The sequence below is a fragment of the Chiloscyllium plagiosum genome, unplaced genomic scaffold (assembly GCF_037043375.1).
Source record: "Chiloscyllium plagiosum isolate Xiang-an unplaced genomic scaffold, Cpla_swu_hap1 HiC_scaffold_16, whole genome shotgun sequence".
In the NCBI taxonomy this organism is placed as follows: Eukaryota; Metazoa; Chordata; class Chondrichthyes; order Orectolobiformes; family Hemiscylliidae; genus Chiloscyllium; species Chiloscyllium plagiosum.
In genome coordinates, this window is record NW_028270154.1 from 57,941,641 (window position 1) to 58,013,729 (window position 72,089).

The 72,089-nt window shown below is 40.4% G+C and overlaps 1 protein-coding gene across 2 annotated transcripts; it reads left to right on the forward strand.

The window, feature by feature from the left end:
- The first annotated feature begins 4,432 nt into the window (after nucleotides 1-4,432).
- Nucleotides 4,433-41,230, forward strand: LOC148147553 (uncharacterized). 2 transcript variants are annotated; one of them, XM_087995051.1, is made up of 5 exons: nucleotides 4,433-4,598; nucleotides 5,988-6,112; nucleotides 38,724-39,005; nucleotides 39,784-39,910; nucleotides 40,504-41,230. In XM_087995051.1, the coding sequence occupies exons 2-5, from the start codon at nucleotides 6,090-6,092 to the stop codon at nucleotides 40,576-40,578; spliced, it is 507 nt and encodes a 168-aa protein (XP_087851177.1). In that variant the 5' UTR covers nucleotides 4,433-4,598; nucleotides 5,988-6,089; the 3' UTR covers nucleotides 40,579-41,230. The 2 variants fall into 2 exon arrangements, 1 of the variants encoding a protein (XP_087851177.1); XR_015759658.1 differs by lacking the exons at nucleotides 39,784-39,910; nucleotides 40,504-41,230 and adding an exon at nucleotides 23,675-23,732 and having other exon boundaries at nucleotides 38,724-39,764.
- Nucleotides 41,231-72,089: the final 30,859 nt, after the last annotated feature.

Here is a 72,089-nt window from a genome sequence, read left to right on the forward strand (position 1 = left end):
ACCACAAGATCAGAGACAATGGATAAGAGTGCCCATACAGACCTTGCACTTGGAGGACATGTTGAAGATACCCCTGGTTTAAATTTTGACAAACGGTCCGGAACCAAGTGGACCCTATGGAGAATTTTCAACTGTAAAGCATGGGTCCTATTGCAAATTGATATCTTTCTTGCATTTTCCCAAATATCTTCCCATGCCTCTGAACAGACTTCAACACCTAGCTCTCTCCCACACCCTCCCCGAGTCAATTGAACTCATCTGAGAAGGCACTTCCCAATTGATGATATAAAATGCCAACAGAAAGTGTACTCTTAGCACTGAGCACCCTCCTCTCCAAATAGGGATCAATCAAAAGTGTAGTTTTTATTTGAATACAATGCCCAACTTGAAAAAAGTGAAAGAGGTTCCTGTTAGCTCGTATTTCCGTGCCAACTGATCGAAGGACATCAGCCATGCAAGACACACCCCTAGCTGTCCAACATTTGATTCCTGAATCTATCATCCCTGGTTGAAAACTCAGCATACCCACCATAGGCGTAAAAGAAGATGTTTTGCCAATATTGCCTTCCCTCTGCCAAATTGCCCTCCATGCTTTAACAGTATTGATAACTATTGGGTTATGGCAATATTCCCTAACTGTCCTCATTTTGGCCAGAAACAGCATGCTAATAAGGGGGCACCTTGCCTGGGGGGCTTTGATATCTAACCATATTGAAAGAGAGTCCCCACAGACCCAATCACTCACACAGGATAAAAGCGAGCTTGGCTGGTAGCTTTTAATGTCCGGAAGGTTCTCTCCCCCCAGTCTGTGAGGCAGTTGCAGTTTAGCTAATTTAATGAGGGGCCGCTTATGATGCCAAATAAAGGAGCTGAACTAGCCATGCAATCTCCTGAATATTTGCTTATTGAAAATCAGGAGGAGCATCCATATAGGGTATAGCAAACGGAGGAGAATATTCATTTTAATAAGTGCTACCCGACCCAACCACGAGACAGAAGCTCTTCTCATCTTTGAAGGTCTTGTTTGATTTTGTCAAATAATTGAACAAAATTGGCTTTGAACAACCGATCCAGAACTGGAATAATGAATATGCCCAAATACACAAAATCCCACTGTGACCACTTAAATGAGAATTGATATTCGCCCTCAAGACCTAGCACCTTCATAAGACCACCCATAGGCATAGCCTCTGATTTTGCAAGATTAATCTTGTACCCCGAAAAGGCACCAAACACGCAGATGCATTGTATCAGGTGAGGCACTGCCACCCATAGGTATAGCCTCTGATTTTGCAAGATTAATCTTGTACCCCAAAAAGGCACCAATCGCGCAGATGCATTGTATCAGGCGAGGCACTGAAACTGCTGGATTTGACAAAAGAGTTAGGACATTATCCGCATACAATGAAATCTTATGTAATTTTGACCACACTTTTGGAGCTGATATATTAGGATCCCTATGAATGGCCTCCACCAATGGTTCAATCACCAAAATAAAAAGCAATGGTGAAAGGGGACAGCCCTGCCAGTTGCCCCTAAAAATGTTAAAATTGCTTGATCATACCCCATTATTGATGACTGTAGCGAGACGGTCACTGTAGAGAACCTTTACCCATCTTATAAAAGCTTCGCCCAAACCAAACCACTCCTGAGTACAAAAAGCGTATGGCCATTCAACTTGGTCAAATGCCTTCTTTGCATCCAGAGAAATCACCAACCCCTGAATTGACTGTTGTTGACATGCTTGAATTACATTATTGGAGGATCTGCGGCCCTCTTTGAAGCCCGTCTGATCCTCTTTAACAGTAGAAGGTAACACCGTCTCCAGCCTTAACGCAGGTATCTTAAAGAGGATTTTAAAGTCCACATTTAAGAATGAAATGGGCCTGCATGAAGCACAGTCCTCCAGGACCTACCCTTTTTTAAGAATAAGTGAAATATTGGCTTCTCTCAGAGATGGCAGGAGACAATCATGGCTGTATGAGTCATTAAACATATTAAGCATCAGGCTTGACAGTATGTTTATAAATTCCTTATAGAATTTGCTGGGAGGTCTGTCAGGCGCCTTTCCATTCTGGATGTGCTTCATAGCTTCCTGCACCTCTTGTTTTGATAAGGGGGCATTGAGAAAGGACTCTTGTTCGAGGGTCACGCCAGGGAGCTCCAGAACCTTAAAAATGATTCAATTTTGGCCTGGCCCTCCTTACAACCCTCAGATTGGTATAATTTAGAGTAAAATCTCTGGAATACAACATTAATATTTTTGGAGTCACATGTTAGGTTCCCAGACCTTTCCCTAATCCCCGTAATGGCTTGTGGTGCATTCTTTTTTCTGGCGAGATATGCCAAGTATTGGCCTGGTCTGTCACCATGCTCATATAACCTTTGCTTTGCAAAAGTAACCTCCTTATTTGTTGTCTGCATGAGCACGGAATTCAGTGCAGACCACAGCACTGTAATCCTCTATAGATTGACCAATGAGGGCCTGTCAAAGTAGCGTTTTCAGCTGCCTTCAACTGTCGAGGAGACGTTGCTGCTCACCCTTCTGCCACTTCCCACTGGCAGAGTTGGAAATAATTAATCCCGTGGCATAGACTTTGGCAGTTTCCCAAAGGACGGATGGGCTACTAACTGAGCCTGAGTTATGAACACCCGAAATTCCCTAGAGAAATACTCCACAAACTTCTTATCCTTGAGGATAAAGGGATCCATTCACCAGTGCCTCGAACCCACTGTAACATCCTTAATCTGAACCAACAGATACACTGGAGCGTGATCAGAGATGATATTACCAATCGTACAAGATGCCACCACATTCAGGAGTCAGGAGTCGAAAAAAAATCAATCCTGGTGTGACATCTGTGCAGATTGGAAAAACACGTAAAATCCCTGCCTGTAGCGTGGAGACACCTCCAGACATCCACCAACTCTAACTCTCCACACAGATTCACTAATTGTTTAGTTTGTACAGAGGGTATCGAAGGACTTTTGGGCAATCTGTCTACTGTGGGATCCATGAGACAGTTAAAATCTCCCCCATAATGATATGCCGGGACTCAAGACTGATCAGTTTAGAAAATGCATCCACCAAAAATTTGAGGGGATGAGCTGGAGGGCAATAAACATTTAAAACACCACATTCTTCCCCATTTATCAAGGCTTTAAGAATTACAAACCTCCCATGTGTGTGTGTAACACACTCTAATAACTTAAATGGGAGATTTCTCCTAACCATATAGCCACTCCCCCACTTCTGGTATTAAATGATGGAAAGTAAACCCGATCAAAGCCATTCTGCTGTAGTTTCAAATGCTTCCTATCATCCAAGCGTCTCTCCTGTAACAAAGCAATATCCACCTTCCCCTTTCCAAGACTCAAAAGTACATTCTTCCTCTTAATTGGTGAGTGAGTTCCCTTGATATTCCAGGTACACCACTTAATCAAGTCATTAGCCATAACCTTCTGCAGTAACATTTAAATTCCAGAGAGGAGGAATTCGAACCACAAATTGCTCAGCCTTAGTGTCATATGATCCATCAAACATAAAAACTACATAAACTAAAGCCACTATTTTTAACAAACCTACAAAACTACCAAAGATTAAAAACAACAAAAACCAACAAAAAAACAAATTATAAAGCACCAACGGCGCTGAATATGAAAACTCATCCCCTGCCCAATGAAGTAACTATCCATCTCAAACTGCACATAAGTATGCACCTAGCCATTCCAATCATTTTCTCTCCTCCTAGCTAGAGCCGCACTGCAAACACAAGCAGAAAAGAAAGTAAATATGCCATGGAGTACCAATATGAATAAAGAAATTTTTTTTAAAGAGAAAAGGGGTAAATACTCCACCCATTCTCTGGTATAACTCAACTTAGAAATTGAAAGTATGTGTCTCAACTGCTGCAAACATAGTTTAAACCAAATAATTACTAATAGAAAATAAAATGAAAAGAAAGCTCCAACCAGACTCCTTTTTTTGAAAAAACACAAAGACATACCCAAACAATGCTACTATTTATACATACTTTAATTGTTCAGATTAGGTTAATTTGTCCACAAAGTCTCTTGACTTTTCTGATATGTGAAAGAGATGTATGGATGCATCTAAGGTGAGACGCAGCTCCGCTGGATACCTCAGAGAGTACTGAATCCCAAGCTCCCTCAGTCTTCTCTTGACACCGTCATAGGATTTTCTACTGAGAAGTTCTGGAAGAACATGATTTTAGAGCCCTCATAAATTAGGGCCTTTGGATCCTTCCTCTGGATTCTGGAAGCTTCCACGATTCTTTCCTATTCTCTGCAGTGATGGAATCGCACCAGGAGAGGACAAGGATTTTGACCCAGCTGCCACCACTATGACTCTGTGCTCAACCTCATCCCTCCTTTTTTCCAGGTCTCCCAGCTGCTATTCATGCTTCTGTAACATGATAGAGATTTAGTCCAGCTTCTCCTCTATCTGCTTACGCAGCATCCCGTGAGATTTCGCGAGCTCATTCACCAGGGTCAGGTAGGTAATTGAGTTGGAGGATCCTGTCGCCATTGGACACTCCTCGTCCCTTCTTCAGCATCCCTGGATGGCAAAAACGCAGGTAAGTCAATTTTTCACAGTTTCCTCGGTCTCCACAACCTTTCTGGAGTCCCAGGATATTGCGATAGTCGAGGTTGGGTGGGTTAGGAATTCGTCCTGCTTGTGCTCCGGTGCTGAACTCTGCAACGTGATCCTCCTAGATTGCCGCCATCTTGGATCCCCCAAAAAACCTATTTTATATATTAGATATTTTAGTACTGACAAAAATCTTGCTGCTGAATATGTTTCAGAAAGAATTCTGAATAATTAATTTGTCAACAAGGAAAGCCATACAGGAAATGCTGTATTAACTGTTGGCCATTTAAATATTAAATGTTAACCTTAAAGCTCCATCAGAAATCCTGATTGCAGTGGGCTAATGGAAAAGAAATTGCAAAGATTTTTAACTATATATAGATGGATTGTTATGGTGTTAGGTCAAGCAATCAAAAATTATGTTACCTCAAAAATTTTAAGAATGCTTTTAGGATGCTTAGAAATATAATAAAATATCCCATAATGATGATGAAGAAGAAAATTTTTATTTGACATTTTGACTTCTTCGAACTAGAACTCACAAAGAAATTACATTGTATGTATGCGCTCGTCATGTGCTAAGTGCTAAGATGGATCAACGTCAAAGAATTGTTTGCTCCTCGGGATTAGGTTTGATCTGATCGGAGATAACAACACCATAAGATGTTAAACTTTGAAATGAAAAGAATGCATGTGATATCTATCCATTGCATGGTTTAAATAAAGGCCACTATGATTAAGTTCTTGAGTAATTAAGGCAATGCATGACAATAAACAGTGAATTGATTTATTCAGAAAATTTCCCCTTCTGGTCATGAATGTTTAGTGTGCATCAATGTAGTGCAAACTGACGAACATGTTAGGACAGGGTCTCCACCATTGATTTGATGAAGTTATCATTTTTTTCTGTTTTTAAGGAATGTAAAACTGAGGCACAACATTTGCATTTGATCCAAAAACATCCTGAGCTGCAGTCATAGCCTGAATAATGAATGAAATTCTTTAATAGTTAACATTTGCTACCTGTAAAAATGTTTACGTCAACTTACATTCTTAATTCTATACCAAAGTCTCCCGAGTAAAAAAATCAATCAATATTTAACATTTCTCTAATTGGGAAAATGTATATATACACAGGAAAAAGTATTTTTTCCAGAATGCAATGCATGATAACAATTTCTGACTTTTTAAAAGAAACATAGAATAGGTTTCTGATTAGTCATGCCTAATTTTAGGCAAAATGTGAATAAACTATTTGAACATATTTTGATTTGGATTGTCGCATTTTAGTGTTGAAGTGAAGGTACCTTGATGTAATTTGTGCAAGGTTGTTATTTTCTGATTTTCCCATTCATATACCGCCATTGAATGAAAGAGGCTATCCAGGATCATCCCAAGCATGAGCGGAATGATATCTCAGGTCTTTTTGTGATGTTTTCATCCATGGAAAGAGTGACCATCTGAGTGGAACAGTTAAATGCAAACAGATTCGCACCAATGGTTTGTACAATATGAATGCCTGGTTACGTAGGATGAATGATACTGTTACCTTGGTTCATCATTTTACTGTTCTGCAGCAAAGTGCAGGAGGTGTGGGCCTTAGCTATGTTATTACTGAAATCTTCATTCGAGCATTTGCTAATCCAACACTTAATATTAACACGTAACACTTCTGACTGACCTCACAGCTTCTAACTTGCATGTACTTGACGTCATCCACAAATCTACATTTGTGTTCTAAATCACAGTAAATCCTATTGACCCATCATGTCTGGCAGCATCTGTGAAGAGAAATCAAAGTTAACATTTTGGGTCTGGTGACCCTTTCTTAGAACTGAGGAAGTGTCACCAGACCCGAACAGTTAACTTTGATTTTTCTTCACAGATGCTGCCAAACCTGCTGAGATTTTCCAGCAACTCCTGTTATTGTCTATGATTTACAGCATCCGCAGTTCTTTCGGTTTTTGTTGACCCATCACCTCTGTTTTCACTGACTTACATTGACTCCTGATTATCTAACATGTAGATTTTAACATTCTCATCTGTTTCTAAATTCCTCCAGAGCCTTAACCCTCCCCACCCCCACTTTATCTTTGCAATTTCCTCCAGTACTCCAGCACTCCAGCATAGTGGGTGTACTGCACCATTTAGACTGTAGTAATTCAAGAAAGAAGCTCACCACTACCGTCTCAAAGATAACTAGGAATAAGCAATTAACAGTCATTTAAATGATGTTTACATCTTTTGAAAGTTTTTTCAAAAATATATTGATGTTCATCTATTTGTGGATATGTGATGATAAGACTATAAAAGGAAAAGTAGGCCATTGCTTCTAAGTCTGGTTAGCTATTCAATGAAATCATGGCTAATCTGATAATTTTCAACTCCACTTTACTGTCCTTGCCCCATAATTCTTGATTCTCTTACTGGTTAAAAAAAATCTATCTCTGCCTTGAAGTAAAGAATTCCACAGCTTCACTATCCACTGAGAAAATAAATTCCTCCTCATTCCTGTCTTAAATAGGTGACTTCTTATTCTTAGATAATATACTCTTGTTCTAGAATTTTCCACAAGTGGAAACAAGATCTCAGCATCTATCCTGTCAAGCCCACTAAGAATTTTTATGTTTCAATAAAGTCGGCTGTCATTCTCCTAAAAACAGCACTAATCTACCTCATATTCCTTATGTTTCCTAAAGAAAATTCCTTTATACTCAGGATCAGCCTAGTGAATCTTGCCTGGATTGCCTCAAATGCTAATATATCTTTCCTTAGACAAGAGCCCAAAACTATACAATGTTCGAGATTTGATCTAAATAATGTCTTGTGTAGTTTTAACAACACCTCTCTATTTTTATACTTCATTCCCTTTGAAATATAGGCCAACATACCTTTTGCCTTTCCTGTTACCTACTGAATTAGATGCTAGTTATTTTGTGATTAATACACGAGGACCCCTTTCAGCTGTGCTGCAGAATGTTGCAGTCTTTTTCCATTTAAATAATATTCAGCTCTTCTATACTTCTTTACAAAGTTCATAACTTGCATGATTGCACATTTTCCTACTTAGCTATTGCCCACCCATGTAACCTGTCTATATCCCTCTATAGACTCTGCATCATCCTCACCACTTGCATCCCCATCCATTGTTGTCATCTGCAACCTTGGCAGTGTTACATTCATTTTCTTCATTCAAGTTGTTGAAATATATTGTAAAAAATTGTGGTGTCAGCATTGTTCCCAGTGACCCTTCAGTAGTTACCAGTTACCTTGCTGATTGGCGAAGTTACAAAGGGCTCAGCAGACCAGGACCATTCTGAAGATCATGGCCTATGCATTTTATAGGACAGCTCCAGTACTCTCCAGGCTCCTGAAGGACATTATCAGTTTTTTTGCTCAGTAGCTGTCATAAGGGGTTCATTGTAATTTACCTAGAATCATTGATTGATTTTCTCATGGGATTTCTCTTGGTTTTGAGCAGTCAGTTGGTAATTCTGCTCCATGAAGTCAAGTGACATGAAGGGAATGTGAGCTGGTGCAGGGCAAACGCATGATAGGAGCTGCTTGGAAATCTTGTGTACATGTGTAAACCCTTTTTACACTTGCATGCCAGATGCAAATTGATCGATTGGGTAGTCTGACCATGATCAACAGTCCTGATTGACCTACTAAAGGGTAACTTATTTACCATGTGTGTGCAGCCAGTGGCATCCTGGGATGCCAGCCAGAACAGCAAAACTGAGCTGCCAGCCATCCCTTCTAACTGCTGTCATCACAGGTGAAGATGATATATTTTCTGGCTCAGCAAACAAGCCAGTCACCTGGTTTATGCAGTACCAATTGCTAGAACCCCCAAATGTCTCCAACAAACCTACAGAAGGATCCAGATATAAAATGTTGAAGACAGTGGTGACTTCGATAACTATGACGTAATGCATGACTACAATGTGGAATTGGCAGAACGCCTTGCTCCCATAGGTTGTAATGTCTACCACCATCTGATGTGAAACCCTTATCCCTCCACATACTGGGTGTTCTCTCTTACTGAGGAAATTTATCTTTATCCATAGGCACTGTGACATGACCTCCTGAGAGCTGCACAGCTTCACTGCTGCCCTCCCACTGTTCTGTGGTATATAAGGAACAGACTACTGCTGCTCCTGCTAATGCTGTTAGTAGTGCTCTACCTGCTCCTGCCACTGCTGGTGCTGGTCATCCTAGTCTGCATCTGAAGTCTAAATTAAAACAAGATAAACAATGCTCGTACTAATTTGATTGCTATGAGTCCCAAAGGGCAAATCAAACATACACTCCTCAAAAGTTGACCAAGTTACCTTCCAGAACAAGCACTGGAAACAATGCCTTTTACATAAGCAGATGAGAAAGCAGCTGTGAGATTTTACTACTCTTTGACTTCAGGGTTTTCAATTGCCACATTATTTATTTTGGTTCCAACTTCGAGGATTCCTGAGAAATGCATGTTGTTTATTTAGTAACTATGTCGCTCTGCTACTTTAATAATACAATCATGTGACATGATAACATCATTCGCCATTTTGGGCTGGAAACAGTTTAGTCTAAACTTGCAGCTTGCAGAGTGAACTATAACAAAGCTCCTGTTGTTAATCACTTCGACCTCCTTTGTTTTTTTTAAACCTATAATTCTAAAAGAAACCTGTTCTGAGATATTATTGCACACCTCCGGAACAGGTGGGATTTGAACCCCCTGGTTCAAAGGTAAAGATCCTACCATTGCACCATAACAGTCTTTAATACTTTGGCCTTCTGATGCTTCTTGGAACATAACACCATGACACACACTTACATTGCAAAGACTTCTTAATGTTCTGTAATTAGTTAATTAACACATTGAAATTGGAAACGTACCTTTCCAAAGTCTAACACACCATAATTAACTGTAGAAATTGATGGGATGAAACTATCTTTCTAATATTGTTAATTTCCTAAGTTTAAATTCCCCGTGCTCTTTCACACCACATATATCTGTCTCCTAAACTTCAGTCCAGTGTGTGTAGACTGAACTCAGATCAAAGAATAAATGAAATCTGGCAGCTGACATCTCTTCCCTTAACTCTCAAAGTCCTTTTAATAAATACAATGAACTACCATTACTGTTACAATGAATCTGAATTGTATTCAGATTTGTCATTTAAAGCTTTAGTCTGCCCTTTTTATTTGCAGAGTATATTCTTTCTCTAGGAAAGTTTGATTCATGTAACATGTCCATGGTGAACTCTTGAACTCAGACAATATTAAAAATGATCGTGTGCATACAAGCACCCTGACATTTATGTATAACTAGGCATTGACTGTGAGTCTATGATAACAATGCACAATTATTTTAGGAGAATGGTGGATTATGCATAAGAATGAAACAATTGTTGCCAAGAAAAATTATGCTGGGTAAAGAGAAAATGGTTGGACCATCAATTGAAAGAATAACAGTAAAAACAAATTTGGAGAAGCTGAACTTTTATCCAAGAAAAAAAGTAAAGGAGTCTTCTCAGTAAAAGAACAAGTATTGCTTCAGGTAACTAAACGTAATCATCCTTCAGAAACCTTCTGAATTACCTAGAAATGCCATTGATATTGATAGAATAATTGGCATCCTTCAAAGTGATATTTCAGATAATACTGCATTATCATTTCCTTACTTAAGTAATAGAAGCCTTTCTTCTTGTACTGCTGTCTATATTCTTAGTATTTACATAAATAGGTGAGAAGGAGGTTCACTGGACTCGAAATGTTAACTCTGATTTCTCTGAATAGACGCTGCCAGACCTGCTGAGATTTTTCAATAATTTCTGTTTTTGTTTCAGATTTCCAGCTTCCACAGTCCTTTTGGGTTTTTTTTTAGCATAATCGGATTGCCTGATGACCCTGTACACCTGGGGATGGTGACAGAAATCACACTACACCAGGTCATAATCCAACAGGTTTATTTGAAATCACAAGCTTTTGGAGCACTGCTCCTTTGTCAGGTGAAGTGGAGGAAGCATAGGCTCAGAAGACATGATTTTGTGCCTGCTCTTCCTTCCACTTCACCTGACAAAGGAGCAATGTTCCAAAAACTTGAGAGTTCAAATAAATCTTTTGGACTATACCCTGCCGTTGTGTGACTTCTGAATTTGTCCACTCCAGTCCAACATCAGCACCTCCACATCTTGGGGATGATGAGTTATGGGAAAAAAATATGTTTCTTTCAGGATTTGATAGTATCATTACGTACTCATGACTGAAAAAATCTTGAATGCTGCTGGCTGATTGATACCACTGTGTTGCTCTGGCCCAGCTCTGAAAGGCATCTGTTACATAAAATATGAAGATAAGCCAGCATTTGAATTTCCTTTCTCGTTCATCATGTAAGTCACATAGAAATTGCCTGTTAAATTAACAGCTGAGATTGCCATGGTACTTGAAACTCATGCTGGAAGCTTGGTACTGGCTGGGGGATGCCTGGAAAACAGTTGGGAATTGCATTGGGGTCACTCTTTGACCAGTCCTGCCATTGGGGCATCTACCTGGTGGTGAGATCAGATGTGGATTTGTTGCCCTCCAGATGGAGGAGCATTGTCATGTTAAATAGTTAAAGTTCCTACTAAGGATCATTTTCCTGGTGCATTGAAATGTTGCTGGTGGTGAAGCGGTCCTAATTATTTCCTGTCAAGATTAGAGTGGTGCTGGAAAAGCACAGCAGGTCAGGCAGCATCCGAGGAACAGGAAAATCAATGTTTTGGGCAAAAGCCCTTCTTCAGGCTTGATGAAGGGCTTTTGCCCGAAACATGGATTTTCCTGCTCCTCAGATGCTGCCTGACCTGCTGTACTTTTCCAGCACCACTCTAATCTTGACTGTGATCTCCAGCATCTGCAATACTCACTGTCATCTAATTATTTCCTGTACCAGTAAACTGAAATTTTTGCGATTTATGTACCACACAGGGATGAAGGCATTTTTCTTTTTTTGACAGCATCTTGATTTTCTTGAGGGATATATCTTAAAGGTTTGGGGATACCTTTGGTTACGAGTGCCTCCTTTATCATTCTCACTAACTTCTTTAAGTGTGGCAGTAATGTGGTAAAAATACCATATTTATTTAGGTTGACACATAAGGTATTTTATCTCATGCAGAAGTAGAATTAGAAGAATTTATCACTATCCTCAATAATCATTACCATTCTACTAAACTTAAAGCCACAAAACACAGGAAAACATTAATTTCCTTGATATTACAGTCTTAAAATTGCCACAAGATAACAGGCATATGTTAAGCAATAAATGCTTAATAATCTTTGTGTAACCACCAAAAACCATTTCATGCTCGAAGTATGTGCCCTAGAGTACAACTTCCTCTGGCTGAAACTGAGGGAAATTAGTTGAGAAAAGCCTGCCAATGGCTCCAAGTGAAGAGTTACATTTGCTAAAATACTACACAATCTCTCTTTCTATTTCAATAATATACTGCTTATCTATTCTTTCTGCCAAAGCAGGCGAGTTCACATTTTCCCACATTACACCCCCCCTGCTGATTCTTTTCTCACTCATTAAATCTATCTATATCCCCTTATAGGCTTTCTACCTCTTCTTAAAAGCTTCCTGAGATGGGTAATTCACTCAGCACTTCAGGCTGTAGATGGTTCACCTTTCTGTTTTGCACTGATATGCTGGGCACCCCAATCATTGAGGATGATTTGTTTAGCCTCCTCCTCCCACTGCTTGTTTAATTGCCCACTGCTATTCATGGCTTGATCTGACAGGCCTTCAGAGCTAAGATCTGATAGGCCTTCAAAGCTAAGATCTGATCTATTGGATGTGGAATTGCTTAGCTCTGTATATGGTGCTTCTGCTGTTGGGCTTGCAAGTAGTCCTGTGCAATAGCTTCACTCGATTAATACCATATTTTCAGATGTGCTTGTTGCTGCTCCTGGCAAATCACTATAGTCTTACCAGACCATAGGGGTGCTCTCTCATTCTAGGGAGACAGCTGGTGGTGATTTAACCTGAGGGCCATCAGACCTCAGGTGAGGAGATTGAGAAAGAGAGTCTTTCATGGTAACCTCAGCCAGTGCAGGGATTGAACTCATGATGTTGACCTCACACTGCTTCATAAACCAATCGTTCAGCTAACTGAGCTAAACTAACTGGTGTACCCTTCTGCACTCATCATTGAATCAGTGTGTTTCCTATGTCTTGATGGTGATCATAGAGTGGCAATGAAGTCTTAGATTATGTTTGAATATAATTCTATTGCCACTGATAGCTGATAGCACCTCATGAGAGTGCCCAGTTCATAGTTGCTATATCCCATTTTACACGGTGGTAATGTCAAACAATGTAATGGAGGATATTTCTCAATATGCAGACTTGTCTTCACTATTTCTATACAGAGGTCCTTCTTACCCATCCTATTATCACCAAATACAATTGCAAAAGATAAATCAGTGAGGACAAGATAAAGAAGCATTTTCACTCTTGGTTTGCTCACCACCTCCTTCAGGACTTAGCCAGCTTGGTCAGAAATACATAATTGCTTACAATTGAGAATAACTTCAATGGTCATGTGTTTGTTGATGAGCTCAAGGGAGAAATAATCAGGGTTACAGTTATCTTCATCCTAATGCTGGCCTCCATTCTTTTAAAGCACAGCGAGTTGTGGAGAACATGGAAGCACTGAAAAGTGCCTATATTTGACCTGGATCTTGTGGTCAGTGGTGAATAAACACTGCTATACTTAAACTTCCCCACAATTTTCTGTAGGCTTTTGTACTTCTGGGATTTGAAATCCATTTTTACATAGTCCTTCTGAGTAACTAGGGTGCATAATTGCATAACTTCTCGACCAAATTACAGAAATAGATATGGGATTAAGAAGGATAGGCAAAAGAGGCAGAAAAAGTAAGAATATATTAAATTTGTTAACTTTAAAGTCTCAAACAAAAATTAAAATCTATAGCAATGACACCCTGTATTTGTAAACATTAACTTTGAATGGTAAAGAGCCTTTTAGTAGTAGTTTAGTATTCTCACTACATTAAGAAAAAACATTTGTACTATAATGGATAACCTGTGAAGATTTAAATGTACATCAGTTAGATAAGTACAAGAACATTGTGTGCTTCCATGTATTTGAAACTTGAGTTACTCTTAAAATACCAATACAGAAAAGTTTGAGGAGGAGCAGGATAATTTGGAGAACAACTCTAAGATTGGCATTTATCTGCGTCTGTGCAGTCACAGAAAGTTGCTGTCTGATCTATTACTATACCATGAATGTTGATGGCCTCACTGTTATTTATTGTGGAAATGCCTCAGTAATGTATATTTTGAAAATCAATACTGTGAAATCTGAAGCTAAGAATGCATTAATATCCTCTTCAATTTTTTTTGCAAAATATACTCACTGCTATGTTATAGAAATATCTTTTACAATATGGAAATATGAAGTGAATTAACATCCCTTTTTGATGTCACTATTATTAAAAAGGAAAGTGTGATCACAGAAAAGTTGAAAATCAATTGACTCAGATTATCAGGTCACTGATAAGAGATTTCTCCATGTTTGGAAAGAACCATAATTTTAAGTATTGCTAAAAGAAGACAAGAAGTTGAAGCCTTTCATCTTGCAATCATCAGACTAGCATGCAAGAAACAGACTTGAAAGTGGAAACACAATTGGCATGGCAGTGCAGCAAGAACAGTTAACTGTCAATCTTAATTCTCAGATCAGGCAGGTAGATTTTGATTGATCAGGGCAAGGAATTATAGCAGACTTTGGCTATTTCCATAACTCCTTTGCATTTTGAATAAAGTACAATGTATGTGAAAATTCCTTTTACCTACTTAAAACAGGATTATACTTGGTTATTTCATTTCTGCCTCTGCACCTTCCCCAATAACAAAACCCCATGCCCCTCTGAAGGCATTTTTTTTACAGCACGCTCATATTTAAGCATAAATCTATGCATACACATGACTCTACCTGCAGAAGTGCGAATCTTCCCTCAAAACAACACATTTATCTGATTTAGAACTATATCCCTGTTCCTTCAATGTTGTTTGGTCAAAAATCTGGAACTCTCTATCTCATCATACTTGGACAAGGGCAGTTCAAGAAGGGCTCATTTTCTGAAGGACATCTTTGGATGGGCAACAAATGCTGGCCTATTCAGGAACAAATAAAACAGAAATCAACAAATCAGGCGGAACTAAATTCAAGCCAGTATACAGGGATCACAGGACAGTGATTCACCTAGTTCTGATAGATGTTGCTAACTCTACTTTTTTTTCTAGTTTTCATTAATATCGTTGTGAAGTGCATTTAGCGACTTTTGATAACCCTGCAATATAACTGCAGATGACCTGGTAATATGCCTTAAGAAACTAAATGTATGTGTGCATTCCTGGACAAGTGCAAGTGTGAACTGAACTGGTTTTCTAAGATATTAAGTAGAAAACAAACCATTAGACGAAATGATACAAGAGCAGCATTAGGCCGTTTGGCCCATTGGACTTCCCCAGCCATTCGCTCGCAGTGAATATATTTTCAATCCTCTGCCTTCTCCCTGTAACCTTTGGTTCCCTTACCAATCAAGAACATATCTCTCTCAGTCTTAAATTCAATTAAAATAGTAGTCAATGTGTCTGTTTTAGGAACTAATTGAATTCTTTAAGCAATCTCTCAAAAAAATGTGCTTTGAAATGTGACAGCATAATATTATGGCAAAGTAACCCTGAAACAGGTACTGCTTCTGCTGCAATACAAGCTTTAATATTCAATTTTAAAACTCTATCTCAATTATGATTAAAGTGCAGATATAGGAATTCCTTTTTGCAAGTTCTGTTCAAAAAAAGCACACAGTATAGAAATTCTATGGGTTTTCCTGTGACATTTTTGCAGCTTTAATAATTGATCTTGGAATGCATTGAACATTGTTACAAGAATGCTAACTAGAAACGGAATTGCAAATAGGAATAAATATCAAACTAAGAAATAATTCACCAATTGTTTTCTTAATACATGGAATTAAGAATGTGAATATCAAGTGTATATAAATATAAATAAATAACTCATTTTCTCTTTTTAAAAACTAACAATTTACTAATTCCTTTAATTTAAAAAAATGTGCCTCAAAGTTTGGCTTCAAAGAGCTGCAGCACTGAATGGTTGAATTTAGATTTCTCTGAAACTGAGAGATTCTGTTAATGTATCTCTGGAGAACGGCCACTGTGTTATACTTAGGGTGATAAAAGGGAGAGCAAGTAGCCTTAGGTTATCACGTGATATGAGAACATACGAAATGCAAAGAGGAGTTGACCAATTGGGACCTAAAGCCGGTTCTCTCATTCAGTAAGATCACGGCTGATCTTCCACTTAACTCCACTTACCCAGCCACGTGTTTCCCATATCCCTTGGTTATCTAAAACACTAAAAATCTGTTTATTCCAGTTATCATATTGCTTGCATGTAAGTAACAAAGATGAGTAACATATGTTCTGTTTATTTGCAAATCTGATACAGCTTTATTTCACAGCTCAGCTGAAATTTGCAGTTACAGATAACTTTGGATACATTCTGACTCTAGCTTGCCCCTACTAGACTGCAGTTGGTCATGTGTTTCTTCTTGGTCCTTAGCTTATCAGCATATCCACACTTAAAGCAACATTACTCTTAAAACAATGAAACAAGGATTTAGGAATCTAAGAGTCCGTATATTGTTGAGATACTTTGACATCATTCCAGATTATTTGGTGGTATATCCTTCCGGAGATTTAGACATCGCACTGGAATTTCTCAACTTCTAAATGTAGAACTTCATGTGCATGAAGCATGTTGATTGTTGTCCTGCTGGTTTTCCATATCTCCACCATCTGAGCTTATTTTTGTGCACACTCAAATACTATTCAGTTTATAGAATCCCTACAGTGCAGATAGAGGCTGTTTGGCCCATTGAGTCTGGACTGATCCTTTGAAGACAAAGCCACCGTATCCAAGTATTTCTAATGGCTAATCCACTTAGCCTATACATCCGGAGAAACTACGAATCAATTTAGCATGGTCAACCCATCTAACCTGCAAATCTTTGGACTGTGGAGGAGACCACAGCACCTGGTGACAAGAGTAGAATGTGCAAACTCCAAAGAGACAGTCATGCAAGGCTAGAATCAAACCCAGGTTCCTGTACTGTGTGGCAGCAGTATTAACCACTGTGCCACCATACTGCCCTATCTCTGAAATGGTTTCTTTTCCTTCTCAATATTGTTCCATTTGGTGTTGTGCCTCTATAGGATCTAGGTTCATTGTCACTTTGGATCACTCTGTGAGTAACCACGCACTCTGTGTTGAATGTATGATTCTGACCTTCTGTCCTTTCTACAGATTTGCACCTGTATTTTGGTCTTGAACCAGCTTCATTCTCCATTGTTTTTCAGCTTTTTTTTCTGTTTCATTGTTTTGTTGTCTTCTATCACTGAAAACTTGGAGAGGTGCTGGCTAGGCAAGTTTACCTAACTTGTCTTCCAAACACGATTTCTGCCTGGTAATGGTAAACCAGAGTTGTTGTCATTTTGGTATGAGGTTTGTAGCAGACATCAAAGTCATATCTTATAATTTTGCAGGTGTTGCACCTCTTCGTGGTTTAGGCCAAATCATATCCAAGGACTTGTGATCAGTTTCCACAATAAATTGCTTACAGACCAGGCACTTAGGAAAATTTGTAATACTGAATACTTAAGGAAATATTTCAACTCTATTGTTGGGATAATTGGATTAGTTTGTGATAGACTTTTGAATCCAAGTGAAACTGGCTTGCCATTTTATATGCACACTTCTGGCTCTTTCTCTGAAAAATTGATTTCCAAGATTGTCATCTTCCTTAGGTCCTAGTACTGCAGGATACAAATTTGTGCTGACAATGCTTTGAACACTTCGTCCTCATACAATTCACATATTTCCTTAAACATTTCCTTAATGTGATGCTTTGTCAGAATCGATTACTATGTATCGTGCTGCAAAGTTAAAAGATCTGAGATATCCCTACAAATTTTTGTTATCTCGAGAAGTCAGCATGTTTTTAACATCTTCAACTTTGCCTGGGTTGAGATGGGCACCATAACCTGAATAGACAGAGCCAAATAAGTTGTTCTGACTTACATTCACCTGGCACCTCTTGTTGAAAATGAGTCCTTCACAATGAGCTGCTGCCATCAGTGAGTGTAAATCTCGGTGATGATCTTCTTTGGCTTTGCCATCACCACAATGTCATTGGCAATACATGAACATCCAGGAATATTTTCTGTAACTGTGTCCAGATGCTATTTGATCAGATCCTGGCAGACAAGCTGAGAGTGCATCTGGAAACAATATCTTCCAAACTGTGTTCTGAATGTTGTGATTTCTTGAGATTCCTTTGCTACATGAACTGACCAATATTTGTGTTTGGCATCCAACTTGGAGAAGCATTTGGCTCCTGGGAATTTGTGGTTCAATGCCTCTTACAATGGAATTTTGTATTGGAATCTCTTTAGAGAAAGGTTTAAATGTCTTGGATCCAAACATACCCTGATTATGACATCTCTCTTCTGTACGTGTAGAATGGAACTGCACCATTCTGAGTGTTGATGAATAGAACGTACTATACAATTACATTCCATATCATCCAAATCACTTGACTCTTAGGCTTCTCATGTATGCAAATACTGCACCTTTTGGGAAGGTCAATTTATCGAATTGCATTTTCTCTGAAATGCAATACTGTATCTTATTGAAGTTTCCTATGACATTAAATCTGTCTAGATAGAATTGTTTTACATCATGGACTGACTCAACTAGATTTTTATTGGTCTCTTATGCTTGGTGATCTTGTGAATGGTCACAACGCTAAGATCTGTGCATGCTGGTAATTCTGCTATTCCTGGTGCAGTTGTATCCACTGGGTAAAATACTTGTGGTTTTCTTGCAGAATTGCCATGGCTGCACTTCATCATCAATGTAAAAATTAAGGGTATGGATGTACTATTTTATGCAGTAATGTTTGCTGTCATAGCTGGCATCATTACCTACCAATTATGTAACTTCTTACCTTTCAGGAATCTGATTTGAAGGATGTTTGTATTAGTTCCTGTGTTGATTCTGGTCTTGAGTGAAGTTAAACTTACTAATCCATAGTTGTGAGGTTTTTTCTTACAATCTTCCTCAAACAAGGACATAATAATTGCAACCTTCCAATTATTTGGCACTGCCCATGTATCTAGGGAAGAATGAAATATTATTACCAGAGCTTCTGCAATTTCTACTTTCACTTCTTTAAATATCCTTGGAAGCATTTCATCCGGCTACAGTGCCATATCAACTTCAGGTACTTAGAATTCTCCAATACCTCTTCCTTATCAATTTTAAATGCTTTGGGTGACTGAGATTCCTCCTCTATCATTGTGGCCTGGGCAGTATCTGTCTTATGGTTAAAGAAGGGTAAAATAACTCATGTTGCACCTCAGCCATGCCTCCTGTCTCCATGTGTAAGTCCCTTTTTGGTCCATAACCAACTCTACTCCTTCTTTTACACTTTTACTATCTATGTGCTAACTGAAGACTTTGAGCTTTCCCTTCATGTCAGCTGCCAGTTTTTCACATAACCCTCTTTGATTCTTTTTTTCAAACCGACTTTCTGAATCTTCTGTATTCAGCTTGGTTCTCAAATGTATGAAATGCCTGACACATGTCATAAGCTTGTATTTTCTTCTTTATTTGATTTCAATCTCCTTTATCATCCAGGGAGCTTTTGATTTGTTTATCCTACCTTTCCCCTTTGAGAGAATTTATTTTGACTGTGCCTGAACCATCTCCTCTTTGAAGTCAGCCCATTGTTTAGCTACAGCTTTTCCTCATTAAATCTTTGAGGTCAATCTTGTCCAGCTTTGTTCTGGCCCCATTGAAGACAGCTGTCCTCCTTTTGAATTATCCCTACTTTGGATTGACCAATACTATTTTCTATTGTTATACCAGCTCTTGGCATATAATGATCACTATGCCCTCAAATGTTCCCCCACAGTCCACTTGATCTGCTTGGGCAACCTCATTCCCAACTAAGCAATGCCCCCCTTCTTGTTTTCTGAACATAACTTACTGTGGGAAGTCCTTCTGAACCAAATCTAGGAATGTCTGCTCTGTACACTACCATATCCCAGTCCGTGGATGGATAATTGATAGACCTGATTATAACTACTCCATGATGTTTAATTCTCTCATTTCCTTACAGATTTGTTCCTCTACATCTCTCCCACTAGACAAGCAATGTAATTGCACCTTTCTTATTGAGGAGTCAGTTAGCTGGACAGTTGGTTTGCAGTGCAGAATGATGCCAGTTAGCGAAGGTTCATTTCCTGCACCAGCTGAGATTATGAATGACTCAACTTTCTCAACTTTTCCCCTCACCTGAGATGTGGTGACCATCAGGTTAAACCACCACCAGTCATCTTTTTCTAATGAGATATCAGCCCTAGGATCTGTTATGACTATGGCATCATTACCCTTGAGCTGTAGCTTAATGAGTTCTGTTCTTGAACTTGAAGAAGGATTACACCTGAAACTTTGACTTCTGCACCTCCTGATGCTGCTTGGCTTGCTGTGTTCTTCCAGCCTTCTGCCTGTCTACCATGAATCTATTGAAACATCCTCTTTCTCCAATGCTGCAATGTTATTCGTAACTAACCAGTCTGTTAGTTTCTAATTTACTCTTATTTTGCACCCACTCCATTGCTAGGTTAATTTAAACCCTTCACAGAAGCATTAGGAAACTGGTTTGCAAGGAACTCAATCCTGGATCTTTACAAATGTAACTTGTATAGTTTGGAAAGGCACCTTCTCCCTCAGTATCTCAGGAATCTAAAGCTATCCCTCCTGTACTATCTTTTCAACCATACATTCATCTATTTCTGTACTTGCTTGCATGTGGCACTGGGAGTAACTGGAGGTTATAAATTTAGATGCACTGCTTGGTAATTTTTTGCATAGTTTTCTAAATTCTGTCTGCCAGACCACATCCTCCTTCCTACCTGTCTTTTTACTCTTATTTCTCAGAGTTGTGATTAGCATTTCTCACTGAACTACCATAAGGCAAACTGACAAATCGTTTATTATGTCCACTTTCTCCAGGGTTTTCCTTTACTAGTTATTCTTGTGTTTGCTATCATAACAGAAGTTCTATAACAAACTAATATTTGGTCATCCACAGCTTTGGGATATGTGAGGGATTGATTTGGCACAAATTATTATTTTCTAACTGCAAAGATGATACAGCGGCCTGATAGCATGCTGCTGTCACCTGCCCACTCTATTGCCTCAGGGCAAACAAGAACGGAGGTAGAAAAATGAGATGTTTCAGCAGACGTTTCTCTGGCAGAACATCGTGGCTGAATGTTTGAGAAGATATGCGATTGGGGACAACAGCAAATCAGGAACATGTATGAGGGGATTGTCGCATTTCCATTTCATGTCAATTTATAATCCGATGTCAGGTCATGGTTGCTGGCAAGCCACCTGAATGTGGTGACAGCGCATAAGTGTGGAAATAAAGTAATTAACAGTCACTTCAAGTGCCAAAACTAACTTTTGCTTTCAGGCATTGTGAACATGAAGGGTCACAATCATATCCCTGAAAAGAAGACAACGGTCTAATGGGGCCCATTTATTAAAGGAGTAAATTAAAGGACAATGGCTCATACAGCAGGCAGAGGCATTCAGTGACTGTAAATGTGCAAAGGCAGCGCAGAGGCCTTGATTTGATTTGTATTGCTGAGGAAGCAGTTATAGTTCTATATTAAATTTAAAAGTCTATTCAATGGCTTCTACTGACTGGTTGCGATGTCACCACAAATAGATTTCTTGAGGCAGAAGGTCAGAGAGTAGGTGATGGTTGGATTCGTCAGCTTATGCTGTTCCTCATCTGCTTATGCAGCAAGTGGCCACGGTTTCCCTGGCCCATCTGTAAGCAAGTGCAAAGCAGTGTCTTTGAGTCACTTAGAAGTTGGACGATTCCATAAAACCATAGGAGTGATGGGGGGGGAACGGGCATAGGGAGGTGGCAGTGTATATGGCCCATCTTGTCAAAGCCAATTCCTCTTGCACAATCTTTAGCTGAGTATCCAATCTGCTCTCTGGTTACTAACTGGCCTGCTTATGTAAAATCCTCATGCCTTGTGCCTGTGGTGATCCTGGAATGCATCTTCCTGACCCAGATCTAAAATTCTCCCTGAGTAAAGGAAGGACTTTTGCTGTACATCTCTATGACTCTACGACTCTGATTTAATAATCTTAGCAAAGAAAGTTACCTGCTCCCTCTAGTGGTAAAATGTTTACTGTTGCAGTATAACAGAGATAAAAAATACTACAGATCGTAAGAGTCATACAGCACGGAAGGAGACTCTTTGCTCCAACCAGTCCATGCCGAACATAATCCCAAACTAAATAGTCTCACCTGCCTCCTCCTACCCCATATCCCTCCAAACCTTTCCTATTCATGTACCTATCTAAATGTTTTTTAAATGTAATCGTACCCATATTCCCCACTTCCTCAAGAAGTTCATTCTACATCCGAACAACCATCTTTATGTCTTTTTTCAACCTCTCTCCTCTCATCTTAAAAATGTGACCCCTAGTCTTGAACGTATCCCACCCACCCGTCCTAGGGAAAAGACATCTACTATTAACTCTATCTATATTCTCATTATTTTATAAACTTCTATCAGGTTGCCTCTCCATCACCTATGCTCCAGTGAAAAAAGTCCCAGCCTTTCTTTATAACTCAAATCTTACATATACAACAGCACCCTGGTAAATCTCTTCTGAATCCTCTCTAGCTTAATAATATCCTTCCTGGAACTGTCCCGTACAACCTCAGCATGCCTTCCAAATTCCTATATTCAAAGGACTGAGCAGTGAAGGCAAGCATGCTAACTGCCTTTTTAACCACCCTGTCTATATAGAGTCATAGAGATGTACAGCATGGAAACAGACCCAATTCTGTACCTGGACCCCTAGGCCCCTTTGTTCTACATAATTACCCAAGGCCCCACCATTAATTGTATAAGCCCTATCCTTGTTTGTTCTACCAAAATGCAATACCTCACATTTATCCAGATTGAACTCCATCTCCCATTTTTCAACTCATTAACCCATTTGATCAAGATCCCATTGTAATCTTAGAAAGCCTTCTTCAACTATGCACTAATTGTGGTGTCGTCCACAAGCTTACTAATCACGCTTTCTATATTCTCATCCAAACCCATTTCCAGAATCTGAAATAAAAATGGAGAATGCTGGAGCAAATCTGTAGATTTGGCAGTATCTATGGAACGAAAAACAAAGTTAATATTTTGAGTCCAGAACACCTTGGTAATTTGAGCAACAACTTGAAAACAATGGTCATAAGACTTTGACATTCACCACCCCAGATCGACTAAACATCCTCTACAATACATTAAATAATTTTGCCCCTTTTTCAAAAAATAAATTTGCTAATTTTGGAGTATTGCTTAGTTCCAAGATTTCTAATTAAGAAAGGATTAACTTGTATTGAATAATTTCAGAACAGAAGGAAGCTGTTCAGTCTGTTGTGTTTGTGATGGCTCGCTGAATCTCAGAAGCAATAGTTCAACTCCTATCACGACCCTGACTTTCCCCACAGACCTGCTAGCAGATAAACATCTAATAGCAATTTGAAAAACATCAGTTGATGTTGCGTCCACTGTGCTCTCAAACCAAATATTTCTAATCTTAAATAATCCTAAATATTTTCCTCATGCCCCTCTTTCTATATTGTCAATTAACATCAATCTATGCCCTTGGATTCTTGACTGTTGTGGAACTGGAACAGTTTCTCTCCCTCTATTTTATAAAAACCGCTCATGATTTGAACACCTGAATGAAACCTCTCTCAATCTTGTCTTCTCAAAGGTGAACAGTCCCAACTTTTCCAATGTTTTGATGTAACTGAAATTCTTCATCCCTTTAACACATCCTCGTCAATCCTTTTTGTACTTTCTTTCAGTTCTTCACAGCTTTACCGAAGAATGGCCCTGCAATTTGGACTCCTCAGTTCAGTTGAGGTAAAACCAATGTTTAATGTAACTTGCTTGCTTTTGTACTCTATTCACCTGCTGACAAAGCCCCATGCTGTCTGCTTGATTAAATATCTCAACTAGTTAGGTCTGTTTCTGTGCTGTATGATTCCATGACTCTCGTCCTCCCACTGTCAATGATGCATGCATATAAACTCTGCAGGTCCCCTGCATCTGCATTAAATGTAGAATGGCACCCTGTATTTTATATTCTCTCTCTCTCTCTCTCTCTTTTTCATGCCGAAATCATCACTTCACATATCACTGCCACTCCATTCCACCAACCTATATCTTTTTGAGGTTTTATGCTTAGAATGGCTGAGGTGTTAAATGAATATTTAGCATTGGTCTTTAATTAAGGGGCAAGTGCTGTCCAGGCCAAGACGACAAAGGAAGAATCTCATCCATCAGAAGGAGTTAAATTAGTTAAGGTCAAGGTATTATTTAAACTGTCAGTAATTAAATTTGACAGGGCACTCGTGCTGGATGAGATGCATACAAGGAAATTGAAATAATTGAACATTGAAGTGCAGATGCTCTGGCAATAATCTTTAAATCTTCTCCAAGATTCAGGGTGGTACCAGAGGTTGGAGAATTACAAACATTATGCCCTTATTCTAAAAAGGTTTATAAAGATTGTCTCATCATTAAATCAGTCAGTTTAACATTAGTGGTGGGGAAACCTCTGGGGCTAAATATTATGTTTTTCTTTGGCTTAAAGTGAATTGTGTTCAACTTTTTGGAAGGCTTTTCACCATGAGACCTAACAGGTTTTTTCACTTTAGTTGACCAAACTTGTCTCATAAATTCCCTCCCCAATTCCCATGGATTCTCACATCTGATTTCTGTCCTATCTTACCACAGGTTGACCTTGCAACAATTCACCGCTTAATAAATAGCTATTGAAAGACTGGTATTCCTTCTACTCATGTCATCTTTAAAGGCCTATTCTGCAACTGAATGAGAACTTGCACTTCTAGGATTCCTTGCTTGGCTGAGGATACAATCTAAGCATGTCACGGTGCCCAGTTCCCCTTCTCCAACAAGGATCTGAAGTTCTTGATGGACAGAGAGGTCCACAGGAGAGGTATCCTCTTCTTGGAAGACCAGCAGAGGAGGATGAGACCCATGGCCCTGTCAGTCTGGTCTGAGGTTGCCATCTTGGTTAGTGCTATCATGTGGGTGGGGCAAAATGACCAGCAATGCAGAAAGGTCAATGAGCTTCTCTGCTCATCAGAACAAGCGCCAAACTCTATTGTCTGCCATCTCACACTGTCATTGCAACTATCTCCCACCAAGCCTTCTGCTCGGTCACTCTCATTACTTCCTGAAACACTTAGCCTCACTTGGTCTTGTTTACCCTCCCCAGCATTCCACTGACTCTGTATGCATGCCTCCTCAGTCCTTCAGGGCAGCTCACCACCTTTCCCCGACATTCACCTGCACTAACACCAGTGTTGTAACACTAATTTGACTCACTGACCCCCTTTTGTTCATTATGGGAGAAGACAGCCCACAACAGGGCATAAGGAGCCCATGTGAGTGGAGATGTGCCCAGTATCAGGCTTCTCACTCTGCTACAAGCAGAAAATCCTGACCCTCACAGGATGCCTGAAACTGCTCCTGTCAGAATACAGAAATATCCATGTCTGGCCAAATGAGTAAATACTACTCTTCATTCCACAGCAATAGTCACATTATCTCTGCTGTCTCTCTCAATGACAGAAGCAGTCAGGCCTTCCACCTCCACCCTACCTAACCCCCTTTGACATTTGGAACTATAAGTTGAGGAGGATCAACCTGCCTCTGGAAAGAGGACCCTTGGCATGTCACTCGACTATGCCATCTGGCTTCAGTGCCCAACATATTCCCCTGACCCCAGTTGTAGAATCAAGGACTACACTAAACATAATGGGAGAAAGAGGAAAAGGCTAGTATGCTACCTTAGATTTCTGCATTAACGTTCCTAATGTTAACTTTCATGTGTTTTTGAACCTCTCAGTGTAGGTGCTCAATGCATCTTTACACCACCTGGCAGCATTTCATAGCTACAGACAAGGCTCACGTAAGAGCTGAGAGCTTTCTGCACCAAGAGGAATCAGGGAAGTGATTTGTGCACATGGCATTGGATCATGCCAATAACACTTTTCTTCTTCAACAACCTTAATATTGGGCTCCCTCTGTGTGCCAAGGTATAGCTGTCACACAGTTGTCTAGCATTGGCTGTGCCAGGGAGGTGCAGACAGAGAGAGGCAATGCTGTAGGATGGCGAAGGAGCAGGTAACCTGTGTGCTGTATAATGTATGGACCTGTGACTAATGTTCTTTCCTTTAAAAGCCCCATGATCAATGTTTGCTGCAATCTCATCTCTCACAGGTCAAGTCACTTACCTAACTTACTCTGAATATACTGACAGCCATTTTCATTCCCATTGCACACTTTCAATTTCTGGCACGATGAAAGGTAGCATTGAGTGTCCCTTTGCTAGTGATTTCCAGCCTTTGCCTGAACATCCACATCACATTTCTAATGTCCATACTATTAACCCTACAGGCTTCACACTTCTCCAACTGCCCACAAACCCATCTAGATGTGCCTACCTTTCCTACCCAGCCACTAGCATATGAGGTAACCAGACCTGGTGTGGTCATTCACTGCCCTTGCCCCCTTTTAAGGCCAAGGTGCGTCTGACCATAGATAAACCTACCTTCCACATTACAGTGTTCCCACCACATTTTACTATATGGCCCCCTTCCTTGTAAATCCTGCTGCCCCCACTTCACAACTGTATTGTACACTTGCCCAGGGATTGCAGCTTGTAGCACCCTAACCCTTTCCCATCCAGCATCCTACCTCTACCCAGCTGGCACCCTACCAAATGGGCAGCCTGGCACATTAGTCATTAATACCATATGCCCCTGGCACCTTAACCTCACAGTTGCCCTAAATACTTAGAGTTTGACAACAGCTGTCTAAGTGGCTGCCTGAATCTTTAAATGTCAGAATGTGGTCACTGACTGTTCTGACAGGGGGCATGGTGTGCATTCTCCTGACAATTCTGTGCTATGAGTGAACTGTCAAAATGGAAGTACACCTCTACATTTCTTAAGGATACTTGATTGGGATCTCCCCTTAGAAATGCGGAGCTCCCTTTTTTCACAAAATGAGTGACAAGGAGGATTTTTCAGCCCCTAATGTTTGCAATCTTGGATTAGACATTCCCAAATTTTTAAAAAAGTGTGAAAACAACTGCTAAAGTAACTGAAGAAGAAGTTTGAAATAAAAGCTTTAAATGTTCACACAAAAAATTGGGCAAGATTTTAACTAATTCAAACCCACCCACTAGCATAGAGTTACAGTCAATCTATTAATATCCCAGGGTGTAATTTCAGGACATTGAATTTTGTTACTTCTCTATCCTGGATTGACACATCTTTTCTGGGAATGTTTTCATTCCTCAGATTTGAACTATGCTATGCACAACCTTCAAAGGTTATTGACATCAATTTTGCAGCCAAGATTTTTATGAATTCTAATTTTGGCTTTCAAAATTGGTACACATTTGAGATTTGGAGAAGAGGTAATCAGACTCTCCAAAAAGAGGTTATTTGTAAAGTATCAGTTTTTAAAAAAAAATAAGATTCTGGTTTAAGTATCAGAGACAGCAGTGACAGTAAGGCATAATATAAAACATTTAGTCATATGACAACAAATTAAAACACAGTACATATGATTAAAATCAGATTAATTGCCATGAAATTAGACCTATTTGAATATTTTAGAGGAAATAAAAGAAATGAGGATTATTTGGAAAATAAAGAAAGAAATGATAGATATGTTTTTTCATTCTGTGATGGAATAGTCAAGTTACTGCATAATTGAACCTTAAATTTTAACATTGGCATTGCCTTTAATTTGCTTACACTTTGTTTAATTACAAAAATTTGTACTTGTTGCGATCCTTCAGACTTGGAAAAAAAGCCCATTTTATATATTCAAAGGATGTTACAATTTGCTGGAGCTGATGTATCCAGTTCCTTTTAAAATAATTCCAATATTGTTACTCTGTCATTTTTTATTACCTGCGATATTTGCCCTTGTGTCTGTATGCATATAAAAGTAGCAAGGCTGTGTTTATTGCCCATTCCTTACTTACCAAAAAGTCATGGAGAACCATCTCTGTGAGCCCCTGCAACTCTATTGATGACGGTACATCCACAATGGTCATGTGTTACTGAATTCCAGGGCAGTGATTCAGCAATATCAATGGAGTGATGATATACACCCAAGTCAGGATGGAAAATGGCTTCAAGGTGATCATGTTCCCATGATACTGCTGCTGTTGTCCATCTTGTTGATGGAAGATATGTGCAAGTCTGCCATTGAAATAACTTTGGCAAGTTGCTGCAGTGCTATATATATGGCAGCCACAGTGACCTGCTTTAATGCTAATCTAAATTAGACTGATAAAAATTATTCCACATCTCTTCAGTGATCCTCATGAACTCCTAAGTGAATTTCAAATGAATGGGCTAAATTCTTTGAACCTATGTGAGATGAGCTGGGAGTCTGGATGGGGACATGACAGAGAATGGTATTGGGAGTAAAACTTTCTTTCCTCACTACCTCTGTACATTACCAGTTGTGGGAATCTCTGCAATGTGGCCACCTGCTGGCAAGGCCACTTAACAATCTATTTCAGGGCCACTGCCCAACCCCAGGAGTGCCTTATGCCAAATGGGAAAACCATCAGATAAAACATGACAGCCTTTCAGAGGGGTGAGTAGCTGCAGAAGTGTGCCCTTGTTAATAATGACTTGGAGGTGCAGATGTTGGACTGGGGTGGACAAAATTAAAAATCACACAACACCAGGTTATAGATTTATTTGGAAACACTAGCTTTCAGAGCGCTGCTCCTTCATCAGGTGGTTGTGGAAGTTAAGATCATGCTCACAGAGTTTATAGCAAAGGAGACCAGTGTCATGGAGATGTGATACAGTAAACAATCTTAGATTAATACAAGTTTTAATCTAATATTGCTTACTGTATCACGTCTCCAAAAAAAAGTTTTAATCTAACATTGTTTACTGTATCACGTCTCCACAACGCTGGACTCCTTTGCCTATAAACTCTGTGAGCATGATCTTAACCTCCACAATCACCTGATAAAAGAAAGGTGCTCCGAAAGCTATTGCTTCCAAGTAAATCTGTTGGGCTATAACCCATGATGATTTTTAACCTTGTTAGTAATGGCAGCATGAGTATTCTATGATCTTCCCACCTCTCCAATCCACTAAACCTGCCTGAACTTTGATGGTGCCTCAACATTGAAGGAGCCTCTCCCTAATATTACAACCTCAGCACTGACCTCTGTTAATGGACTTTCACAAATGGGCAATAGCCAGTCACCTGAAAATAACATGGCAAGAATAAGCAAAATGAAACAGTTGACAGAGAAAAATAACACAGTACTTATGTCTTGCCTTGCTATTTAGTGCACTGCACTATATGTACTGTGAAGGTTAGCTCCCGGCTGGCATTTCTTCACGTAATGCATGGCTAGGCTTTAAATATGATGTCAGTGCTGGGAATTTGGGTGGTTCTGGCAGTGCCAAATATCTCCACTGCAACAGCTTGAGCGCAGTGTCGTAGAAGAAGCAGTGCACACAATGAGACATGCTGCGAGATATTGTGAGAGATAACCTGGTACAGCTCAGAGATAGAAACCTTCCATGAAACTTCCCAAAACTGACACCCAGCCATGTTTTGGTAAAATGCAGCCTGAGAGTGTTTAGGGTGCTAGCCTTCTGATTGAGCTGGTGGCTCTTGGGTTGACTACACCCACAATTAGTGTCTTAAGTTTCTGCCGCTGGTAAAATACTGCCCCTGGATTTTGCCACCCATCGAAGAAGGTTGGCTCCCACTTTTGGCCTCAACAGTGGGAATTCCTCAGGGCTGACAAAATTCAGGACAATGTGTGTAAAATTATTTAAAAATGTATGCAATTTAATTTCAGTGCACTCACTCAGTGCATAATTTCATCTATCACATAATTATGTTCTTCAATTTCTGTACAACTGTGAGCTCCTTTCTTGGATTACGTATACTGTACATAGCAGCTTGTGTAATAACAAAATAATATTTAAAGCATGAGAAGATCACTAGACCACTAAAAAAAAACTCTTTCAAGACTTCAGTGAGCTTCCTTTCAGCACCTCTGAGACTGATAGCCCTGTATCCACTTTCTACTATGAATCACACTTGTCCATTTTTAAAGCCTGCAAAGGTTTTCCCATTTTGCTTCTGTAGATGGCAATCTGTTCCACAATTCTAATGTAATTCCAGTATAAAAATGGTGCCTAACTTTCCTAAGTTTTTTTTTGATAGGAAAATCATTGGAGGATCATTCACCAAGTTCTGCTCATTTTCTTTCTTCAATACTATTGAGGGGGAAAGGTTGGAGTGACAAAATCATTCCACAAGCTCCACCGTGATCACTGAGATGTGATGCCAACAGTTATGTTGCACATTGAAATGCTCATCAAAGTACAAGTGGATGTACTCTAACTGAGTGGTAATAACAAGATGATCATTTGTAATATTCCTCCACAATTTGCTCTCTCTCATGTTGTCTGTGAATTCTGAAAGAATGGTTGTAGCAATCACCTGCTCAGTTGCTTTCTATAATTCTCATCTGTAAAGTTTTTAGCATGCCTGACCATGTTAATTCCATTCATAGAATCTCAGTGCGGAAACAGGTCATTTGGCCTAACAAGTTCACATCGACCCTGCGAAGAGTATCCCACCCAGACCCATTCCCCTACTCTATTACTTGATGTTTCCCCTGATTAATGCATGTAACCTACACATCCCTGAACACTAGGGGCAATTTAGCATGGCCAATTCACCTAACCTGCTTATCCTTGGACTGTGGGAGGAAACCGGAACACCCAAAGGAAACCCAAAGCAGACACAGGGAGAATGTGCAAAGTCCACACAGTTATTTGAGGCTGGAATCAAACCCGGTTCGCAGGCACTAAGGCAGCAGTGCTAACCCCTGAGACACCGTGCTACCCCATTCTTTCAGTTTGAATTGAACAGTACTAGTGTTTTGGTGGAAGGTTGAGAATTGCTATTCCTACTCTGATTTACCTCCCCACCGCCCTTTTGTCTTCCCTGAAAAGTCTTGAAGCCTATTTTTCTACAGCCAGTATTTATCATTTCTCTTGATGTGTAAAAGTTGAATTAGTTCAGTGTCCAGACCCAAGGACATAGTGAAATTTCAGTTTCATTGTCTCTATCAATCTTGATTATTTGGGAAAGAAAAGTGCCTTAATTGTAGGCACTACAGAGGAATACATAGCATTACATAGGATACACTGCACAGAAGCAGGCCATTCATCTCAAGCTATCCATTTCAGCATTCATGCTTCATTTGAGATCCTCCTATTTCCGATCACCTAATCAACAAATCCAATCCTCCATTCCATTCTCCCCCAATTTTTTGTCTAACATCTCTTAAAATGCATCTATGCTATCTGCTTCAATCACTCCCTATGATAGAGAATTTCGTATTCTCGCCACTCTGGGTAAAGAGGTTTCATCTGAATTGTCCACTGTATTTCTTGTTGACTATCTTATATCTAAGGCATGTACCTAGATCTTCTCCACAATAGAAAGTATTCTTTATGTGTTCACTCTATCAAATTCTTTCATCATTTTAAAGACTCCTGTTAGGCCCCTCAGTCTTTTTTTTCCATGGGAAGAAACGCAGTCTGTTAATCCTTTCCTGATATGTATTCCTGTGCATTTCTGGTTTCATCTTTGTGAATGACCTTTGTTCCTCTTCTGTGCTTCTATATATCCTTTTCATAACATGGTAACCAGAACTGCATGATGGGGTCCAGCCAAAGTTGGCTACAGTTTTAGCATTTTTCCACCCGAGAAATAAAGCCTAGTACATGGTTTGTTTTTTTATTAATTGGCCTTGCCAACCTATGACACAATGTTTAGTGATGTTTTATGGTTATTTGTGTGTGGGGGAAGGAGGAAGAGTGAAGGCTACAGGGCCAAATATTTAGATGGGGGTCAATGGAAAAAAATAATGTTTCTTATACACAGTCTCATAGTTTTGATCCTGGTGATATTGGTGTTATAAAAGCGGACCCGCCCCATTACACCCCTCGCCCCTCACACACTCCCACCCCACCACACACATGCACCCCATCCGATAACTAAAACCGAAACACCCAGAGAGGCCTGTCTTGTCTTATAATCTGTTAAAGAAGGGTGAAAAGTGGTATAGCCTATCTCTCACCACCCCCCCCCCCCCAATCTGTTATAAAGGAGTGAATAACTGAAATGAAATCCTTTCACTCCCTTTATAATCACCAAGTAACAATTTATTTATCTAATTCCAACACTGAACAAATGAACAGAACTACTAACAAACTGAACAATTCCCCTCTAACTGCTAACTATTCCTGAATAAACAAAATCCTAATGGTATGCTGTTCCAATAAAACACAAGTCCCACTTATGTAACAAAACCAATAGAATTTAGTCTCTTAAAATTACAAATAGGATACAGCTTCTGGAATGGTCCTCGTGCTCTCCACTGATATTCTTTCGAATTCTTGTCCCAGGAACGCTTCTCTTCTTCGAATTCTTGTGTCAGGAATGTTCTCTCTCTGAATTCTGCTCTCTGGAATATTAGCTAAGAGTGCTGCAATACCATTATTGATTAGATGGTACTTTCTCTGAGAGCTATTATCTCTTCAGATGGCAATTTGCTCTCACAAATTTTACAAGTGTCCTCATCTTTTATACCCTTGATGACCTATTAATTTCTTTACAATTGGATTGGTACTAAGTAGTCAAAACCATCAGATTTAAATTTCCATACTGTAGGGAATCTAATCTAATCTAATCCAAATGTAATTGGTTTTTAATATCGAAGGTCTGATTTAAATTGATTGGCTAAATTTAAAAAGATTTGGCTTGGTAAAAATGCTGCTTGACTATTTGATACACAATGTTTCAATTCCGGCACTCTCATAGAATAGAATAGAAGAATACAGCGCAGTACAGGCCCTTGGGCCCTCGATGTTGCGCCGATCCAAGCCCACCTAAACTACACTAACCCACTATCCTCCATATACCTATCCAATGCCCTCTTAAATGCCCATAAAGAGGGAGAGTCCACCACTGTTACTGGCAGGGCATTCCATGAACTAACGACTCGCTGAGTGAAGAACCTACCCCTAACATCAGTCCTATATCTACCCCCCCTTAATTTAAAGCTATGCCCCCTTGTAATACCCGACTCCATACGCGGGAAAAGGTTCATACTGTCTACCCTATCTAACCCCCTAATCATCTTGTACACCTCAATCAAGTCACCCCTAAACCTTCTTTTCTCTAGTGAAAACAGCTCCAAGTGCCTCAGTCTTTCCTCATACGATTTTCCTTCCATACCAGGCAACATCCTGGTAAACCTCCTCTGCACCCGTTCCAATGCCTCCACATCCTTCCTATAGTATGGCGACCAAAACTGCACACAGTATTCCAGATGCGGCCGTACAAGAGTCTTATACAACTGCATCATGACCTCAGGACTCCGGAACTCAATTCCTCTACCAATAAAAGCCAGTACGCCATATGCCTTCCTCACCGCACTATTTACCTGGGTGGCAACTTTCAGAGATCTGTGTACATGGACACCAAGATCCCTCTGTTCATCCACACTACCAAGTATCCGACCATTAGCCCAGTACCCCATCTTTTTGTTATTCTTCCCAAAGTGAATCACCTCGCACTTAGCTACATTGAATTCCATCTGCCACCTTTCTGCCCAGCTCTGCAGCTTCTCTATATCCTGCTGTAACCTGCCACATGCTTCCTCACTGTCAACAACTCCTCCGACTTTCGTATCATCCGCAAACTTGCTCACCCAACCTTCTAACCCCTCTTCCAGGTCATTTATAAAAATGACAAACAGCAATGGTCCCAAAACAGATCCTTGCGGAACACCGCTAGTGACGGCACTCCATGAAGAAACTTTGCCATCAACTACTACCCTCTGTCTTCTTCCATCCAGCCAATTCCTAATCCAAACCTCCAATTCACCCTCAATGCCATATCTCCGTATTTTCTGCAGTAGCCTACCATGGGGAACCTTATCAAACGCCTTACTAAAATCCATATATACCACATCTACCGCTTTCCCCTCATCAACCTCCTTCGTCACCTTTTCAAAGAATTCAATAAGGTTTGTGAGGCACGACTTGCCCTTCACAAAACCATGCTGACTATCCTTGATCACATTATTCCTATCCAGATGTGCATAAATCCTATCCCTTACAATTCTCTCTAAGACTTTGCCCACAACAGAAGTGAGACTCACCGGCCTATAGTTACTAGGGCTATCCCTACTCCCCTTTTTGAACAAGGGAACCACATTTGCTATCCTCCAGTCTTCTGGGACTACTCCTGTAGACAAAGAGGACATAAAAATCAAGGCCAATGGCTCTGCAATCTCCTCCCTTGCTTCCCAGAGAATCCTAGGATAAATGCCATCAGGCCCAGGGGACTTATCAATTTTCACCTTTTCCAGGATTTCCAACACCTCTTCTCTACATACCTCAAAGCCATCCATTCTACTTATTTGTGACTCAGTATTCTCATCCACAACAATGCCCTGTTCCTGAGTAAATACTGAAGAAAAGTATTCATTCAGTGTCTCCCCAATCTCTTCCGCCTCCACACGCAACTTCTCACTACTATCCTTGACTGGACCTATTCCTACCCTAGTCATTCTTTTATTCCTAACATACCTATAGAAAGCCTTAGGGTTTTCCCTAATCCTATCGACTAAGGACCTTTCATGTCCCCTCCTTGCTGCTTTTAGCTCTCTCTTCAGGTCCTTCCTGGCTACCCTATAACTCTCAATCGCCCCAATTGAACCTTCACGTCTCATCTTGAGATAGGCCGCCCTCTTCCATTTAACAAGGGATTCCAATTCCTTATTAAACCACGGCTCCCTCGCACGACCCTTTCCTTCCTGCCTGACAGGTACATAATTATCAAGGACACTCAATAGTTGCCCCTTGAACAAGTTCCACATATCCTTTACACTCTTGCCTTGGAGTCTACTTTTCCAAGCCACACATCCTAAGTCATGCCTCACCGCATCATAATTTCCCTTACCCCAACTATAACTCTTGCCCTGTAGTACACACTTATCCCTCTCCATCACGAGTGTAAAAATCACCGAATTATGGTCACTATCCCCAAAGTGCTCACCTACCTTTAATTCTAACACCTGGCCTGGTTCGTTACCCAGAACCAAATCCAGTATGGCCTCACCTCTTGTTGGCCTGTCTACATATTGTGTCAGGAAACTCTCCTGCACACATTGAACAAACACTGACCCATCTAACGAACTTGAGCTATAGCTTTCCCAATCAATATCAGGAAAGTTAAAGTCCCCCATAACAACCACCCTATTACTGTCACTCATCTCCTGAATCATCTTCCCAATCCTTTCTTCAATGATTCTAGGACTATTAGGAGGCCTGTAAAAGACTCCTAACAGGGTGACCTCACCTTTCCTATTCCTAACCTCAGCCCAAACTACCTCAGATGGCAAGTCCTCATCCATCGTCCTTTCCACCGCTGTAATACTATCTTTGACAAGCAATGCCACACCTCCCCCTCTTTTACCCCCACCTCTGACCCTACTAAAACATTTAAATCCCGGAACCTGCAACAGCCAATCCTGTCCCTGTTCTAGCCATGTCTCCGTAATAGCCACAACATCGAAGTCCCAGGTACCAACCCACGCTGCAAGTTCACCTACCTTATTTCGTATACTTCTTGCATTGAAGTATACACACTTCAAGCCACTTCCCTGTTTACAGGCACCCTCCTTGGAAATTGATGCCATGTTCCTCACCTCCCTACACTCCAGGCCCTGCACCCTGAAGCTACAATCTGGGTTCCCATGCCCCTGCCGAGTTAGTTTAAACCCCCCCCAAGAGCACTAGCAAACCTCCCCCCAAGGATACTGGTTCCCCTCAGGTTCAGGTGTAGACCATCCTGTTTATAGAGGTCCCACCGTCCCCAGAAAGAACCCCAGTTATCCAAAAACTGGAACCCCTCCCTCTGTGCACCTGGACTTTAAATTGCTGTTCAGACATTCATTGTAATTCTACGTACCGTAAAAATGATCTTTTAAAGAGCTCACACAATGCTTTCCTCCATTTTACAATTTTATACACACCAACTTCGCAACATTGGTCACACTTGCATCTTTGAATCAGGGTAAATTCACTATCTGTGAACTATCCTTAAAAGCAACGCTGATCAAGAAATAATGCTGCAGAACTGTCTTTAATCACTTGCATCATGAAATATCACTTAGGCAATAAACAGCAGCTGAACTATCAGTGAACAAAAATTACAAAAATCAAGTGGCTCCTTTGTGGCCAGGGAAGAAATATTTAAGCTTGAAATGGTCTTTTCCTGACCTTTAGCATGTTCAATTTCCAGCAACTTACAGGTTTTACTTGTACTGTGCAGTACTACAGCATGAAAAATACTGAAAAATATTACAATCATCTTGTTGTTACAGCTCAGTTTGAATAGACCTCCTTATATCTCAGTGGATTTATTCAATGTCTGACATGACTATTGGCATTATAAATCCCAGTAATCAGTGGGGAGCTGGTAGAAGTACTTTTTCATTTCCTGTCACTTACCCCTCAGTTGAAAAATCAGGACAACTGCAGAACAAGCATCTCCAAGAGATTGTGATTGTAAATTTTAGGCAGGCATTTTCTGTCATATTTCACTGAGGACAAATTCACACTTTTAGGATCTTGTCATGAACAGAACTTTTCTGCAGAATCTTTTAAGTCCTCTTAAAAATCACTTCTGTGTCTTGCAAAATCTCTGCATAACTGATGACAACCTGTTTATAAAACTGTCACTTTGAAGTGCTTCATTTTCTGTTTCATACAATGCATTGTGAAGTGTAAACATTGGCAATTACGTAAATGATGCTAATTCTTTGAACCCAATGTGTTTCAGTTCTGGGCCATGAATACAGGTAAATTCAAGGATGACAGCACTGCTACAATAGTGTTATTAATTAAGTAGTATGTTTCTGATGGGTTTTAATGGTATATGAAAATCATCATTGAAAGAAACTCAATACAAGGAAAGCCACATTACTTCACCTGAAGACATTTGAACAAAATAATTGGTTGATAGTGAACAATGTTACTTCTGACTGCAAAACAAAACAACTAAAGCATTTAGACTGTCTAAATATAAAATTAACTTTCTTCCTCACAATAAATTTTTAAAAAATAACATTTCTGCAAATATTACATTAATAGTAGATCTTTGAAAGTGGCAGCACATATTATGTGAGTGATTAGAAAAGCATACAGGATCTGGGGCCTCAAAAACTTGCATACATGTTAAAGCCCTGCTTTGGCCACTGGAATTGCATTTGGTTCTGGTCACATACTCTATGAAGGATGTGATAGTGGTTGTAAGGGTGTAGTGAAGATTTAGCAGAATAGTTTTAGGGATGGGAAATTCTCTCTCTCAAATTCAGTTGCAGAGGCTTGTAATGTTCCTTGAAACATAGGAAACATACGGAGATGTAATAGAGAAGTATAAGGTTATGACAGAATTAATAAGATAGACAAGGAAAAGCCTTTCCCATTAGCTGATGGCTCAAGTAAGGGCAATGTTTTTTTAGCAAAAGATGCAGGGTGGTTCTGAGAAAGGATGTTTTAACAGAGTGAGTGGTAATTATCTAGGATGCGCTTCCTCTGAGGATCATTAAAAATCACACAACACCAGGTTATAGTCCAACAGGTTAAATTGGAAGCACACTAGCTTTCGGAGCGTCGCTCCTTCATCAGATGGTAGTGGAGGGCTCAGTCCTAACACACAGAATTTTTAGCAAAAATTTGCAGTGTGATGTAACTGAAATTATACATTGAAAAATCGATTGTCTGTTAAGCCTTTCATCTGTTAGAATACAGTGATAGTTTCACTTCTTTCATGTGTAAATCACATAATCTTTTTTTAAAAATTGCATTCTCGGGTTAGCTGTTAACAATGGTGATAGCTAGACAATATGTTGAAGGTGTTGGCCCCCTGTGTTCTCTGTCTATGCCATGATGTTTAGATTGATTCTAATCTAAAAAGTGAGATAACGGAGTTTTACATGAATTCATGCAGTTTTTGAGCAAAGTACAATGTAATCCTGCAAGTACAAATTCACCCCACAAAATATATGTGTGCATGTGGGTCTTTGTCTGTCTGTGTGTGTGTCTGTCTGGCTTGGGGGTTGTGAGTGTGAGAAAGTGTATGTGTGTGTGTAGTGAGTGCAGAGTCTGTTTGTGGTTGTTTAAAGGTAAGTAGTGGAGGTGTGGGGAAGGTCTTAGCGAGGTGCTCATCCTCATTGATAATGTGTTGCAGGTCACGAAGAACATGGCGTGATTTTTCAGCTCCTGGGAAATACTGAACAACGAAGGGTACCCTGTCAGTTGCAGCACGTGTCTGTCTCCTGAGGAGGTCATTACAGTTCCTTGCTGTGGCACGTTGGAACTGGAGGTCGATGAGTTGGGCATTGTATCTGTTCTTGTCAGGGTATCCCTCAGTACTTCCAGGTGTCTGTCACCTTCCTCCTCATCTGAGCAAATCTGATGTATGCGTAGGGCTTGTTCATAGAGGATGGCTGTTTTAATATGTTATTGGTGGAAGCTGGAGAAGTGTAGCATTGTGAGGTTGTCTGTGGGTTTGTGGTAGAGTGTGGTGCTGAGGTGTCCATCCTTGATGGAGACGCATACGTCCAAGAATGAGACAGATAGTCGAGAGTAGTCCATGGTGGGTTTGATGGTGGGATGCACATGGCACATATGACTCAGCCAACATTGTCTATCTTATATGTTGCAGGCAAGGATGCCCGGAGGCATGGTACATTGGGGAAACCAAGCAAAGGCTACAACAATGGATGAATGGGCACTGCACAACAATCAACAGACAGGAGGGTTCCCTCCCAGTTGGGGAACACTTCAGTGGTCCAGGACATTCAGCCTCGGACCATCGGGTGACCATCCTCCAAGGTGGACTTCAGGACAGGCAGCAGAGAAAAGTGGCTGAGCAGAGGCTGATAGCTAAGTTCGGTACCCATAGGGAGGGCCTCAACCAGAACCTTGGGTTCATGTCACATTACAGGTGATCACCATTGCACTATACACACACACACAGATAATCCTACACAAACACACACACACAGAGGCACTCCTATACGCATGGACACACATATACACAGACACCCACACACCCTTATAGACACACACACTCCCACACTCACACATGCACCTCCTCACAGACTTAAGACACTCTGCACTCACTACACACACACATACACTTTCTCACACTCACAACCCCAACCCAGACAGACACACACACACAGACAGACAAAGACCCACATGCACACATATATTTTGTGGGGTGAATTTGTACTTGCAGGGTTACATTGTACTTTGCTCAAAAACTGCATGCATTCATGTAGAACTCTGAGCTCAAAAACTGCATGAATTTATGTAAAACTCCATTATCTCACTTTTTAGATTAGAATCAATCTAAACATCATGGCATAGACAGAGAACACAGGGGGCCAACACCTTCAACATATTGTCTAGCTATCGCCATTGTTAACAGCTAACCCGAGAATGCAATTTTTAAAAAAAAGGTTTTTTGATTCACACATGAAAGAAGTGAAACTATCACTGTATTCTAACAGATGAAAGGCTTAACAGACAATCAATTTTTCAATGTATAATTTCAGTTACATCACACTGTAAATTTTTGCTATAAATTCTGTGTGTTAGGACTGAGCCCTCCACTACCACCTGATGAAGGAGCGACGCTCCGAAAGCTAGTGTGCTTCCAATTAAACCTATTGGACTATAACCTGGTGTTGTGTGATTTTTAACTTTGTACATCCCAGTCCAACACCGGCATCTCCAAATCTGAGGATTGTGGAAGCATCCTTTGCTTTAAGATTTCAAAAGAAAATTGGATGTATGCTTGAAGAAAACAAGCTTGCAGAACTACAAGAATGTAGTGCCTACTGGGTGAGTAGACATGGAAGTTCTATGAATTGGCATGAAGAATATGAGATGCCATTGCATTTAAGTCTGGTTGATGACATTGTTAAGTTTGTTAATATTTTATTTAAGGTGAAGGAAATTGTGGTGGCCATTAATTGAGTATATTTATTCATATACAGGGGCACATGTAATACTGAGGTTGGGTAAGAATAAAGTAGTATGGTGACCACAACGGAGTGCAACTCTAGTTGTGGCCTAATCAGGGCTTTATAAAAATACAATGTACCCAATGCCTCAATTTGTGAAGTCCCAGATCCATATTCCATTCTCTCATTATGTTTTGCAAAAAGGATGGGCCTTTTACTGTCTACTGCCCTACTCAGCATCTTTTGCGGTCACCTTGGAACTGTTCCTGAGGCGTGTGAATCCAGTTCCCACGCCCACCAACACCCCTCAAACTCCAGAACAAAAATCACACCTTTTGAGGCAAGTTTGTCAGGAAACGGATAATCAAACTGGGAAATTTTCCAACAGCTGCTCTGTATATCTGATAAACCTATCCAACGTCCTCAGTTACAAATCTTTAAAGTTCTTGTTCCATTCTCTCTCTCTTACAGCACATGGTACTGAATGCAACCTGCAACGAATTGGTCTTCGGTTCCTCTAAACTTGTGTTAGCCTTTCACTCTTAAACTGGATTGCCAATTTCATTGAAAATTTTACACTGTTTTTGAATCGTGACGTCTTGCCTTGTCAATTTTGCTCCAACATACGAACAACTTGTTGCAATTTAATTTGAGTGTTGCTACCTAGTATCCTCCAAACAAGGCTGGTTTTTCACCTTTCATTGCACTAATAGGAAATTTTCAGTCCTCCATAACTGCATAACTCAAGAATTAACTCATGTTGATGTAATGTTTTATAATGCAAATTCAGGTTGCATCTCTCTAAGCTGGCAGCTTTGAGAGTGTGAATTTCCTGGGCCAGAAGATTGGCAGGACCATGGGAAGTTGTGTGATAGGGTCAGTCCAAAAGTTTTTAAAACATTTGTTTAACACCTGTCACAATGTTCCTGAGACTTTAATTAATTTCCCACCTCTGCCTCTTTTCTTAAATTCATATGAAGACACTTCCCTTGTGCAGACCTTCGGTGGTGACCCTTGCATACTATTCAACTGTGGAGTTTTTGACCTAATACAAGCACAAGAGGGCTTTTAATCCCTCTCCTGGTCTTTCTTCTTGAACTATTTTTGCAGTTTGGTTTGTCTAATGCATTTGTTTTCTTTGACAATTGTCTCTTGTATCATGTAAACAGATGTAACCTCTTGCTCTGAAATAAAACATCTTTGCTCAATCCAGATGTTCAATTTTTTGGCAAGCTGAACGCGTTTGCTAAAAGCGTTGGCTGCTGCTTATTTTATTACCTGCACTTCTTTTTTCACTAGGGACACTGCATAGATTGTGTTATAATAATAGAAGTGCTACAATGCACAAAGTATTGCAGTCATGAATAACCCATCTTCAAGAAAGTCATTCCTACATTACTACTACTTACATTATACTTGTTGCATCTAATCTTTCATACTCCTAGAATGTCTGCATCATCCATCTCCTTTGTGAAGACGAAGTATTCAGTAAGAACCTTGACGACATCTTCTGCATCCAAACGTGAAATAGATATTTTCTAATCAACCATTTTCTAATCAAAGATGTTATTATGCATTTCGAAGCAGGAAGGACTTAACCTGGACCTCCTGGCCCAGATGTACTTCACTTGCTTTACTCTTTCCTTAGTTGCCTTTTTGCTTTTAATGAACCAATAAAACACCTTTGGCTTTTCCTTGATTTTACAGTCCAATATGTTTTCATATGATGTCTTTACTTTCCTATTTTCAATTCAATTCAATTGAATTTAACCTTTTGCTGTATTGATAATGGCACATGTATGTGCTGTGATGCTTTCTCTTGTGCCATTTCAAATTATTAATTGGTGAAATCCAGCAACTATGACAGGTGTTCAGCGATGGAAAGTTTCACTAGCTACCAGGTCTTAAATGCTGGCAACTGCTTTCACAGCAGTTTAAAAAGGAAACTCTGCCTGCTGCACTTCAAACTGCCTTTACTACAGTTAAACGTCTGGAAGTCTGCACTGTAAAATGCTTCTTCTTTAGAAACTAGAAAAATTGTGGGTTCTTCAGAAAACTGAAAGTGCCAGACCAGAGAAGTTGCTAGGCCAGAGGGTACTGTATTAGGGAGATACCACCTGGATCCTAATAGCATCTGAGATATGAAAAGCATGAAAAGTACAGAAGGCATAAAATTCTTGAGCTATATACAAAAGAACATTTTGTAGCCAGTACTTAAGTCCAATGAGAGGGAACATAATTTTAGATTTTTTTTGCTAATTAAGCTGGGCAAGTGGACGAAGTAGCAGTTGGCAATATAATATAATTAGATTTAACATTTCTGTGTGAAAAAAGGGGCAAGTATAGAACAGAGATTAACAGTTGTAAATTGGGGTAAGTTAATTTTGCAAGGCTGATGGGTTACCTGGTGATAACCTGCCAAATCTAGAACTCTAGTTATCTAGAATTATAAAGAGCAAGATAAAGCAGAAAAAGAAACCTTATGACAACCACAAAAAATTAATATTGTAGAAGGCTTAAAGGAGTATAAGAAGTGCAGGAGTGAAGTTTACAAAGAAGGAAATTAGGAAAGTAAAAACAGCAAATGAAAAAAAAATTAGACGGTAAAATCAGTGAAAAGCCAAAGGTGTTTTATTGGTTCATTAAAAGCAAGAAGATAATGAAGGAAAGAATAAGGCGAGTGAAATATATCTGGGCCAGAAGGCCCAGGTTAAATCCTTTTTGCTCCAGAGATGTGTAATAACATCTTTGATTAGAAAATGGTTGATTAGAAAATATCTATATCGTGTTTGGATGCAGAAGATATGGTCAGGGTTCTTAATGAATACTCTGCCTTCACAAGGAGAGGGATGATGCAGACATTCTAGGAGTATGAAATATTAGATGCAACAAGCATAATGTAAGTAGTAGTAATGTAAGGAATAATTTTCTGGAAGATGGATTATTCATGACTGCCAGATGGATTGTATCTTACTTAGGCTGTTTAAGGAATCCAAGGAAAGGCCATCATCCAATTCTCACGAGAGAAAGGCAAAGCATCAGCGGGCTGGAGATTTGTGGTACCATTGTTTAAAAAGGATGTGAGGAGATCGCCAATAATTATAGCCAATTAGCCTGGCTTCAGTGGTGGGCAAATCAATTCTTAGAGACAGGATATACTGTTATTTCAGTACAGATTAATCAGGATAGTCAGCTTGATTTTGTTAGTGGAAGGTCATGTCTTATCAACAATCAAATTTTATGCGGAATTAACAAGGACGATTGATGAGGTTAGTGCGGTGAGTGTTGGCTACATGATTTTAGTAAGACATTTGACAATGTCCTACATGACAGACTGGTCAGAAATGTAAAAGCTCATGGCATACAGGGGAACGTGGTGAATTCTATCCAAAATTGGCTCAGTGACACAAAACAAGGAATAATGACCATTTCATGTTTTCACAGCGAGATAGTGGTTTACAATGGTATTCCACAGGGGTCAGTGGTAGGTTCATTGCTGTTTATGGTATGTAATAGTAAATTGGAGCTAAATATAGGAAGCAAGACTGGTAAATTTGCAAATTGTGCATATATTGGCTGTGAATTTAAAAGTGAAGATGGTTTTGTCAACTTGAGAATCATACCAATAGTTTAAATAAGTGGGTGGAAAAATGGTAAATGGAATTTAATGTTAGGAATCTTGGGGTAATACATTTGGGAAGAATAAACAAATCTTGGCAATACATAAATGAGAGGGTATTGAGAGGGATAGAGGGAGTGAGAAATCTTGAATTGCATGTCCACAGATCCTAGTAGATAAGGTAGAAAAGGAAGCATATGACATAATTTCCTTTATTGGATGAGATATAGAGGACAAAAGTTAGAATGCAACGCCGGAAATGTATAAAATGCTGGTTAGGCCACAGCTGGACATTTATGTACAATCCTGGTCACTGATTACAGGAAGGACATTCTCTGGAGAGAATACAGAGGAGATTTAGAAAAAAATGTTGCCAGGGCTTGAAAATTGAACCCATGAAGCAAGATTAGATCGGCTAGGTTGTTTTTCTTAGAACAGGATACTGCGGGGTAACTTAATTGGACTGAATAATTTAAGTACAAAATTACAAGAGGTCTAGATATAGAGGGAAGACATGTTTTCCTTAGTAAAGAGAGGTCAGTTACAGGAGGTACAGATTTAAGGAGATTGCTAGAAGGATTGGAGGGACATTAGGGAAAACAAATTCACCTGGGAATTGTGGGTTCCTGCAATTCATTGCTTCATGTGATGATTGAAGCAGAAACTCTCATTTCATTTAGAAGGAACTTGGATCTGCACCTGAAACATAGTAACCTGCAGGGTTACAATCCAGGTGCTGGAAGGTCGGATTAGAATAGGTGGTTAGGTTTTTTTTCTTTGGCTAGCACAGACACAACAGCCAAAATACCCTGTTTCTGTGCCATTATTTTTATTTGTTTCTACATTCCTCCTCTCTGGACAACTGATGCCTCATTCCTAAATAATAGTTTTGTTTTCACTGTCGCCAACAGATTGGTGTTTTACTGCTGCTAGAGCCTAAACAAATTGTCCAACAACAAAATACATTGGGGTGAGCAACTTCTTGTGAGTCTCTTATCTCTGGACTTATTTGAATCAAATGTATGACTGATTCCTTTCCCACAGTGCCAGGTGTATAGCTGGATTATTGAGATAATTCAGGATATTTTTGGTGATGAGAAAGCATGCCTAGCTATTCTGCATGTGCACCAAAAAACTGTAGGCCATGAGGTGTATTGTCTGACACCCAATAATACCTGTTGATGCAGCTATTCTTGAAGGTCCATTCATTCCACATGTACTAACTATCTTTTCCAGTAAATATGATAAGTCTTTTTTTTAACAGAAATTGTTGTATATATTGCAATGCCAACCACTATAAGGTTATGATTGTAGTAGGTTCCTATCACTACCTTCTTTCCTTGACTAGAACATAGAACATAGAACAGTACAGCACAGAACAGGCCCTTCAGCCCACGATGTTGTGCCGACCACTGATCCTCATGTATGCACCCTCAAATTTCTGTGACCATATGTATGTCAAGGAGTCTCTTAAATGTCCCCAATGACCCTGCCTCCACAACTGCTGCTGGCAAGGCATTCCATGCTCTCACAACTCTCTGTGTAAAGAACCCGCCTCTGACATCCCCTCTATATTTTCGTCCAACCAGCTTAAAACTATGACCCCTATGTTAGTCATTTCTGCCCTGGGAAATAGTCTCTGGCTATCGACTCTATCTAGCCTCCCATTACCTTGTATACCTCAATTAGGTCCCCTCTTCTCCTCCTTTTCTCCAATGAAAAAAGTCCGAGCTCAGTCAACCTCTCCTTATAAGATAAGCCCTCCAGTCCAGGCAGCATCCTGGTAAACCTCCTCTGAACCCGCTCCATATCATCCACATCTTTCTTATAATAGGGCGACCAGAACTGGACGCAGTATTCCAAGTGCAGTCTAACCAAAGTTTTATAGAGCTGCAACAAGATCTCATGACTCTTAAACTCAATACCCCTGTTAATGAAAGCCAAAACACCATATGCTTTCTTAACAACCCTGTCCACTTGGGTGGCCATTTTAAGGGATCTATGTACCTGCACCCCAAGATCCCTCTGTTCCTCCACACTACCAAGACTCCTATCCTTAATCCTGTACTCAGCTTTCAAATTCGACCTTCCAAAATGCATCACCTCGCATTTATCCAGGTTGAACTCCATCTGCCACCTCTCAGCCCATCTCTGCATCCTGTCAATGTCCCACTGCAGCCTACAACAGCCCTCTATACTGTCAACAACACCTCTAACCTTTGTGTCATCTGCAAACTTGCTGACCCATCCTTCAATCCCCTCATCCAAGTCATTAATAAAAATTACAAACAATAGAGGCCCAAGGACAGAGCACTGTGGAACACCACTCACCACAAACTTCCAGGCAGAATATTTTCCTTCTACTACCACTCGCTGTCTTCTGTTGGCCAGCCAATTCTGTATCCAGACAGCTATGTTCCCCTGAATGAGCCTACCTGACCTTCTGAATGAGCCTACCATGGGGAACCTTATCAAATGCCTTGCTAAAGTCCATATACACCACAGCCACAGCTCGACACTCATCAACCTTTCTAGTCACATCCTCAAAGAACTCGATAAGGTTTGTGAGGCATGACCTGCCCCTCACAAAGCCGTGTTGACTGCATTTAATCAAGCCATGCTCTTCCAGATGGTCATAAATCCTATCCCTCATAATCCTTTCTAACACCTTGCAGACAACAGACGTGAGACTTACTGGTCTGTAATTGCTGGGGATTTCCCTATTTCCTTTCTTGAAGAGAGGAATTACATTTGCCTCTCTCCAGTCCTCAGGTACGACTCTAGTGAAGAGCAAGGATGAAAAGATCTTTGCAAGTGGCGAAGCAATTGCATTTCTCATTTCCCAAAGCAGCCGAGGACAAATCTGGTCCGGGCCTGGCAACTTGTCAATCTTAATGTTTGACAAAATTTTCAGCACATCAGCTTCCTCTATCTCTATCCATTTCAGCATGCATACCTGCTCTTCAAAGGTTTCGTTCACTACAAAGTTAGTTTCTTTCATAAAGACAGAAGCAAAAAACTCATTTAGGGCTTCCCCTACCTCCTCAGACTCCACACACAAATTCCCTATGCTATCCCTGATTGGCCCTACTCTTTCTTTGACCATTCTCTTATTCCTCACATAAGTGTAAAATGCCTTTGTGTTCTCCCTAATCCGTTCTGCCAAGCCTTTCTTGTGCCCCCTCCTGGCTCTCCTCAGGCCATTTTTAAGCTCCATCCTTGCCTGCCTGTAATCCTGTAGAGCTGAGCTTGACCCTAGCTTCCTCCACCTTACGTAAGCTACCTTTTGACGAAAAGCTCCACCGCTCTTGTCATCCAAGGTTCCTTTATCTTACCACTTCTTGTCTGTCTCAGAGGGACATATTTACTCATCACTTGCAACAACTGTTCCTTAAACAGTCTCCACATGTCTATAGTGCCTTTACCATGGAACAATTGCTCCCAATCCATGCTTCCTAACTCATGTCTAATCGCATCATAGTTTCCTCTTCCCCAATTAAATGTCCTCCCATTTTGCCTAATCCTCTCCTTCTCCATAGCTATGTAGAATGTGAGGCAGTTGTGGTCACTATCACCAAAATGCTCTCCCACCACAAGATCTGATACCTGCCCTGGCTCATTGCCGAGCACCAAGTCTAGAATGGCCTCTCCCCTCGACTAGGTCTAAGGGCTTAATTTATTTACAGTGGTAGAGGGAGAGGTTTTTGTCATAGAGTTAGAGAGCATGGAAATGGACTCTTTGGTCCAACCAGTCCATGCCAAACCTAATCCCAAATTAAGCTAGTGCCATCTGCCTGCTCCTAGTATATATCCCTCCGAACCTTTCTTATTCATGTACTTATCCAAATATCTTTTAAACATTGCAATTGCACCCACACACACCACTTCTTCAGGGAGATCATTCCACATGTGAACCACCCTCTGTGTAAAAAATTTGTTCTTTTTAAGTCTCTCTCCTTTCACCCATAGTCTTGAAACCCTCCATGCTAGGGAAAAGACACTACCATTAACCATATCCATAACCCTCATGATTTTATAATGACCATAGGGTCATCTCTCAACCTCTTATGCTCTCGTGAAAAAAATTCTTTATAACTCAAACCTTCCATACCCGGTAACATCCTGGTAAATCTGTTCCGAACCCTCTCCAGCTTGCTGATATCCTTCCTATAACTGTGCAACCAGAACTAGACATGGTACTCCAGAAGAGCCTTCACCAATGTCCTGTTCAACATGATTTCCCAATTCCTATGCTCAAAGGACTGAGCAATGAAGGCAAACATGCTAAATGGCTTTTTAAACTAACATGTCTATAAACTTCAAAGAATTATGTACCTGAACCCTTAGGTCCCTCTGTTCTACAATACTACCCAAGGCCTTACCATTAATTGTATAATGTCTGCCTCTGTTTGTTGTGTGAAAATGCAATACCTTGCATTTATCCAGATTGGAGTCCATATACCATTTTTTAGCCCATTGACCTCGTTTGTCAAGATCCCTTTGTAGTCCTAGAAAATCTTCTCCTATGTCTACTGTGCCAACAGTTTTGGTGTCATTCACAAACTTATTAATCTTACTATATTCTCATCCAAGTCATTTATATCTTATGCAAGATGCACCTATTCCTTGATAAAGCAAGGTAAAGTCATCAGAGACTAACCAGAGAGGGCTGCCTTCTCAATAGATAGGGACAACTAGTGGTGGTTTAACCTGAAGGTTCACCAAGACTCAGATCAGGGGAGAGGTTGAGAAGGTGAATTCATCATGGTAATCTTAGTCAATATGTGAATGGAACCCATGCGACTGGCATTACTCTGCACAGCTAATACTCCCAACTCCCAACTAATAACAACAGGTACAAGATTAGATTAGGTTTCCCACAGTGTGGGGACAGGCCCTTCGGCCCAACAAGTCCACACCGACCCTCCGAAGAGTAACCCACCCAGATACATTTCCCTCTGACTAACTATGGGCAATTTCGCAAGGCCAATTTATCTGCTGTGCCTTTTGGACTGTGGGAGGAAACCGGAGCACCTGGAGGAAACCCACACAGACATGGGGAGAATGTGCAAACACCACGCTGGAATCGAACCTGGGACCCTGGTGCTATGAGGCAGCAGTGCTAACTACTGAACCACCATACCGCCCCATACAAGTTACAATTAAGTTAAACATTGTTACAAAGTCAGTTTGGAGACCTGTGGATATAGGTCTTCACTCACAAAATTTTATAATGTTCTGTCTTTTTCTCACTCAAATCCTTATGATCTCATCAGATTAGGTGCAGTTTCCAACAATAAACCTTTCAGAACCATGACCTTATTCAACAACACATTCCTTGGTTGGTTAGCTGGAAGATTCTGCTACCCATATGTGATTGGCTGGAGAATCTACAATCTCAACATCATTGCCAAATTTATCAAACCAAATCTCTCTTATTACAACATAACTAGTGGTAGCAGAGGTAGAGAACAAGTTTAATCTGGTTTTGCCTTAGACACTTAAACACATGAATGGCCACAAGAGGGCACTATTGTAGCAAGTAATTCATGCAATGTGACTCCAGTAACAAATGTTTACTAGACTGGCAATTCAGCCCAGAAAAGGAATGCATTGAGTGGCCCTACGGTGAGTCATTAAATGGAACAGGAGATGGTAGGGGGCTCAGAAGGGTTGTGTGTTCTTCCTGCTGGATTGTAATTATTTTGATCTTGCCTTAACCTGTGAAATTATGCAGTTTAAAGAGGCAATCATTTGGTTTAAGTGTATTCCATGATTTTGACATATTAGACATTCGATCAACTAAGCAAGCTGCAGAAGCAAGTTTAAAACTAAAACCAGATTTTTGCTTTGAAATCTCTCCAGGATAATTTATACATCTATGCCTGCTATTCGGTCTGTTTAATGATTCATGACTCATAAGTCAAAGAGTTACAGAGGCATACAATATGGAAATAGACCCCTTGATCCAACTCATCAATGCCGAACAGGTTTTCCAAACTAAATTAGCCCCACCTGCCTGCATTTGGCCCATATCCCTCCAAACCTTTGCTCTTCATGCAACTGTCCAAATGTCTTTTAAATGTTGTAACTGTACCTGCATCTACCACTTCCTCTGGCCTCCACACACCACCCTCTGTGTAAAAATGTTTGCCCCTCAGGTCCCTTTTGAATCTTTCCTCTCACCTTAAACATATGCCCTCTGTGAACTCTCCTACCCTTTCAGAAAAGACCTTTGTTTTTCACCTTCTGTATACCCCTCATGATTGATTATATAAATCACTATAAGATTACCCCTCAATCTCCTACGCTCCAGAGGAAAAAAAGTCCCAACCTTTCCAGGCTCTCCATATAACTAAAACCTTCAGTCCTGGCAACAACATGGTAAATGTTTTCTGCACCCTTTCCAATTTAATAACATCCTTTTTGTAGTAGGGTGACCATAAATGTACACGGTACTCCAAAAGTGGCCTCGCCAATGTCCTGTATCGGTGAAGTACGATGTCTCAGCTCCTATACTCAATGCTGTGATCAATGGAGGCAAGTGTTCTTCATTGCCTTCTTCAGCATCTTGTCTACCTGTGATACCACTTTCAAGGAACTATGAACCCTCAGGTCTCTCTGTTTGACAACACTCTCCAGGGCCCTATCATTAACTCTGTAAGTCCTGCCGCGGTTTGTCTTACTAAAATGCAACACTTTGCATTTATCTAAATTAAATTCCATTTGTCACTCCATCCTTAGCCCAATAACCCAATCAAGATTCCATGTAGGAGCAAATTACTGCAGATGTTGAAATCTGTACTGAAAACAACAAAAAATGCTAGAAATCACAGACAGTCAAGCAGCATCTATGGAGAGTGAGAACATTTCGAGTCTAGTTGACACTTCATCAGAGCTTTGATGAATTTTCTAGATTTGAAACATTAGCTTACTCTCTCTCCATGAATTTTGCCTGACCCGCTTTGATTTCAGCAGTTTGTTTTCTGATCAAGATCCCATTGTGCTCTTAGATAATCTTCTTCACTGTCCACTATACCACCAATTCTGGTGTCATCTACAAACTAACTAACAAGTCCTCCTGTATTCTCATCCAAATTATTTATTTAAATGACAAACAATAGTGAACCCAGCACCAGTCTTTGCAGAACATTGCTGGTCATAGGTCTCCACCGAAAAACACCACCTTGTCTCCTTCTGTCAACCTAATTTTGTATCCAATTGGCGAGCTCTCCTGGATTCCATGACATTGAGTCATAGAATTATAGAGATGTACATCATGGAAACAGACCTTTGATCCAACTTGTCCATGCCCAACAGATATCCGAAATTAATCTGGTCCCATTGGCCAGCATTTGGCCCATATCCCTCCAATCCCTTTCCATTCATATACCCATCCAGATGCCTTTTAAATGTTGTAATTGTATCAGCCTCCTCCACTTCCTCTGGTAGTTCATTCTTTGTACACACCACTCTCTGCATGAAAAACTTACCTCTTAGTTCCTTTTTAAATCTTCCCCCCTTACCTTAAACTTATGCCCTCTACTTTTGGACTTCCCTACCCTTAGGGAAAAGGTCTTGTCTATTCAGCCTATCCATGCCCCTCATGATCTTATAAACTTCTATAAGGTCACCATTCAGCCTCTGATGCTCTACAGAAAAGCCCCAGCCTATTCAACCTCTCCTGATAGCTCAAACAGTCTAGATAACTGGCAACATGCTTATAAATCTTTTCTGAACTCTTTCAAGTTTAACAAGATCTTTCCTATAGCAGAGAGTCCAGAGTTGCACGCAATATTCCAAAACTGGCCTAACCAACATTCTATACAACTGTAACATGACCTCCTAACCTCTATACTCAATGCTCTGACCAATAAAGGAAAGCATACCAAATGCCGCCTTCACTGTCCTCTCTACCTGCGCCTCTAATTTCATGGAATTATGAACTTAGACTCTGAGGTCGCTTTGTTCAACAACACTCCCCAGGACCTTACCTTTAAGTGTATAAGACCTGTCATAATTGCCCTATCAAAATGCAGCAACTTACATTTATCTTGGCCCGTCTGATCAAGGTCCCACTGTACTTGGAGATAACCTTTTTTGCTGTTCACTACGCCACCAATTTTGGTGTCATCTACAAATTTACTAACCATACTTCCTATATTCACATCTAAATCATTTATATAAATTACAAAAAGCAGTGGATCCAGCACCGATCCCTACAGCTCACCACTGGTCACCATCCTCCTGTCCAAAAAGCAACCCCCTGCCTCCTACCTTTTAGCCAATTTAGTATCCAAATGGTTAGTTCTCCTTGTATTCCATGGGATGTAACCTTATTAACCAGTCTACCACGTGGAACCTTGTCAAACGCTTTACTGAAGTCCATATAGACAATGTTCACCTCACTACCTTAATCAAACCTCTTCGTCACTTCTTCAAAAAACTCAATCAAGTTAGTGAGACATGATTTCTCATGCACAAAGCCATGTTGACCATCCCTAATCGGCTCTTGCCTTTCCAAATGTATGTAAATTTTTGTTTAATGAACTCATCCTCGTAGTTCACATCATTATTCCTGACAAGACCCACAAGTATGATATCATTAACATATTTCAAGATTGCTATGTCACAATACTCTGACCAATAATCATTCACAAGGATAATGAAAAGTAAAGGAAATCACCAATCAAACATAGAAGAGTAGGGTTAACATTAAAGTCATCCAGTTTTTTGATAAGTTTAAATCAGATTGTAAAGCATGATTTACAAGGGATAGATGGGACATGAAAAAAGACGTCTTATCTTTCAGCCAGGTTATAGGCACATCTTAAAGTCAGTTTTGTCATCAATCTAAAATATGAATAGCTGGTAGTAAAGCAATTAACTGACATCATGGGGTAGGTAGATATTTGTCATAGAATTCCTACTGTGTGGAAGCAGACCATTTGGCCCATTGAGTCCACACCGACCCTCTGAAGAACATCCCACCCAGTCCCATTCCCCTGTCTCATCCCTATAACCCTATATTTCCCATAGCAAATCCACCTAACCTGCACATCCCTGAACACTATGGGGCATTTTAGCATGGCCAGTCTACCGAACCTGAGAGGAAACTGGAACACCTGGAGGAAACTCACGCAGACATTGGGTGGGAGAATGCAAACTCCACACAGACAGTTGCTTGATGCTGGAATTGAACCCATGTCCCTGGATCTGTGAGGCATCAGTACCAACCACTGAGCCACCATGCTGCCCATTTGTGCTGCACCAGTAGTGGTGTTGGGCCCCTGCTAGTGATGTGGCAGTATGCTTCCACTAACTTGGCTAAGTCCAATAGGGTCAACAGTTGAATGCACTGTCAAGATTGATGTCAAAGTGAATAATCAGTTGAGTTGGAAGGAACAATGCACAAATGTGGTAACCAAGGAACATACATTTGTTTTACTATCTTAGCAAATTAAAAGCTTTTTGAGTAAATATCACAAACATGAACTGTAGTTGAGAGTGCTCTTCTTTTTGGAGGCTTTCATTGTTATTGCTGTGTTGGGAAACCAGACTTTTTGGGGTTCACAGAATACTGTCCCAGTCAGACAGCATGTTGGAGAGCTGATCTTGCATGATGGAAGCTTCTCAGAAAGAATTTTGATCGAAGCAAAGATTCTGGAATAACTGTCAGGATCATGGCCTGTAGAATTTCATATCCAATGCACTTTGCAGGTATCCACTTTGCAGGTTTTTGTTCACAAAGGAACTTTAGAACAAATGCCATTTCCACAAAACAAACACTTTATAATGAAGTCACACACTTGCCATTTCCGAATTACATTTAACTCAAAGTGACACTGAAGTATATGACATTAGAACTATTTGATTGCTGTACAGGATAAATAGTGTTAAATATTATTTTAATAATAAAAATGTTAAACAGAAAAATACGTTTTTTTTTAACAATAGCTTTCCAATTATTTAAACGTTATAAGATGATACTCGGAATAAACAGGTGAGGACACTATTGGTACCTATGGATAATTTACAAAGCATAGAGAGAATTGCTCACAATCGTAAACAGTTCTGTGATTTAAATAGAGTTAATCCCAGCAAATAATAGTAAAAATAGCAGCAAAATAGATAGTAAAGACAAAACAGTAGCTCAGGCTCCAGTACTGCCTTTGCTGTTTGAATTCATATATCGCTGAACATTAGAGTGCATCTGGGAAAATTAACAAACAGTGAAATTAACAACTGATGTTGGACAAACTGTTTGGGCGTAGTTCACAGCACAGAATCAGATACGTTAATTGTTTTAAGTGGCCAACAGAAAGTCTTCAGTAGTGAGTAGAGTGGGTTCTTTCTTGATAATATATTTTTTGAGATATGTCTCTTGATTAAACATAAAATATAAGCCATAACTATTAATCTAACCTGGAGCAGTGTTTTGTAGAGGAATAAGACAGTGTCATTTTCTGGGTCAGTAGATTGTGAAGGAGCAATATTGGCCTTTAATAGAGTGATATGTACTTCTTGTCAGATGTGGGAATTTAAAGAGGGTTTAAGGGTTACTGCGGATTATGTCTGCAATAAATGCTGTTGGTTGTGAATCTTATCAGTTGAATGGATTAGTTGGAGAGACAGTTAGAAGCAATAAGGAATTTGCAACAGCAACATTATGTAATGGATGGCAGTTATCGGAAGGGGGGAAAGTCTCAGATACAATCACATAGATGGGTTAACTCCAGAAAAGGTAAGAGAGGTAGGCACCTACTGCAGGTGTGTTCTGTGGCTATACCCATTTCACACAGGTATGCTGTTTTGGAAAATGTAGGGGGTGATGGATTCTTAGGGGAATGTAGCATGAACAGCCAAGTTTCTGGTATTGACACTGGCTCTAACGCAATGAGGGCTAGGTTGGGTTCCAAGAGATCAATTATGTTAGGGGATTCTCTAGTCCGCGATACAGACTGACATTTCTGTGGGCAGTAGCGAAAAATCAGAATGGTGTGTTGCTTCCCTGGTGCCAGGATCAAGGATGTCTCAGAGAGGGTACAGAATGTTCTCAAGGGGGAGAGGGGCCAGCAAGAGGTCATTGTCCACATTGGAACCAACGACATTGGAAGGGAAAAGGTTGAGATTCTGAAGGGTGATTACAGAGAGTTAGATAGGAATTTAAAAAGGAGGTCATAGAGTCATAGTCCTCGAGAGTAGTAATATCTGGAATACTCCCAGTGCTATGAGCTAGTGAAGGCAGGAATAGGAGAATAGAGCAGATAAATACATGGCTGAGGAGCTGGTGTATGGAAGGACGGATTGCACCTGAATTGGAAGGGGACTAATATACTGGCAGGGAGATTTGCTAGAGCTGCTCGGGAGGATTTAAACTAGTAAGGTGGGAGGGGGTTGGGACAAAGGGAGATAGTGAGGAAAGAAATCAATCTGAGACTGGTACAGTTGAGAACAGAAATGAATCAAACAGTCAGGGCAGGCAGGGACATGGTAGGACTAATAAATTAAACTGCATTTATTTCAATGCAAAGGGCCTAACAGGGAAGGCAGATGAACTCAGGGCATGGTTAGGAACATGGGACTGGGATATCATAGCAATTACAGAAACATGGCTCAGGGATGGGCAGGACTGGCAGCTTAATGTTCCAGGATACAAATGCTACAGGAAGGATAGAAAGGGAGGCAAGAAAGGAGGAGGAGTGGCATCTTTGATAAGGGATAGCATTACAGCTGTACTGAGGGAGGATATTCCTGGAAATACATCCAGGGAAGTTATTTGGGTGCAACTGAGAAATGAGAAAGGGATGATCACCTTATTGGGATTGTATTATAGACCCCCTAATAGTCAGAGGGAAATTGAGAAACAAACTTGTATGGAGATCTCAGCTATCTGTAAAAATAATAGGGTGGTTATGGTAGGGGCTTTTAACTTTCTAAACATATGGGCTGCCATAGTGTTAAAGGTTTAGATGGAGAGGAATTTCTTAAGTGTGTACAAGAAAATTTTCTGATTCAGTGTGTGGATGTATCTACTAAAGAAGGTGCAAAACTTACTTACTGTTGGGAAATAAGGCAGGGCAGGTAACTGAAGTGTCAGTGGGGGAGCACTTTGGGGCCAGCGACCATAATTCTATTAGATTTAAAATAATGATGGAAAAGGATAGACCAGATCTAAAAGTTGAAGTTCTAAATTGGAGAAAGGCTAATTTTGATGATATTAGGCAAGAACTTTCAAAAGCTGATTGGGGGCGGATGTTCACAGGTAAAGGAACAGCTGGAAAATGGGAAGCCTTCAGGAATGAGATAACGAGAATCCAGAGAAAGTATATTCCTGTTAGGTTGAAAGGAAAGGCTGGTAGGTACAGGGAATGCTGGATGACTAAAGAAATTGAGTGTTTGGTTAAGAAAAAGAAGGAAGCATATGTCAGGTATAGACAGGATAGATCAAATGAATCCTTAGAAGAGTATAAAGGCAGTAGGAGTATACTTAAGAGGGAAATCAGGAGGGCAAAAAGGGGACATGAGATAGCTTTGGCAAATAGAATTAAGGAGAATCCAAAGGGTTTTTACAAATACATTAAGGACAAAAGGGTAACTAGGGACAGAATAGGGCCCCTCAAAGATCAGCAAGGTGGCCTTTGTGTGGAGCCACAGAAAATGGGGGAGATACTAAACAAGTATTTTGCATCAGTATTTATTGTGGAAAAGGATATGGAAGGTATATAATATAGGGAAATAGATGGTGACACCTTGCAAAATGTCTATATTACAAAGGAGGAAGTGCTGGATGTCTTGAATCAGTTAAAGGTGGATTAATCCCCAGGACCTGATCAGGTGTACCCGAGAACTCTGTGGGAAGCCAGAGAAGTGATTGCTGGGCCTCTTGCTGAGATATTTGTATCATCGATAGTCATAGGTGAGGTGTTGGAAGAGTGGAGGTTGGCAAACGTGGTGCCACTGTTTTAAGAAGGGCTATACAGACAAACCAGGGAACTACAGACGGGTGAACCTGACCTCAGTGGTGAGCAAGTTGTTGGAGGGAATCCTGAGGGACAGGGTGTACATGTGTTTGGAAAGGCGAGGACTGATTAGGGATAGCCAACATGGCCTTGTGCGTGGGAAATCATGTCTCACAAACTTGATTGAGTTTTTTGAAGAAGTAACAAAGAGGATTGATGAGAGCAGAGTAGTAGATGTGATCTATATGGACTTCAGTAAGGCGTTCGACAAGGTTCCCTATGGGAGACTGGTGAGCAAGGTTAGATCTCACAGAATCCAGGGAGAACTAGCCATTTGGATACAGAACTGGCTCAAAGGTAGAAGACAGTGGTGTAGGGTTGGTTTTCAGACTGGAGGCCTGTGACCAGTGGAGTGCCACAAGGATTGGTGCTGGGTACTTTTTGTCATTTACATAAATGATTTGGATGCGAGCTTAAGAGGTACAGTTAGTAAGTTTGCAGATGACACCAAAATTGGAGGTGTAGCGGACAGCGAAGAAGGTTACCTCAGATTAGAACAGGATCTTGACCAGATTGGCCAATGGGTTGAGAAGTGGCAGATGGAGTTTAATTCAGATAAATGCGATGTGTTGCATTTTTGGAAAGCAAATCTTAGCAGCATTTATACACTTAATGTAAGGTCCAAGGGAGTGTTGCTGAACAAAGAGATCTTGGAGTGCAGGTTCATAGCTCCTTGAAAGTGGAGTCGCAGGTAGATAGGATAGTGAAGAAGGTGTTTGGTATGCTTTCTTTTATTGGTTAGAATACTGAGTACAGGAGTTGGGAGGTCATGTTGTGGCTATACAGGACATTGGTTAGGCCACTGTTGGAATGTTGCATACAATTCTGGTTTCCTTCCTATCGGAAAGATGTTATAAAATTTGAAAGGGTTTAGAAAATATTTACAAGGATGTTGCCAGGGTTGGAGGATCTGAGCTATAGGGAGAGGCTGAACAGGCTGGGGCTGTTTTCCCCGCAGCGTTGGAGGTTGGGGGGTGACCTTACAGAGGTTTACAAAATCATGAGGTCCGTGGATAGGATAAGTAGACAAAGTCTTTTTTTGGGGTCGGGGAGTCCAGAACTAGAGCGCATTGGTTTATAGGGAGAAGGGAAAGATATAAAAGAGACCTAAGGGGCAACATTTTCACACAGAGGGTGGTATGTGTATGGAATAAGCTGGCAGAGGAAGTAGTGGTGGCTGGTACAATTGCAACATTCAAAAGGCATTTGGATGGGTATATGAATAGAAAGGGTTTGGAGAGATCTGGGCCGGGTGCTGGCAGGTGGGACTACATAGGGTTGGGATATCTGGTCGGCATGGACGGGTTGGACTGAAGAGTCTGTTTCCGTGCTGTACATTTCTATGACTCTAGTTCATTGATTAGAGCACTGGTCTTCGAAACCACTGGTAGTGAGTTCAAGTCTCGCTTGGGCTTTGAAGCATGTGATAGCCCTATCTCTTTCAACAACAAAAAGAACAATTTATTTTTCCAGTGTAGGCAGTCACCTCGTGGTATTATCGCTGGACTGTTAATCCAGACACCCAGATAATGTTCTGGTTACTTGGATTTGAACCCTGCTATGGAAGATGGTGGAATTTGAATTCAATCTGGAATTAAGAGTCTAATGATGACCATGAAACCATTGTTGATTGTTGGCGGAAAAAACCATCTGGTTCACTAATATCTCTTAAGGGGGGAAGCTATCCTTATCTGGTCTGGCCTACGTGTGACTCCAGACCTACAAGCAAAGTGGTTGATTCTTAAACTGCCCTTCTGGGCAATAAATACTGGCCCAGCCAGTGATGCCCTCATCCCATAAATGAATTTTTAAAAATCTTAGAACAGAATCTTATGGGAGTTTGAGCACCAAGGCCTATGATGAGAATTCTGGCCAAGTCACACATGAAGTCCATGAAATTGCGAACAACTTGTTGTAACTTTTATGCATTTTCTGAGTGGCAAGGCAAGTGTCTCACTTGGCAGCAGTGAGTTGCTTCAAACTCCTTAGTAACACCATAACTCATTTGTTACTATTCAGCTTCCTATCTTACCAAATGAGCCAAAACGAGGTTGATGTTGAGAATTCTTGACATGAAGTCAGAGTGGGTTACTGGTGACTTCAGCTCACTGCTGGCTGCAAGGAGTCCCTCTATTGATTATCAGCAAATGGCATCTCAGGGCACAATCCAAGGCCACCAGTCATTCATATCCTACATTAATGTACGCTGGCACTTGGCATGCCAATACCTCATGATCTTGATGGTACCTCTACAATAGACTTGCATGTTGCTTAGGAAGCACTGACTTGGATTCCAGGTTTCACTTGTGACTGGCATTGAATCATTGCTGCAAGCCATTTCACATACAGGGCCAGACACCCAGCTCATGGATTGAACTATGCCTCATCTCACGGCTGCACAATTGCTTTCTCAGCACTCAGTCAGTTAGTACCTACCTGCGTGCTCAAGGCATCCATTCCTTGCTTGTCCTTACCATGCTAATTGTCACAGTCATACAACCAGGTCAGCAAGCCTCAACTAAGACATTGCACATCTTGCTGTACCGCCGTGTTAATCTCATGCCTATACCACGTGTTAGCAGTTTATGACACAAACACACTGTACATACAGCAAGCAAGCAGCCATGTCTCAAAGTCTTAGAGGAATAGTCCTCACCAGAAATTGGCAGCCTGCCAACAACATTCAGCCCAATGTTGTCTTGCCTGTGCCATAATGCAATTGGTGTGAGCAGTGGGCAGAGAATGAACAACTTGTATAAGAAAGTTTTCAAACAGAGGGTTCTACTTTTGTAGGCTGCCCTTTCCACACTGGGAGCAACATCCAGAAGATAGTACCCTCTTCTTTTCTCTTCTTGTGGACTTTACAAGATGTCTCCCTGTCTTCCTAGCATCCCAAGGAGACAAAACCCTTACTGTTTTTACTTAACTGGATCTAGAATCCATTGGACCCTTTATCTGAGGATTGTCTGCTCATTATTGAGTTCAGTCAGGAAGGGAGTGCTGGAACAGTTGGACAATCTGATTGACCAACAGCTCCAGAGGGTGGGTATTCCTCAATGTAGCCTGCACACAGCATTCTATCAAGTAGAGTAGGTTTCTTCTGGGCCTGTTGGGGGCTCACCAATTTCTTTTCTAGAGAGGGGACAAGCTGTGTACACCCTTGTATATTTCTCCTATTGTCACTGTTACCAAAGGTTTTCATTTTGCATTCATTGAGACAAAAGTAAGAATCCCAAATTCTAAAACACTATTGATATAGATGTCCTAGGAATGAATGAGAAGGATTAGGAAATAAAATTTCCCAAATAATTCCAAAGATAATAAACATTCGAAGACAACAAAGATTGAAATGAAGGAAATGTCAAGATTTTTTTGTATCCTTCCCAAAAATATCAACAGGATATTTTTCAGCAAGGGTACAATACTCTACTCTATCATTGAATAGAATTAAAGGGAACATGCTGCTCAGATCTAGTGATTAATGTTATCCAATTGGACAGCTAAAGTACATCACATTCAATTTATTTATTCTGAAGTGCAGTCATGTCCAGTAATTCTACTATCCTGTACTTTCAATAAGGGATGTGCTGGCTAGGAGAAGTGAGTTTATGAATCCAGCTGTACTGCCACTTCTGTACCATGGTATATTTAAGCTTGGTCCATCATTGCCACCTCCAAGCCCACCCCTAACAGCACAAAAAAAATCATTCTGCTATTACTTTATATTCAAATGAGTCAGTCATACTGCATACAGCAATATGTGTGGGGTGACATGTTGCTCAGTGGTTAGTGCTGCTGCCTCACAGAACCAGGGAGCCAGGTTCTATTCCAGCCTTGGGTGACTGTCTGTTTGATGTTTGCACATAGCCGGTTTGTGGGAGTTTCCTTTGGGTGCTCTGGTTTCCTCCCACAGTCCAAAGAAGTGCAAGTTAGATGGTTTGGACACGCTAAATTGTTCTGTAGTGTCCAGGGATGTGCAGGCTAGGTGGGTTAGCTATGAGAAATGGGGCACAGGGTGGGGGCTGAATCTGCTTGGAATTTTTTTTTAAGAGTGTCAGTGCAAACTCGATGGACTGAATTACTTTACACAGAGGGTGGTAGGTGCCTGGAACACGTTGCCATCAGAGGTAGTAGAGGCAGGCATGTAAGGTTCATTTAAAAGCATCTGGACAGATGCATGAGTAGGTGGGGAGCAGAGAGATACAGATGCTTAGGAATTGGGCAACAGGTTTAGATAGTGGATTTGGAGTGGCTCAGGCTTGGAGGGTCGAAGGGCGTGTTCCTGGGCTATACATTTTCTATGTTCTTTGTTCATTGTTGACACATGTACCAAGATCCAGTGAAGTGTTGTTTAGTTTGCTATACAGGCAGATAATACCATCCAAAGTGAATCAGGGTAGCAGAACAGTGTGCAGAATACAGTGTTACAGCCGCAGAGAAGGTGCAGAGAGAGAGAGAGAGAGAGAGAGGGAGAGAGAGAGAGTGCGATCAGGATTAACATCTGAGAAGTCTTTTCAAAAGTCTGATATAAGTGGGAAAGAAGCTGTTCTTGAATGTATTCATTCATCCCCGACAGATGAAAGTGGAGGAGAGTATAACCAGGGTGGGTGGGGTCTTTAATGATTTTGGTTGCTTTCCCGAGGCAGCGGAAAGTACAGATGGAGTCAATGGATGGAAGGCTGGTTTGGGGATGGCCTGAACTGAGTTCATGACTGTCTGTAGTTTCTTCCAGTCTTGGGAAGAACATTTGTCAAGCCATACCGTAATGCACCCAGAAAGGATGCTTCCTATGGAGCATCTATAAAAATGTTCACATTTGCCATTGTTTTGCCTATTGCCCTTTGATGTCCACACAGCGGCAAGGAAAATTAGAGGGAATGTAGCCTGCTGGTCATGGCTTGCCAATGGACCCTGTAGTGATTGAAACGAGGTTAGCCAGGTGTGAGTTCCCTAATTGGGGCTGTTAATCTGGTCCAATAAGGGTGCCCTGGCTGTCAGAGACACATGGGAGTGTCAGGGGCTCTGTTCACTCTGAGAGCTGGCTCTGACAGAGCTAGATCTGTCTCAAGGACTCTCCACATGTATATAAAAGGTGAGTGGGTAATAGCCTCTATGGAGTTATTTCAGACTCATTTATTCTAACTCTGTTTTTGCTGCCTGATAGTCAAACATTAATCCATGTTCATACATTACCTCCTATCCTATGTGGCTTAATTTTTCTAACCAGCCTCCTGTAAGTGACTATCAAAAACCTTTGAAAATTTAAGTGCGCTACGTCCACAGCTCTCCTTTATCAATTTTGTGAATAACACTATCCAAAGACTCCAACAAGTTTGCTAAACATGAATTCCCATTCACAAATCTATGCTGCCTAGGCCTGATGAACTTGGTGACATTTTTAAGAGATGAATAAAGTAGCAGAAGGGGAATATCTTTGGATACTTTTCTTTTGAAATTGTAGACATTGTAATTTTATTCTTCCAGCTTCACTACTTAAAATTCCACCTATCAATAAATTGCAGTCAGTAGATGTAGATCTGATTCTCTATGTCATCATCTGAGTGATTAATACATTTGGTGAATAGCTGACACCCTGATACAGACCCTTGTGGGACACTACTGGTTGTATCCTGATAATTAGAGTACCTGCCCATTATCCCAACTCTCTGGATTCCTGTTGCTCAGCCAATTTCTAACCAAGTCAATAATTTGTCTTCAACTCCATAAATTTTCAATTTAGCTCAATCTCTCATGGGGGAATGTTATCACATGCCTTCTGAATTCTAGATTTTTAAAAAATCAAAGATATTCGTTTGTCTATCACACAGTTCACTTCCTACAATTTTAACGAGATTTGTAAGGCATGATGAACCCTTTCCAAATCAAATGGCTCTCTGTGATCAGCTGAAGGAGTTTATGATGTTCAGTCACTCTATCCTTAATTATAGACTGTAGCAATTTTCTGACACCAGATGTTAGGCTAATTGCTCTATGATTCCCTTGTTTCTCACTCTCCTCTTTCAGACTGAAGGAGAAATATGGGGCACAGCTGCTTACGTAGACTTTTCTGACCATATTTGGGCCAGTAGGCAGGCAGAATATATCACTCTTGGCAAAGATCTCTCAGACATTAGTGTTTGGCTGGTAGCCAGCAAAACAGCTTACTCACAGATTTCCCACCACCACCCTCATGTTTTCAATATTGTACAGTATCAAACAATAACAGGACCAATGATCTTCTTGCCTGTTGTTTTGAGATTTGGATTATTTCACTATAAAACAGATTTTAATTTTATAAAAGTTCAGAATCAAAAAATTTGTGGTTCCCAGCAACCAAGTATTGCATCTTCAGTGATTTGAATCCAATTAGATTTAGGTGCCAGTACAATTCCAATATAAGGACAAAGTGAGGACTGCAGATGCTGGAGATCAGAGTCGAGAGTATGTTGCTGGAAAAACTCAGCAGGTCAGGCAGCATCCAAGGAGCAGGAGAATTGACGTTTCTGGCAAAACCCTTCATCAGGAATCCCATTCCTGATGAAGGACTTTTGCCCAAAGCATCAATTCTCCTGCTCCTTGGATGGTGCCTGACCTGCTCTGCTTTTCTTGCACCACACTTTCAATTCCAATACACGACAACTTTTCAAAATGTTTCAGCACAATAAAGTCTATTTTGCACACAGTCCATGTAAAAAGATTGTGGGCAGTATCTTAAAGGAGTTGGAGCAACATGGGCTATGGCATAATGTGTGATCTAATCAGACAAAAAGTTGAGTGAGGCCCATGACAATGTATCTCACGTCATATTTTATATTTTTGACTGGCAGTGTGGCGAGTTAATGGGGAGTATTGTTTGGTAAACATCTTGTTGACTGTACAACTTGCCTCATTAATATTCAGCTTTCTATTTTACCAAACTCTCCAAACAAGGTGGATGTTGAGAAAACTTGACGAAGAAACTGGAAAGGGTACTTGGTAGATTCTTGCCTACCTCCAAACTGCAGCGCAAGTCATGACCCATGGAGATCATGTACAATCGGGCTGCATGATGGCTCATGGCAGGCACACTGCTGTCTCACTGAGCCAGGTCCCAGGTTCAATTCCAGCCTCAGACGACTGTCTGCTTGGAGTTTCACATTCTCTCCGTGACTGCATGAGTCTCCTCCCACAGTCCAAAGATGTGCAGGTTAGATGCATTGGCCATGCTAAATTGCCCATAATGTTAGGTGCATTAATCAGAGGGAAATGGGTTTGGACGGGTTACTCTCCAATGAGTCAGTGTGGACTTGTTGGCCTGAAGGGCCTGTTTCCACACTGTCATAATCTAATCAACGGCTTTGTATCTAGTTGAGCTATACCTAACATTATTTCATACTGACATTAGCTGCTTAAAATAGAAAGTTTTCTATTCTTCCTCTCTTCTGAGATTGTATGAATTGTATGGCTGTTACGTTGTAAAAGAGGGCTTTACTTTGTGTTTTATTGTGATATTTCCGTGCTTTACCAGACAGAAATCTTCTGTGACAAACTCTCCCAAATTTGTGGCCTCTGTAACTGAGAAGTACAAGGGGCAGCAAGGTGTATGGGAACATTTTCACCTCTAAGAACATATCCAAGCCACATGTTATCCTGAATGTGAAATTTATTGTCATTCTATCATGGTTGCTTAATTAAAAACCTGGAACTCCCTTCCTAACAACACTGAGTGTATCTACACCAAATGGACTATAGCAATTCAAGAAGTTGGCCTTTCTCAAGAGCAATTATGGTTTGATCATAAGTGCTGGTTTAGCAAGGGACACTCAAATCCCTTGATTAAATACTGAAAGCATGAAATAAGTAATACTGACAACAGTGACCCAAGGTGGAACATTCTAAATGTTATAGTACTGAGACCACTCATGTCGAGTCCAAAAATCATACAATAAAAATGCTATAAAATGTGACACTGTGCCTCAATACAATAACTGGAATATGACATACCAAATCCTTTTAAGATTTAAAGCTTGAATTACTTCATAAGTGGAAATGGTATGAGGAACTTAAGTGACTGCTGACAGCTTTTTGCAGCTGCTATGATTTTTGCACAATTGTCATTGTGAGTTGTTTTGAGGCAGGAGTTCAGCCTGGGTGATGTGAATCTAAATAAAATAAAGTAACTGCTAGCACTACACTAGTTCTAAATTTACAGCTGCTTAGAGACATAAGAAGGTACGTCTATTTACTTATTATGCTGCTCATTATTGTCAGCCTCTTAGCCTTAATTTTAAACTGAATACAAAACAAATTGAACAGAAGCAGATGTTAAAAAGATCTGATTTATGTTTGTAGTGGCTGACAGATTGGATTAGCCCTCCTGCTGATTTTACAGTGTAGGTGTTGCCGAGATAATTCCAAGTAGTTTTCAAGAAGAGTATCTGAGCGTGTAATGGAATATTCTGAATGTGCTCAAACTAAAACTGTTGCAATACTGCAAACATGAAATGCTCCCATTGTGCCCGTCCAGTGTTTCCCTTTCTCATGTGTTCTTGCATGTACATACATGTTTTACCATGACTTTTTTTTGTATAAATCCAGATTGTTTTGAATCAAATTGTGTATGTTCTGTACAGAACTCAGTTTGTTTTAAAGCAGCATCATAACAAACAACTTTAAATTGTAGCTGAACAAATCAGATACAAGATATGGGAACCTGTTCAATAATGGGATGGCTATACCTTTTAAATTGATGTCGGCTCCTCTGTAAACATCTAAAGAGCATACTGGATTGGTTCACTATTTAATCATGGGTGTCTTGCTCATTTTGGACAACTTTTTTGGGATATTGTGCTGTCCAATGATCGACAATAACAGGCAGCACAGAATTACATCACACACTCTTATTTCATATGGTCTTAATTTAACCTTTATTTAATTTTATCACTTTCTTAATGATATCTATCAACATTTTCCCTTCAACAAATTTGGATGTCTACAGATGCTTGAAGGCAACAAGACAGATAGAAAGGGTACTTAAGGAGGCGTATGAATATTTACCTTTATAAGGTGAAGCATTGAACACAAAAGCAGGGAGGTTATGGTGGAGTGCATACGACTTTGGTTAGGCCACAGTTGGAATACAGTGTGCAGTTCTGGTTGCCACATTATAGGAAGGATGTGGTTATAGTAGAGATGATGCAGAGAGGATTTACCAGATTGTTGTCTGGGCTGGAGCACTTCAGTTAATGAAAGATGAGATGGGCTGGGGTTGTTTTCCTTGGAACAGAGAAGACTGAGGGTGGGCTTGATTGTAGTGTACAAGATTATGAGGGGCATAGATAGGGCAGGTGGGAAGAAACATTTTCTCTGAGAAGAGAGATCAATATTCTGGGGCATAGATTTAAAGTAAAAGGGCAGGCTGTTTAGAGGAGATTTAAGGAAGAATGTTTTTCCCTCATGGGGTGGTAAGTATCTGGAATTCCATCTGAAAGGGCTGTAGAGGCAGGAACAATCACAACATTTAAGAAGAATTTAGGTAACCAGTTGAAACACAAAAATATTCAAAGCCAAGGGACTAATGCTGGAAAATAGGACTATAATGGTAGGTGCTTAAGGATTGGCACAGACATGATAGGCCGAAAAGCCTCTTTTGCTGCCATAAAACTCAATGGGGGGAATTTATAGAGGTCTGAGTGACAATGTATAATGTGAAATACATGGTAGAATTGAGTGACAAGAGCAACAAAGCCCATCTTAACATTAAAATCATCTCAAACCATCTTTTATGCTTTTCACAAGCATGATAAGATTCTTACTAGTCAGCGATGAGATGCCAATTGACAGGAATTATTGCTTATTAAATGTCTTGTAATGCCACAACTCACGTCATTAAAATTCAGCCTCCTATCTTACTAAACTCCCTAAATAAGCTAGATGTGAGGAAAAATCAACAAGGAAAACCAAATTATGTACCTGGTAGATTCAGCTCCCTATTTGCTCTGAATGATCTCTGTTGGGAGATGAATTAAGAATCAATTCGCAGTATTCAAAGAAGACTAGAAATGTTTGCCTGCTGATTAATCCCTCAACCAAAACCTAAAACAGATGATCTGGTCATTTATTGGTCTCTGCTACACTTAACTACTTTCCCACACCTCAAAAGTACCTCATTAATTTTAAAGTGCTGTATGCATGGGAAACAGAAATTTGACTTTTACCTGGTCTCAAATTATGCTGAGTAGGGGTAAGGGAAACAGATAATTTGGGGGATTTTTACAGGGTGTGACAATAGGTTATTAGTTGAAATAAAGGTGGTGAGCGGGTTCACAAAGCTGAGAAGCAATCTGTTGCCTTCCAGCTTAAGAAGAGCATGAGGATGTAACGGATCGTCAAAATAAGTGTACTTCAACATGGTGACATCATCTTTTGAAACTTTAATTAGAAAAATGGCTTTTGCAGCCAGGCAACTGTTTGGTTGTCTCAATACATAAATGAGGCCCTGACAACTGGATAATTCCATTTGGACTCCTCTAATTGGATTTATCAAGATTGTGAGCACAGTTAGCTGCTTAATGCATGGAGGTAGATAGATTTGGTGATGCCAATTGTGCTTCTGTAAAAGTGACCTGGATGTTCTGGATGTAGGTTTATTTGCTGAGCTGGTAGATTCATTTCCAGATGTTTCGTCACCATATTAGGTAACATCTTTAGTGGGCCTCAGGTGAAGCACTGCTGATAATTCCTGCTTTCTATTTATATGTTGTCCGAGGGCGAATGTGTTGTCCCAGTCAAAGTGGTGTCCTTTCTTATCTGTATGTATCAGATCAGCTGCATCAGAACATTATTTCAATGAGCCAACACACACTGCAGCATAGAAGAACTACGCAGAGTAAAGGAAAATCACCTATACCATGTATTCAAAAAGATGGGTACCCAATGAACACAGTCCACCGATTTCTCAGCAACAAACCCAAACAAGCAGACAAAACACGTCCAGAAACCCTAGCCACTCTCCCCTACGTCAAAGACATCTCAGAAATGACTGCCAGACTACTCAGACCCCTTGGCATCATGGTAGCCCACAAACCCACCAACACACTAAAACAGCAGCTAATGAACTTGAAAGACCTTATACAGATAACAAGCAAAACTAATGTCATTTACAAAGTACCATACAAGGACTGTAACAAACACTACATTGGACAAACAGGCAGAAAACTAGCCACCAGGATACATGAACACCAACTAGCCACAAAACGACACGACCCTCTCTCACTAGTATCCTTACATACAGATAAAGAAGGACACCATTTCGACTGGGACAACACATCCATCCTAGAACAAGCCAAACTAAGACACGCTTGAGAATTCCTAGAAGCATGGCATTCCAACTGGAACTCTATCAACAAACACATCGACTTAGACCCCATCCACCAACCCCTGAGAAAAAGAACAGGAAGTGACATCACCACAGGAAATGACATCGAGTGGATCGGTTGGAGAGACAGTTAGAAGCGATGAGGAATTTGCAACAGCAACAGTTTGTGATGGATGGCAGACATAGGAAGGGGCAAAGTCTCGGATATAGTCACATAGATGGGTTAACTCCAGGAAGGGTAAGAGAGATAGGCAGCTAGTGCAGGAGTCTTTTGTGGATATACCCATTTCAAACAGATATGTTGTTTTGGAAAATGTAGGAGGTGATGGATTCTCAGGGAAACGTAGCACGAACAGCCAAGTTTCTGGTGTTCAGGAATTCATTTCCTGAAGAAGGGCTTATGCCCGAAATGTCGATTCTCCTGCTCCTTGGATGCTGCCTGACCAGCTGCGCTTTTCCAGCAACACATTTTTCAGCTTGTATTATAGACCCCCAAATAGTCAGAGGGAAATTAAGAAACAAACTTGTAAGGAGATCTCAGCTATCTGTAAGAATAATAGGGCAGTTATGGTAGGATATTTTAACTTTCCAAACATCGACTGGGACTGCCATAGTTTTAAGGTTTAGATGGAGAGGAATTTGTTAAGTGTGTACAAGACAATTTTCTGATTCAGGATGTGGATGTACCTACTCGAGAAGGTGCAAACCTTTACCTAGTCTTGCGAAATAAGGCAGGGCAGGTGACTGAGGTGTCAGTGGGGGAGCACTTTGGGGCCAGCGACCATAATTCTATTCGTTTTAAAATAGTGATGGAAAAGGATAGACCAGATCTAAAAGTTGAAGTTCTAAATTGGAGAAAGGCCAATTTTGATGGTATTAGGCAAAAACTTTTGAAAGCTGATTGGAGGCAGATGTTCACAGGGAAAGGGACGGCTGGAAAATGGGAAGCCTTCAGAAATGAGATAACAAGAATCCAGAGAAAGTATATTCCTGTCAGGGTACAACGGAAGGCTGGTATGTATAGGGAATGCTGGATGACTAAAGAAATTGAGGGTTTGGTTAAGAAAAAGAAGGAAGCATATGTCAGGTATAGACAGGATAGATCAAATGAATCCTTAGAAGAGTATAAAGAAAGTAGGAGTATACTTAAGAGGGAAATTAGGAGGGCAAAACGGGGACATGAGATAGCTTTGGCAAATAGAATTAAGGAGAATCCAAAGGGTTTTTACAAATATATTTAGGACAAAAGGGTAACTAGGGAGAGAATAGGGCCGCTCAAAGATCAGCAAGGCGGCCTTTGTGCGGAGCCACAGAAAATGGGGGAGATACTAAATGAATATTTTGCATCAGTATTTACTGTGGAAAAGGATATGGAAGATATAGACTGTAGGGAAATAGATGTTGACATCTTGCAAAATGTCCATATTACAGAGGAAGAAGTGCTGGATGTCTTGAAACGGTTAAAGGTGGATAAATCCCTAGGACCTGATCAGGTGTACCCCAGAACTCTGTGGGAAGTTAGAGAAGTGATTGCTGGGCCTCTTGCTGAGATATTTGTATCATCGATAGTCACAGTGAGGTACCAGAAGACTGGAAGTTGGCAAACGTGGTGCCACTGTTTTAAGAAGGGTGGTAAAGACAAGCCAGGGAGCTATAGACCGGTGAGCCTGGCCTCGGTGGTAGGCAAGTTGTTGGAGGGAATCCTGAGGGACAGGATGTACATGTATTTGGAAAGGCAAGGACTGATTCAGGATAATCAACATGGCTTTGTGCGTGGGAAATCATGTCTCACAAACTTGATTGAGTTTTTTGAAGAACTAACAAAGAAGATTAATGAGGGCAGAGCAGTAGATGTGATCTATATGGACTTCAGTAAGGCGTGCGACAAGGTTCCCCAGGGGAGACTGATTAGCAAGGTTAGATCTCAGGGAACACAGGGAGAACTAGCCATTTGGATACAGAACTGGCTCAAAGGTAGAAGACAGAGGGTGGTGGTGGAGGGTTGTTTTTCAGACTGGAGGTCTGTGACCAGTGGAGTGCCACAAGGATTGGTGCTGGGCCCTCTACGTTTTGTCATTTACATAAATGATTTGGATGCGAGCATAAGAGGTACAGTTAGTAAGTTTGCAGATAACACCAAAATTAGAGGTGTAGTGGACAATGAAGAGGGTTACCTCAGATTACAACAGGATCTGGACCAGATGTGCCAATGGGCAGAGAAGTGGCAGATGGAGTTTAATTCAGATAAATGCGATGTGCTGTGTTTTGGGAAAGCAAATCTTAGTAGGACTTATATACTTAATGGTAAGGTCCGAGAGAGTGTTGCTGAACAAAGAGATCTTGGAGTGCAGGTTCATAGCTCCTTGAAAATGGAGTCGCAGGTAGATAGGATAGTGAAGAAGGTGTTTGGTATGCTTTCCTTTATTGGTCAGAGTATTGAGTACAGGAGTCGGGAGGTCATGTTGCAGCTGTACAGGACATTGGTTAGGCCACTGTTGGAATATTGCATGCAGTTCTGGTCTCCTTCCTATCAGAAAAATGTTGTGAAACTTGAAAGGGTTCAGAAAAGATTTACAAGGATGTTGCCAGGGTTGGAGGATCTGAGCTACAGGGAGGGGCTGAACAGGCTGGGGCTGTTTTCCCTCGAGCGTTGGAGGCTGACGGTTGACCTAATAGAGGTTTACAAAATTATGAGGGGCACAGATGGGATAAATAGACAAGGTCTTTTCCCTGGTGTCGCGCATTCCAGAATTAGAGGGCATAGGTTTAGGGTGAGAAGGGAAAGATATAAAAGAGACCTAAGGGGCAACTTTTTGATGCAGGGGGTGGTATATGTATGGAATGAGCTGCCAGAGGATGTGGTGGAGGCTGATACAATTGCAACATTTAAGAGGCATTTGGATGGGTATATGAAAAGGAAGGGTTTGGAGGGATATGGGCTGGGTGCTGGCAGGTGGGACTAGATTGGGTTGGGATATCTTGTCGGCATGGACGGGTTGGACCGAAGGGTCTGTTTCCATGCTGTACATCTCTATGACTCTATGACTCTATGACATCACCAACACAAAAAAACCCAAAAATATATAAATAGAAAGCAGGAATTATCAGCCGTGCTTCGCCTGAGGCCCACTGAATATGTTACCTAGTATGGTGACGAAACGTCTGGAAATGAACCTTCCAGCTCAGCGAGCAAACCTACATCCAGAATCTCAACCTGAGCTACAAATCTTCTCAAAACTCGCTATGACCTGGATGTGAATGGAATCAGGCTACTGGCATGCACGCCAGCAGGGCTAATTTTTGTGTCCAACTACTATGGAATTCAATTCTGACATGGACTAAAAATTGAGCCCTAAGTATTTGAATAAACTGCTTATTACTTCATAAGCCTTATGAAATTAGCACTTGGTTAGTTGATAGAATCACTTTTGTTCCAATTTTGGAAAAGTGCACATTCTCTCTTAATGACATTTATTGGTCCTATAAACCCAGAAGATGCAATAATTCTAGTTGTTGCAGTTGACACACATTCGAATGACATTGTTACTTTTTAAACTATTTGCATAATTTCTTCGTGATTGAATTTTAAAGCATTGTTCTATGGTATGAAGGACATTGATTATTTATAATATTTTATATGATTCCCTTTCTGGTACTCTAGATATTTTTTGCTTCTATGTTACATAAACTCTCATAAAAAAAAAACTTTCACTTTCCTGATTGTGCCTAAGGATTGAGAAGAGTTAATGCTATTATATTTCAGCTACTGGTTTTAACATGGTTGTTCATGTAATCGTCTCCAAACTTAAAAGAAACTAGACAATACTATATTTTGGCTGAGGTTTTGAGTGACAAAAAAAGCCATTAACGAGTAAAGACAACAGTAAAAGTGTAACAAAACAATCTATATCTTCATTGTAGCTTTTACATTTAAAATGCTGAATAGCTTTCGATTATTGTTTAAACTGTCAAAAATATTAATGGCATTTTTTTTAACAACACAAAACCTGACTTTTATCTCCTGAAAGGCTTTAGATCGACTCATCAAATAAAAAAAGAC

Coding starts and splice junctions, on each gene's coding strand:
- LOC148147553 (XM_087995051.1), top strand. CDS start 6,090: ATGCAAACAGATTCGCACCAATG. Junction 6,113..38,723: donor CAAACAGATTCGCACCAATG/GTTTGTACAATA, acceptor TATATGTTGCAG/GCAAGGATGCCCGGAGGCAT. Junction 39,006..39,783: donor GGGTTCATGTCACATTACAG/GTGATCACCATT, acceptor TGTACATCCCAG/TCCAACACCGGCATCTCCAA.